The following is a 71432-nucleotide window of genomic DNA, read 5'->3' on the forward strand; positions in this document are numbered from 1 at the left end:
CTCATTTTTCTTAGAAACAAAAATTAGGTAAAAAAAAAAAAAATCTGGTAATTCTTTGTTTTTACATTCATCAGGTCCCAATCAGCCCAAATATCAAAGAGAAATTAAGAATGCATGCCGTGGAAGAGTTCGGGTCATGGGAGGTTAAACCAGGGCACTATCATACACTGGGGGACTTCCATTGATGACACATACATGCTGGTTAAGCATGATTCCGCTGCACCCAGACAGTGTTGTTATATTTGTGTTTTTTTTTATATTTTACTAGCTGATGCAGTTTGTGGTGTGGCTTCCACAGAAGAGATATAATTAAATTGAATTGACTGCTGAGCCACTTCCTTCTTGGAAATGAGTGTTATGTTACATAAAAACAACAAGACTTAACAACCAACCTGTCACAGCTTTGTTCTTTCCCACAGAAGAGAATTCCAGTGAACTGTTAACATGGCATCTGAATGGTTTCCAAACAAGTAATACATGTTCAGTCATGTAAGGTCTTTTTTTTCACAGCCACCTTAAGCTACTGGTTGTTGTGGGTCTTTCTACATTGTTTTTTTTTATTTAATAAATAATAGCATAGTCTATTGGGGTGAGAACAAGACACTTGGCCATCGAAGAATATCCCGTTTCTCTGCTGTGAGAAACTCTTGGTTTGTTTTTGCAAAATGCGGCGACCTTCCGGTTACAGATGCGCTTCCCAACCCACTGAGCCACGGTCGCACCTTTGTGTGGTTGTGTAACTAAACATCACATTAATTCAGTCCACACAACTATAAAGCTGGTAACGTGACACAGAAACATATTGTGGGTTCTGCAATTAATCATAAGGATTAACAATTAATTAATTAATAATACAGTGTGCTTGCTTTTTTTTTTAAAATTCTAACTTATGCATTTATTTATAATGTTTTATATACATACACAGATATTTTAGTCTTTTTGCCATTATAGTTCATTTATAAAACACTTGGCACTTTTATTGATAATGTGGTCTAGCAGAAGTGTTTTATAATTTAGCTACAGTAAAGTATATTTCTACATGAATCATCCCTTCATTGTTTTCAAATAATGTTGTAAAACTACCAAAACGACATAAAAATTTAAAGGTTCTCTAGTCTTCTGTGAAAGACATCGTCTTTGTTTGAGTGGCTTATGTAATTTCTCGTGGTGATCTACAACAGGTTTCTTTAAACTATAGAGGCAATGTTGTAAAAGCTCGAGTGGGGAGGGAGCTTAGAGGACAAAGGAAGAAGATCAGGGACATAACAGAACCTGAAAAACCAGACAGACACACCTCTCCATCCTTACACCCTGTGTTTTCATGTTTGTTGTGGAACCATTCTGGTTCCATTAAATATTTCCCAACATTACTTGACGACTTACTGAGAAATTCAGCATGTATTTGTTTTTGGCCATGCACTTAATTATACATGATTTTATTCAGTCAGTCGTTTTATTTTTATTTCATTTTTTTTTTCATATTTTAGCTACTGTGATAAAGCAGATTCCCAATGTATTATAATTAATAAATTCTTCTTCTTCTGATCATGACCATTATGAATAATAAATAATAATGATATAATATTTATAAATTACAAATACCAATGGCCATAGGTTACAAAAGAGCAACAGCAATCTTAGTGTAATTAATGGAGGCACAAAATCTGGATTTGGTGAGGAAACTGATTCTGAGACAATTTTTTTACCTTAATTTTGACTGTTTGACTCAGTGTGTGATCAGCATTTGGCACAAAAACCTTTTGTTTATGTCCTCCCAAAGATTCAGCGGACTTTTTGGCAGCAAGAACCCACCCCTCCTTTAACTTAGTCATTCATTTAACAGTGAATGTCTAAAAACATGTCCATACAGGAAGAAATCCACTTTTGCATATTGCTTTGATGGGTAGTCAGTAGCAGACATTCCAGACTCTGGCTGCCTAGTTGACTTTCTAATACGTTTACCATCCTTTTATAGGTCAGTGAAAAGTGTTTTTTATTCCCATTGATAGTCTTTTGTTATTTGTTTTGTTTTTCATGCAGAATTCATGAAAATAGATGTTTAAGACGTATAACTGACGTTATAGACACTTTTATTTTCTGGGACCATGACTCATACAGACACACCTGTTTTCAAGTGAAAGAAAACACCACACCGTCTCTGTCTGTGACTGTGTCATTTGCAAAGGTATTTGGCTATGCAGAGTGAAGCACTCTGAAATTAGGGAGTGTGCAACCTACGCAAATGTGTATGTGTGCAGTCTTCAAAAAAATGCAGCGGCATCTTTTAACTTTACTTTAACACTTAGTTTCACTTTGGCTTTTTGTATCTTATAACGATCGTCTTCTCCGGAACTCACAGAGGGAGCAACCACAGCACAAGCATAAGTAGCCCACCAGCCTGTTGTTTGTGGTACTATCCCTTGATGACAGTAAACAGCTCTTTGCTAACTGGTAGGTGAAACACTTTAAACCCAGCCAACTGAAGCACCATTTTCTCAACCAGTCTGAAACATATGACTCTATCCTATGATTTCTGACCCACTTCAACCAGCTCCTGTACAGAACACAACAATTCACTGCCAGAATCCTCATGCATACTTATAATTGCTTCAGCCAGCTAACATGCATGTAATGATCTAACCTGGTACAAAGGACGAAGAAAGGAGATTTTACTGGACTTTGAATGTGTGGTTGTTTTGCCAGACATGCTCATCCACTTTAAGCTTATAGAGAGGCAACAGTAGTTAAATAATCACTCTGAATATACAAAAGATCAAACTTTGAAGCAGATATGCTATAGCAGTGGAAGATCATACCGGGTAATGCTTCTGTCAACTAAGAACAGGAATCTGAGGCTACAAGCAATATGTGCTCACCAAAACTGGACAGCACAAGACTGGTGATACTGGTGTAGGGGATACGTTCTAGGCCTGAGTATTATAGCTCAGTATTATTGCTAACCATGCCTTTCCCATTGCTGTCCATCCTTGTGCCATCAAGTTTTGTAGCTAGTGGTTGTTATTTTATTGTGTATTGTTGTTTAGTTTAAAATTAATAGATGTGAGTGTATTTATCAATCAATTAATTAATTAATCAATTAATTGCTTTTATTTCTGCTGGACTCCTTATGGGAGGTCAGCATGAGAACAGAAAACAAAGAGAGCACACACACATATCCACATCACAACACCATAAACCACATGATAAGCAACTGGGGTGGGTAAGGGGGTGAGAGGTGGTATTTCAGTTGTTCATTTCTCTGTCACTGATTTGCATAGGTTGCTGCTTCCCACCTTTTTGTTGTTAAACTGGTCCCAATTTCAGTTCTCGAATCTCCCCTTGATTGCACACCTAGAAGGGTTTCCTATACAGTGTTAATAGTGTAAACTGATTTTATTTTGCCAGATGAATTACTGAATTATTGAATGGACTGGTTCCTATACAGCACTTTTGTACCCAGTTTTTCTACTGCACTTATACCAGGAAAATACAGGAACAGGAACAAACGTATTGCATGCTAGGGTTTATCACAGTGTAGAAAATTTCATATATGCATACTCCTTTACTTGAGAGTGCTTTACTCTGCATAGCCAAATACCTATATCTCAGTACTCGCTGGTTGAAATTTGTACCTAGTCATCTTGTTCCTTTTGTCAAAATTACAACCTTCTGGCAAAACTGTAAAAGCTTTAACATGAACATACAATAAACTACAAATCTATTCACTGACAATCTACAAACGCTGTGAAACTTCCTGGAACAGGACGTGCGAACACTGAACCTGGTTGACTGGCCCCTCCCTGTGTTTTGACAAAAACAATCTAACCATGCCAAAAACTCTTCTTCAGCTGCTTTTATTACTGTATTCTGCAGCCAACATTCTTTTTTTTTTCCCTAGCTAAACCAATCCAAATTGCCAACGGCAGTAGCTGCCTTAAGGTAGAAACTCAGTGCTATTAAAAACTGGTTTTGTAGCATGATGACTCATAGAGACACACCTGTTTTGAAGTGGAAAAACACCACACCTTTCCTGACTATGACAGTCTTGGATGGTTCCAAACACTTAAGTTGATTATAGAGTTCCACAGAATTGCTCTCACATTTCAGTTGCTTTTTCCATTAGATAAATATCAGAAGTAAAACATTTGCATGTTCTCCCTGCACTTGTATGGGATTTGCTCCCTCCCTCCCTTGTCTTAAGCCATGTTTTGAGTTAACTGGTGATTCCGAATTAGTTAATCATATGAGCTAGATGAAGAAGTAAAATGTACAGAAAGAAGTGCTATCCAAATGTATGGGTAAAATCTGGCTTGTAGTCTGGAGTGCTTTGGGTGATTACTAAGACTAGAAAAATGCTATTACCTGAGCTATAGATGATTCTATACATTGTGTGAATATATCAGCACACCTCTTCCTGTTGGAAGAAGCCAGGAGGTTATCTTCAGGCTGTAGCACTTTACACAAACAAACCATATCTATGGTGAATATATGACAATAGAACACAGGCTTAAAATAAAAACAAGGATTAACAAGGTTCATATTCAACAAAGGCCAGTATACACTAACAGAAGAAATCCAAATCATGAGCGGGAAATACTCATGGCAGCATATAAGGATATATATATCTGAGTGCCCAAAATAAGGTATATACCTAAAAAAAAAAAAAACCCTAACCAAAAACAGTGACATACATGACTATATGACTTGTCTGGGTGTGGCACATATTATCAAACCCAACAGTGAGCACTGCTGTTCTTTGCTTAATATTTTCATCCAACAAATTCAGGGTTGCTTTAAAATCATGTATTTTGTTCTAATCTTTTCGACACATTCATTCATTTGGACCTGGATAAACAGTAATGACTTGGTAGTAGAGCAGGTCATCTACTGATCCTGGCTGCTCCTTCTGTGATGCGTCAATCGAAGGATACATGTGTGGGACTGTCAGAGCACTTAAGCATAGATTAAAAAATAGGAAAGTTGTAGAAAAGTGCTGCTGAACCAGACCATTTACCATTTATTTAAAAACAAATAGTTCATAGTATGGACAGTCCCTGTCTTTAGAGAGGATATTATTTTCAAAAAGAATTTCACATTTTGACTGGTAAACCCACAGAAAAAACTCTTTCAAACTTGAATGGGAAAAGTCTAAGAAATCATGAATAATTAATGTAAGTGTGGACAGTGAATTAAATCTGCTTTCTTTCAGAAGGGTCTGACTTCTCATGGTGAAAAAAATAAACAAATTTTTAAAAATCAGACTGCATGGAACCTCGGTTAACACTTTCCAAGTTCACTATATTGACATATTAAGGAAAACAACATATAATACAAATAAATACTTAAATTAATAAACTGTGGCTGAAGTGAAAATTACCTGGATTACTGACCCAGTGTTTTCTGTTTACACAATTTTGAGTCTATTTTATTCATTATTATCTTCTCTGTGTGTGTCTTCTATTTTCTAGTTCAGTTTGCTTGCGCTCTTGAGTTTATCAGTATTTCTAGTTTATGTCTCCCAGTTAAGTCAGTCCTGTCTTTAGGTTTGTTTGTCTCGTCCTTTTTGTCTGTCTCCCTCCGTTCAATCTCCTTCTCAAACTTCACCTGCTCTGGAGCAGGTATAGAATTACGTCTATTGATCTCGGACAACTGACCAGTCTCTTTGGAAAAAAGTGCCATCATTGCTGAAAGACTCCTCAAACCTATGATAGTAATAAGTTATGAAGGTGTCGACTATATCAGTGTCATATTGATAAGTCTGTTAACTTACACATAGGCCAAAAATAGTAGCTCTTTTCTGTTCTTGACCAAAGCACGCAAACATTCGAACAGGTTTTTAATACTAAACTACTGTCCAACTTTTTTATTATTAATAATTTTATTATTTATTACAGACATTTATATGGCTACAAAGTTTTATCTGCCCTTGTAAAACCAGTCTTTCTGCTGGCACAACACTTATTTATAGTTGCGAATGGCCACATGCTGCCAACGCCAACTCTGTCATGTTAAATGCTTAGAATAAAACCTGGGTTAACTTAGCATGTTGTTATCCAGCTACATGAAACAGTTGATTGCTGATGTTGTGATAAGTGAATCCAGATAACACTGGCATTAAAGTTACCTTGAGTTACCTTTACATGCTTCATCTTACAAGGCCCTGGCTTTGCCCTCACTTCACACACTTACACAGGAGTCTTTACATGAACAGTCATGTAAAAGATCGACTATCTATGTTTCTCTTGAATTTGATGCTGTGGGGGGGGTCATTGTGTATTTGAGCTGGAGAGAGGGAGAAAGAGTCCCTCCTCCTTGATAAGCTCTGTGATAAGCCACCTCATCTCACTTCAGCTGTCACATTCAGGAAGCATAGCCTCCAGAACTCTGTCGGTTCACTTGATCGGATAACATTCATTTGGAGTTTTCCCCGATCATGACTCGGGCTTCTTTTCCCATGTTTGTGTTGCTGGTGTTTGCGGTGAGTTCAGTGCTTTTTTTAATTTAAAAAGTAAAGAAGAAGACAAAAAAGAAAAAGTTCTTTCACCACTTAACAAAACTGGTTTTGAAATGTCTTTGTTTATTTTTTGTTATCTGAATTCTGGAAGATATTTCAGCAAATGAGTTGTTGCTATTATATAGAAACACAACATAATTTTCTCATCCAACTCACTGATAGTAGTTATAACTAGGTGTAATTGAAAATGTTTAGCCGTCATTGCATACTTGGCCGTGCATCTTCTACTTAGAAGTGTGAGGGCACTCCCTTCTCTGGAAGCTTGAAGTATTCCATGTGAAATTTTTCTCTAGATGGAGTGATTGGGTGTGTTTCTCCTGTGATGCCAATACTTTACCAGCTAGAAAGCTGTTTACCGACTTACGTTAGATTAACTGGTGATTCTAATTTCAAAACATTAGATTAGAAAATGTAAAGGTCGAGCCATTTACATTAAAGTTACTTTCAGCTCCTTTCCATTTAGATTAATGAGAGGTATGACATACAGGGGTGTATGTGATGAAGTGTGCTGGTGTTGTTCCTATTATTTACTGCCATTGGTCAGTTCTGATGCTGATCCTGGACCAGTATTATAATGACAATATAGTTTTTAAAACTATCACTAATAAACCAACATTAATAACATACAATGCAATGACAAGCCTGAACTAGCATTATTTTCATATCACAGGAACAACACAAACACGAGGATATCAGACATCAGAGGATACTTAAAATGTTTTTTTTTCTAGTTTTGGTTTCATTATCTTTTTGATGTCTGTTCAGGTTTCCTTGTCTGTCTCACTGTTTAACCATTTAACATTACTTTAATTTTTTGACACTTTTGACACTCATATTGTTAATTGTGTAGTTTTGCACATATCGAAGGCAATATAAGTGATACTGAATGCATCATTGACATCGGGATGATTAAAACAGGGCAGAAGTCCTCTATATGTTTTCAAAGACAAACAGTCTGGCAAGGCTTTCTAACGTTGATCCTGACTAATAAAGAACAAATCTGTGTAAACGTGAGAGCAAAAATAAACTATATCAATATAAAAGTGGGTCCTAAGAGTGCTGACATATATATCATTACTATGTCCCTGACAAATTTGAGGAGCTAGAAAAGTGAAGGACAAAAAAGAATGCGGCCAGCCTAAAAAAATACGTGCTGTACATGGACAGCATCTTAAAGCTATGTCTAAAGAAGTAGGAAAAACTGACGCAAGGCTTAGGAGAAGAATCTCACACTCCATTTGGTCCATCTATTGGTCACTGAAGCCTTTTCAGAAATGGTCCTAGTGGAAGGGTGGCTGTTAACAAGGCATTCTTAAAATAGGAAAACAGGGAGAAAAGGCTGAGATATTCCAACAGCGAGTGTCTACAGCCATGGTTAAACACGGTGGAAATTCTTGTCAAAATTGATGGAACTATGAAAACAGAACAGAAGTATAGCCAGGACCATCTGAGTGGCTTCATTTTTCTGTATGACAGTTATATTGTATCATTTTAGTGTACTGTCAGTACACTAAAAGGATACATGGATAGAAAAACCCACAGTGAATGATGAAATAATTGCCAGAAAAGTCAACTTTTTTGGAAAGTTGGAGAAATGGAGAGTTTATTGAACCATCTGACAAAACTGTTTAAATATTAATAAGATTTTAACTTCCATATATGACTTTTAATTTGTATTGTATTTGCTACATCTGGCATTTTTTAAAATTACTTAAAGTGTGTTGTGCCACTTTTTTTAGGTTTTTCAGGGGGGAAAAATCAAACTGATAATGTAGAAGTTTTGAAACTCACAAGAACTGTATGTATCAAATATGTCACACTAGGTTATTAAGAGGTTAGAGACTTCAACATCATCTTGACAGAGAATGAGACAAAAGGCAGTTAGCAGGCAAAAGAGACAAGCATTGTTCTTGAAAACTATTTAAATTACAAGAAAGTTTGCCTAAGAAAGTTAAAGAATAAAGGTGGTCATACTAAATATTAATTTGATTGTTAGAATCGAACAAACTCTAATTTTGCCCTAAATGTTATTGTCACGGTCTGCGGTGGCAGATCGTGTGAAGTGGAAAGAGAGTGGACCCAAATTAAAACTAACCGGGGCAAAACTAAACATGAGAGCAGATGAACTGATGATCCGACGAGGGACAAAGGGAAACTCACCCAATAAATACACAGCAGGATGATCAGGGAAGTGGAGGCAGCTGTGGAACGAGGAACCAATCAGACTTAACCAGACAAAATAAAACAGGAAACACAACACAGCGACAAAGAGCGAGGGAGGCATGACAAGCTGGGTGGAACACACGAGACAGACAACTAGGACACAAAAAGGATGAGACTAAACGAACAAGAAACTAAGAACTATTCATATCAGGAAGCGAGGAAGCACCAGCAAATAGGATGACAGATCACTACAATAAAAGTAAACAAGGTCAAAAATGCCCAAAACATAAACGCTGGGTCACAGACACTAAAGCTATTATGTAAGAGTATTGAAGTTTGTTTTGTTTTTAAATATTTCTTCCAAGATCTCCCATGTAAAGATATTCAACACCATTTAGCACCATTTAATTGTATGCAGATTTTCAGTTAAGTAAGATTTCATGCTGACGTAATAACATCTGTTGTGTTATAGCTCCAAGCTCTTGCTGTAGAGAATCACAACTCTGGATCCAGTTTGGTAAGAAAAAAGAGAGAATGGGTTCTTCCTCCAAAGCCTCTTAAGGAAAATTTCGATTACACTAAAGAGAAGGCGATTGCTAAGGTAAGTCACTGATACTTAATTTTACTTTAATTCTGTCTCCTGATTATTAAGCATAAATGCCTGTCATAAACAAAAAATACCCATGTATCAGTGAAGTAATTCAATGTTTAACCATGACTTTTTAGTGCCACCAAAATGGTTTTTCTTCAGGTATCGCCTAACCTTTTCTGAAACATTTTATGTTATAGATAAAGCATCGACTGTAAGAAACCACTGGGCAATCAGTCCTCTGAAAAATAGCATTAGCATTTCTAGGTGCTGGCTCAAAATAGGGATCCTATTGGATTTGGTTGTGCCATTTGTAAGAGGGCTTTCATGAAATATAAAGACTGTCTTATTGTTTGTGAAGGGATCTTTAAACCCCCATTATTTTCTTGCTTGCTGACAGTGATTTCAAATGCATTCAGATTATTATTTGAAAGTTATGCAACCAAAAACATATAGAAGAGAACACTGAAGAATTGTAATAAACTTATTACCTATAATTAGTGTGCATGTGTCAGCCATCATGCAGTTAAAAACAAATTATTTAAAGAAATAGACAACTTCAGTTTTTTGGTGCATATGTGGTGAAATAATGAAGTCTTCCACCTTGTGTTTCAGATTCGATCCGATCTTCAGTCTGGCTCAAATCTTCTCTACTCCCTGGAAGGTGTTGGGGCAAACAAATTTCCTTTCCATGTCTTTGTGGTTGACCAACATTCTGGTGATGTTCGTGTCACTAAATTGCTTGACAGGGAAGCAATCGATACTTACAACGTGAGTCCTCCTGTAGTTCTTCTTTGGTATGGAAAAAGATTCAACAGCTGTCCTCAATACATTAAATATTAAGATAATTCAAAATGGACTGCCATTTATATACGCCTTTCCTCGTCTTAATGACCACCTCAGACTATAAAAAACATTAAGCAATACATTCATACAGTGCTTTAGTCTACATAGTTTAAGAATTATCTACAGCTGTGGTGGACGTTTACAAATACTCATCATCGGAATGAATGTCATGGTAATTTTGGGCCATTTCTTTGACCTCTTCTTTTTATGTACTCATGTGGTACATGTATTTTTGACTTTTGCTGCCATGATGCCAGGTCTCTCTTGGAAATTCGATTTTTAATCTCAATGAGATTTTTTTTTTTTACCTGGTTAAATAAAGGACTAAAAAAAAATCCAATGTCAATCATTTTTCCAAATGATTGTACAGCATTTCAGCTGTACAGTCATTGTACAGGCTGACTGACTCATTAACTTCTCGTTAGTGAGTTAGTCATGATTGACTACAACTGGTAGTTTCTCTTTAACAGCATAAAAAGGATTTTTTTTTGAACCACTCACTGGATTCACTAAGAACTCAGAACAATGGTAAAGTCCAAGGAACTTAGTGAATAACTAAGGAGGAGAATTGCAGATCTACAAAAGTTAGGAAGGTCACCTCTCACCACTCTTAAACAACTACAGATTCCAAGATCATCATCAAAATAATTATATACAAGTACAAGTTTTTGGATATGCCACCACTTTGCCAAGTTCTGGAAGAAGATCCAAGCTGTTACCCTCAGATGAGAGGACATTGGTTCAGATGTTCAGGAACAATCCAGGAACCTCTAACACTCAAGCCTGCTATAAACTGGAAACTGCTGGAACACCAGAATCACTGTGCACAGTGAAGTGAGTTTTACATCACCATGGACTGAGAGGGTGCTGACCAAGAATGAAGCTCCTGCTCCAAAATCTACGACTTCAAAGTTTGACACAGATTTACATCTACCCACATGATAAAGCCAAAATTGCGCTTTATTGCTCAGACGAGACAAAGATTAGGCTATTCGGTCTTTCAAGCCCAGAAAACCCTGTACCAGCTTTTCAGCATGGTGATGATTGCACCATGTTCTGGAACTATTTGCTCCCAGTGCTGCTGATACATTGCACAAATGAATGTGGACTGTGCTTAAAAGCCTGTATATATAATTGGGACCACTTCAAAGAAATAATTAAAAGTTCCAAACCACCATGGCACTCATGCCTATGATGAATGTATGTAAACATGTGACCACAGCTGTCGACCATATCAATGGCCAATTAGAAACATGTTAAAGGTTACAGGATACCATTTCAGTCATAGTTGTGTAAAGAAAGATGAAGTGATGGCATTTTATAGAAAAGAAGAAAGACCAATTTTGCCATGATAATATAACGTTCTACAAAGATATTTTTTCTGTTGCTCACTGTAATATATAGTATTTGCTCTGATACTAAATTGGTTTCACTAACCTTTGTCACCTAAACTTGTAAAATGCACCTTTACTGGTGGTAAATCCACACTGCAAGGCGTTGTAGTTGATGTCAAGCTAAATAACGAACAACAATGGTTACATTTTTATCTACTACTCTTTCAGTTGTCTGGTGTTGCTACGTACAAGGATGGCAGAATTGCAGAAAAAAAAATTGACTTACGAATCAAGGTTGTAGATGAGAATGACAACTCTCCAGTATTTCCAGATGTTGAACCTGTTGAAGTAGATGAGCTCAGTCCTAAAGGTCAGTGGTGTGAATCTCATTCAAATTTGTAATGGTAGTGAGCGGTGTAAAACGAAATGATTGAATTATAAATTAAACAAAAAGGATTTTGATTTTTCTAGTGTTTGTGTAATTGAGTGATCAAATTGCTAAAGTGTTTCCAATGAGCTGCTGGAGGTTACAGACAGCCTGCGTTCTGCAGTTCATGTTATTTCACTATTATTATTATTTTATATTTATTTATTGTCTAATCTTGTAAATAACAATTTTCTGTTAACATTTGCTCATTATGTAAAAAGCATTATTTGGCACACAACAGTTAGGAGCTCTTCTTGACAAGTTTGTATCATTGTTTTAAAACCAGGGCAGGACACTGCACAATATCAATATGGAGAACAGAATGTCTGTTTTTCTCATGTACAGTGTCAATGAATGTGAAATTAAGTTTTGTTTAAAATTTAAAATTCTAATTAAATTGAGTTTTGTTTTGTTTTTTCATTTAATGCTACAGATACCTTGGTTACGACAGTCACTGCATTTGATGATGATGAACCAGGAAATCTCAATTCTCAGATTGCTTATAGCATCATAGTTCAGAATCCAGCGGAAGATATGTTCTACATAGACAGACAAAGTGGATCCATCTTTGTTAAAAGGCCTATTCTGGACAGAGAGGTATGAACTATACTAACAGTGTTCAGTTTAGACTGTATGTTTGACTATGTGATTCTAGAAAGTTCTTTTAATAAGATGGGATAGTGGTGAGATATATAACCACTATATATGGCTATATATGGGGGGGGGGGGGAATAACTATTTATCAGAAAAAAAATTTGTTTATACACTGGAGCATATAGTAAAAGAGATCAGTGGCAGCTGAAGGGGCAGGTTTTATCAGTAAACCACAGTCCTCGACACAATTGAGCTTGTTTTTTATTTTGTGTTTCGATGGCCTGTCATATTCATTCCTCGATCTCTGTGTCCTCAGAAAGGGCCTTTAGAGCCATTATTATGGAACAAGCTTACCAAACCAGAGCAAACATCCAAGGGCAAATATTCTGGATACAGTAAAGGCAGAGGGTCCTTGTTACCCTATTTAACAAATCTGTTAACCTTTTGACCATTCCATAAATAAAATTCTCTATTGTGTTTGTGTTAATGAAACTCAAATCCTTTAACCGAGTAATTACAAGATAACAATGATTATTTTCATTCAGTCCATTCAGTTAGATACTATGACAAAAATGATGAATGAAACATCTTGATAACATCCCAAGTCTCTGTTCTAACTCCAGTATTGTACAAACTTATTTGTTTAATGACTATTTTGATGTCTTTTAATTTCAGACATGTAGTAAGTACATTCTGACGATAAAAGGTCAAGATCGAAATGGACATCCAGAGGGAAACACCGGAACTACCACTATTACCATAAATATCCTTGATGTAAATGACAATCCTCCCAGACTGGAAAAAGATCAGGTACCTCTCTTCATTACATTTCTCTATATTAACATATACAGTAGGGGAAATACTTATTTGACCACCTGCTGAATTTGTGATTTTGCCACATAGAGAGAAAAGTATTCATTTTTAACGTGGTTTCATTTTAATGGGAGAGGCAAAATATCAACCAAAAATCCAGAAAAAAAGAACATTACATAGAATTGTGAATTGATTTATAATAATAATAATAATAATAATACATTTTATTTATAGGCGCCTTTCAGACCCTCAAGGTCACCTTACAATAACATGTGAACAATAGCCAATTGCATGTCATTGCGTGAAATAACTATTTCATTGGCTGAAATCAAAAAGTTATTTCAAATGGCACAGAAAACAAATAATGTGCAGGATAGGACTGACAGAACAGACTGAGGAGGCTCACACAACACGAGTGAGGATGTGACCAACAACAGAGTGGCACAGACAGTATATACATAGGAGGAGATTAGGGCAAAGTGAACACACCCGGACACAGCTGAACTCTAATTTCATGTTATGCATTTCACTTACAGTATGAAGGAAGCATTGAGGAGAACACAGAACATGTGGAGGTAATGAGAATCAAAGCAGAGGACCTGGATCTAAAAGGCACAGACAACTGGGAAGCTGTGTTTGAAATTGTCAAAGGCAATGAGGCTGGGTATTTCAGCATTAAAACAGACCCCAACACCAATGAAGGCATCTTAATGCTTGACAAGGTACAGCCTTTTTAATTAAGAAGAAATTATGTGCTGTTACTCAGCTTTTTTACTATCTGGCAAATGCAAAGTCAAACTCTGTGGCAAATGGCCCTCTTATGAATGAGGTAAGGATCAGAACCTTGATCACTGCATGGTGATGATTGTTTCCTATGGTTGACTATGCTGCCATTCACAAGAGTGCTATTCACATATATGAAGATTTGTTTTACTTTGGTTTCACATTTCATTACTTTGTTACAGAGTTATATAATGTCATTACAATAATATGTTACTTTGGAACGCATTACACCCTACAATGTGAACTTAGGCTCAAAGTATTCCAAAATTTGATAAGTGTCTCTTATCGATAAAGCTCGGAGTCGTTAATTTTTGCCTTCCAATATTTTAAGCTGTCATCGACTTGCTTATTCAGCTTGCGTCAAGTCCCTGTTGTACTACCCTGTAGTACTTGGCTGGAAGACAAAACTATTACCACTGTATGAGGTTTACTGGCCATTGCTATATGACTACTGCCCATTACTTTAACTAATTTTTTCAGAACATTCATAACACATAGCACAGGAGCATAATTTTGCAGGTTAGTTTATATAAAATCCATAATACCTTTTGTTTTACAATAAGCAAAAATGCATCAACAATAGCAACACTCCAATTATAGATGCATATAAAACACTGTATTGTTTCTTATGTGTCATCAATCATTTTAATTATTTTTTGAGCTAAAAGATATGTTCTTGTATCTGTCATTTACAGGCTGTGGATTATGAGGATGTAAAGAACCTTGAACTAGGCTTAGCCGTCAGGAACAAGAATCCATTAGTTGGAAGTGGAGGCAGTGGAGCAAGTGCAGCATTTGGAGGCGGTGGTGGAGGTGGTGGTGGAGGTGGTGCCAGTGGTGCCAGTGGTGCCAGTGGAGCAAGTGGAGCAAGTGGAGCAAGTGGCGGAAGCGGTGGAAGATTTAAAACTTATCCTATCAAAATCAATGTGAAGAACCAGCCGGAGGGGCCACGATTTGATCCTAAAATCAAAGCTATTCCCGTCTCAGAGGAAGGGAAATCCTTTAACATTAAAAATGTTATTGCAAGCTACCCTGCAAAAGATGGGGATACTGGACAACCAGCTAAGGCAGTCAAGTCAGTCCACATACACATGTGTCAGCTTCTCTTTCTGTGCATAATAATAGTGATACTCATAACTGGTCTATTTCTGCTGTAGATATGCCAAAGGCTCAGACCCGGACAACTGGCTAACGATTGACCCAGAGACAGCTGAGATCAAACTGAACAAGATGCCTGACAGGGAATCTCCATACCTGGTCAATGGGACATATACTGCCAAAATACTCTGCATTTCAGATGGTATGGCATGAATGTTGAAGAACTCTCTGGAGAAATATCAATGCAAAAAAAAAAAAAAAAAAAAATACTGGATTATATATGTTTGTTTCTGGTTTTACACCACAGACATGCCTGGTAAAACAGCCACTGGTACGATAGCCATCCAAGTGGAAGATTCTAATGACCACTGCCCCACCCTGACCAGCAAATTCCAGACTCTGTGCACCACAGCAAATGCTATAATTGTGAATGCCAATGATCAAGACGCATATCCTAATGGCCCCCCTTTTCACTTTGAGATTATCCCAGAAAACACAAAAGGGAAATGGAACGTGGAGCGTCTAAATGGTGAGATGATGATTTCAGTTTTTTTGGGGTGTTTTTTTAAATTATTTTTTTAGATGTAGTAGTTAAATAAAGAAAACAATGACAAAAGACAAAAAAAGGTCAATATACTAAAGTGTTGTTGTTGCTGTTGTTTGCTTTGTTTGTTTTACAAATTTTAAAATTTTATTTTGAGATAAAAATGTGGATTACAATCTGTCATATACACTCTAAGACTAAATCTATGAGTAATGCATATACATACTTATTTCACATTTTTCTGGTTTCTGACAGACACTACAGCTATCTTGCGGTCTCAGGAGGCTTTTTGGCCTGGTGTTTATGAAGTGGAATTTGTGGTGAAGGATCAGCAGGGACACGCCTGCCCTGAACCTCAGAGAATGACGGTCCAAGTTTGTAACTGCAAGGATGGAGTTGTGTGTGGAAACCAAGGCAGCAATGGTCGTGTTAGAAAAACAACATCATTAGGACCTGCGGGCATTGGGCTAATACTAGCGGGCCTACTACTGCTCTTGAGTAAGCATTATGTGATTTTTTTATTTGAGAATTTTGATAAGATAAAAAAGGACAATGAAAGAATTATACTGATACTCGAACCATAACAAAATGTAACTCTCTTACCTAGAAATTTAAATAAAACACTTACTGACTACTTTATAGGTAGACTTGGTCAGCTTTTAATTATATAAATATATAATCAGCCAATCACATCACAACACCATCTATAGGGAATCTATGGAGAATAAAGGCAGGTTAGGAAAAGAGGCATAAACTGGTTTACCTAATAAACCCTGTGTCTCTCCCAATAGGAAATACATAGCCAAAAGTAATTACAGACCAAACTATTCTACACTTGCTACCAATAACTACAAAAATTAAACAGATTAGACTTTTGTAACAATTTAAAATCCCCCAAAGCTTACCAAAGCTTAAAGGAATCCCAGTAATTACATCTATTTTAGGGATTTTACACATTCTGAAAAACTGTTGCACCTTCTTTTGACCTCACACCACATTTGTAGCTTTAACTTTAAATAAAACTTCTTTTTTTTTACAGTCATTCCTCTGCTACTGTTATTCTGCTTATGTGGATCTGCTATACAGTTTCCAGACCTCTTTAGTGACATGCCTGACTTTGAGACCAAGTCACACCTTATTAACTACCACACCGAAGGGCCGGGAGAAAACGCGGTGAGACTGCAACTACCTTAAGTGTTGAAAACGGGAATAATCTCGGCATCGATGATGATGTCTTTGTGAAAGCTCCTTCAAAGTGATTTTTAATCACAATAAAAAACTGTTCACTGTTCTAACAATTGTATGACTTTTATAGGAAGCGTCACTACTTGTGACTGCTGGCACAGTTAAAAATGGAGCAATGGCACCAGCGGGAGGTTTTGGTTATGAGGCATCTCTCACTGACATTGATGAGATGAAATTTGGCACCTATCAAGGTGGTTTTTCAACTGACTACAGACAAGAACTGAGGGGTTTCACTGATTTACATTCAGAGTTTGAGACCAGAGAATCAAGGCAAGGTGGACTTTTTGCTAGCATGGCCCTGCCACGTCACTTCCTGGCACAGTATTACTCTCAGGTGAGAAATTAGCTGACAACTAAATGGACAACTAAATCCAATTAAATGGAAAGTTTTAACACTAAATGTGATATGTAGTAGCTTTACTAATGATGTTAGGTGAACACACGTGTTAATGTTGCAACTAATAATGTTTATGTGGATATTATTCACTTTTTATTGGCTGTCACTGTCGTCAATAAATATGTCTTTCGTTATTTTTAAAGTGTATTGATTTTTTTATTGATTGATTTTTTTTTTATACAGAAGATAGCCAGCGGAGAGGACAACCTTGGCGTGAAGGATGATTCGTTGGTGTATGATTATGAGGGCAAAGGGTCCTCTGCTGGCTCAGTAGGCTGCTGTAGCATTTTGGAGTCAGACAATGACCTTCAGTTTCTTGATGACCTTGGACCAAAGTTTAAGACTCTCGCAGAGGTGTGCAGTGGCAAGACAATTTCTTGTGATGACAAACAAGTGCTACCCATTACCCCTAATGCCTACATCAATACTCAAACATCAGTATCAAGTTTGATGAGTGCACAAAAGCTCTCCCCTCCACCCAAACTGGAGCCTGCTATCTCCAAAGTGGAGCAGAGTGTGGTCAGGAAGACAACGGAGCATTCTGAAATGGTAAAGGAAAGTACAGCCAAGGTGAAGGAAGAGATGAACATAATGAAAACAGGGTTAGCAAATCAAGGCCAGATGCTCCTAATGCAGCAGCAGCAGCCTGTGTACTACACCACCACTCCTGTGTTGCAGCCAATGCATTATGTAGTCCAGCCACAGGTCCACAACACTGTGCTGCTGGCTGAGGCACCAACCACCAACCTTCAAGGCATGGTACTGGTTAACAACACACAGTCTGGACCTGCCCAAGGAGTATTCGTTCAAGGGCAGACACTAATGTCCAGTGGACAAGCCCAGGGCCCTGCAATGGTGCTGGTGGAGAATGGTGACACCCATAGTTGGAGTGATGGCCTGATCCAAGCTGGGAGCTTGTCTGGGTCCCAGACCATGATGGTTGTCAAAGGCAAGGCCCCTTCAGGGTCAACGAAAGTGCTAAAGGGGAGCCAGGGTCGTCTTGTTCAGGGAAGTACTCTACTGTCAGAAGGGGTCTCAGGATCTAAGAAAGTGCTGACAGTTGGAGTGCCAACTATCACCAAAGAGCAGCTGGTTCAAGAGGGGGGTCTTTCAAAGAAGAGTGAGGTCTTTGGCTCTGAAAAGGTCATCTACAGCAGGAGCAGCCAATCTACTGCCTTAAAGGCAAATCAGTAGAGCATTCACTGTAGTGACCCACCTACTGGTTTTTAAGGTGACAAGAGAAAATCATTAAATGGCAGATGAATTCCTGGACAACAGACGACCCTTTTTAGTTTCAAAATAGTGTATTAATCTTGTGCTTTCAGTATTTTCATGGGAAGCCTGTAAGAGCAAATGGTGGTGGTGAAGGGTGGTGGCGTGTGTGTGTGTGTGTGTGTGTGTGTGTGTGTGTGTGTGTGTGTGTGTGTGTGTGTGTGTGTGTGTGTGTGTGTGTGTGTGTGTGGAGGGATATGCAGCTTGTGCAGTTTTTCCTGGTTGAAATGTAATCATTTCACAGATTAAAGGATACCCTTATTACATTTTAGTAGATGTTGCACTTTGAAATGTTGCTACTATCAAGCAAAACTTATACCTGTGGGAATAATCAAACCATTCAGTAATCCATAATCTCCTTTGGATGGTGCATTTATGTCATTGAAGAGATCACTTTCACATTACTCATCACATCATAAAGCTGATAAATCAGAATGTTTTTTTCAATTGGAATGAACTTTGCCTCTAAGAAGACAAGTGGACTCAAATCATGACAACAAAATGCTCACTACAATATCAGGACATCATCCTATCATGTAACTATCAACTTTACCTGCTCTTCTTTGTTCTCAAGTTAACACTGTATTATGTGTGTGGGTATAATTGGTATCAACTGTTACATTCTCATGTTATATTTTAGGTCATCACTGCTCTCATTGTCTTGTTTTATTTTTATACCTATATACAATCTGTGTGTTTTTACACTAATAAAATAAAAACATTAAAGTCTTTTAGCTCATTGAATTTGATTGTTATTGCTCAGCCTAGACTGATGGGTACTGCAGAATGAACAACCCAATTTTTGTGAACACAATAACTCAAGAATGACGTGATGTGGCAATTAGAAAACCATAGGTGCGTCTACTAAAAGTCTCAGACAAGTTCATATCTTGGCGACAGAGGTCAAGTTTTCTGAAAATCTTGTGAATTTAACAATTTGATAAAGACGTCATCTATAAGTTTCAAATTGATACCATAAGTTGCATCTGTTAAAACTCGCAGATTTCATTTCTGAAAATCTGGTGCATGCTATAACTCAAGAAAAGTTATGATACCATAGGCATATCTACTAACAGTGAACTTGAATAATTTGGTGACCTTGACCTATCAAAGGTCAAATAGACCTTTGACAGATACAATCATGTGTGGTCATATATACCATCATGCCAATGCAGGCAACAATACACTGTGATTACAAGAGCTTTCAAACATTCATGCAAGGCTTAATAAAATCGGTTTGCTTCTGGTGATATAGGTATTTCCGGGCTGACCCCCCAGTCAGAGAATTATTTTTAAATCTTTGGGGTTTTCTATTACATTGATAAGGATTTGTGGCTGCGTTGATATGTAAAACCTGGGGTGTTATGTGATTGTGAAGAATATTTTTGCCAATAAAAACATATAAAATTCTAAATTATGACCAGTGTTGTAGAGCGTATACTTTACAGGGAATTATGCCACCTTTCTGCTGGATGTGGTGATCCAGCCGATCACCAGGCGACAAGCAGGTGGGTTGATTACCACAGGTATGCATGGGAAGAAGGTGGAGTAAAAGTAAAGTGTGGTTAACTAATGTGCACACGTGCACACACACAAACACACAGGAGGACTGGTGGGCTATGACAGAACCCCCTTCTCCTAATGGGAACATGCTGGAAACCAACCATGTTTATCAATGTGGAGGCGGTGAAAGGCCCAGAGCATGGCCTTGTCCAGAGCAGCTGCCTGTGGACTCCAGGAATCTTCTTTTGTCCACAGTCCTCCTTACAATGTACACTGGGGGGCTACCAATGAGCTGGGCAGGTCAGGTGAGGTGAGATGGCGGCACAGGAGACTGGAAAGGGTGAGTTTTAACTGAGATACATGAAAAATACTTTGAATGCACATCTTGCATGACAGATTCAGCTGCACAGGGTCAGGGTTGATCAGAGCCTCCATTTGAAAAGGTCTAATAAGGTTAGGTGAGAGTTTGCATGATTCAGTGTGTAAGGGAACATACTTGATAGAGAGCCATACTTTGTGATCAGGTTAATAACGGGGTTCAGGAGTCCAACGATGGTCTGCACATTGTTTATTTCGCTCCTCGGTCTGAGCAGCCTGTGTCACCCTTAGAGTTGCTGACACCAGCTGAGATGGTGCTGAACTGACGACACAGAGCACTTACTTTCAATAGAAGAAAACAGGGGTGGCTAAGAGCCCCAGGATGATTTGAAGCATGAGTGTCCAGTGGGTGATGAAGTCAAAGAGTTGTGAGAATACTCTGTCCACACTAGCTGAGAGATGCAGGTCTGATAAGACTTGTTGCTGCAAGAAAGCCATTACTAAGACATCAGAATAAGACACAGAGGCTTGCCTGGGCAATGAAACACCGCCATGGAGTGGAAGATGTTATTATGGACTGATGGAGCAAAATGTAAAACATGGAGGAGGAAGTGTGATGGTCTGGGCCTGTTTTGCTGGATCCAGGGTCGGTGACTTGTACAGAGTGATAGGCACCCTGAACCAGCTCCATGCAATACCTCTGGCATGTACCAAGTTGGTCAAGGGTTCATCCTACAGGAAGGTAATAACCCAGAACATAAGTCCAAGCTATGCCAGAACTACTTCAGGAAAAAAGAACAAGGTAAGCTTGGAAACAAAGAGTGGCCAGCACAGTCTCCAGACTTAAACCTCATCAAACTATGTTAACATTTTGTTTTTGTGGCCCGCAGTAAAAGTGTTTGCTGCCTGGCTGTGGTGCTCCTTGTTCGTTTGGGTCTCCTGAGTGACCAGAGAGACACTCTGAGCCAGAGAGACTGAAGTCCATGGCACCACGGAAAAAAGTGAAATTGAAATTGTAACAGGTTGATATAAAATTGTGAAAACTTGGCATCTTTGTCTTCCTTCTCATTATTAACCTAGCAAGGGCGAGTGGGGGATTTCTTTTTTTATTGGAGATTATGTATCGGAATTTCAGGAGCGGGACCACGTCTCCAAACACGCTCCCTCCAGTTGTCATCTATATAGGTTCCCCCAGTTCTGTAAGCTGTTCATTCTCGTTTACGTGCCCCACCCTCCCTCCCTCCTTGTTCTCAGTTCTTTAACTTCTTCATTTCTATTTAGTACATGGGGATCTGCCAGGCCCGGGAGCCGTCGCAGGTGGACGCGATGGAGGAGGCACACTTGCACACAGGAATTTTTTTCATCCCACATACAATTTGTTTACAAAATACCGATACTAGTTTAGGTCTGGTTGAAACACAAACCACTGGGTCAAAGACCCAGAATCATCACACTTATGCTTCAGCCAGCTACACAAAGGGTTTGCTTTCTTGCCTCTTTTATTAGTTTTTTTTCTGCTTTGCTATATCAGTGTTAGTCCCTATGAGACCATTGATTCTTGCAGCATTAAGTGTTGTGATTTTTTGATTCAAGTGAAGTGCTTTTTGAACTTTTTGAAAGCAACTGACTCACATAGTTATGTTGATATCCCAGTCTCAATAAACATATTCCGCAATGCTTCCGCTTGTTTGTGATGTTCCTACGAACTGACCAGTAGCCATCAGGTTGCTGTTAGAAGCACTGCATTAAAGAAGAAATAAAATAAAATGTAGAAAAAAAAAGAAAAGAGAAAAGCACTGTGTGTTTTGTTTTTTGTTTTGTTTTCTACAAACAAAAAAAAACAGTCATATTCAAAGTAATCTCAAATTAGACTCTCGCACTTTCTCCCAATGTTTCCTGACATGATGATGCACTTGCCATCTGCTGGCATAATGCAACACAACAAGAAAAAAAAATAGAAACTAGACTTCACATTAACCGTGGACTATTGTTTGACGCACACAAAAACAAAGAACTAAAAAAAAAATAAGCACGTTTTCTCGATTATTTTAGTTGATTTTAATTCGTTTCGGGAACGCTCAATACAGTTTCAGTTAGTTTTCCTTTTTTCACAAACCCTTGTTTGTATTTATTTGAGTTAACAAAAATGTTTATTTAGTTCTAGTTATTTTGTTGTTTTTCATTAATGATAATAACCTTACTAGTCAAAACTTGAATCCTACAGCGCCACCTTGCCAGGTTGAAGACAGGTTAAAGCTTAAGCCCCCTCCCCAGAACAAACCATACATGCATCAATCATCTAACCTTAATCGATATTTCTATTATCATGACAAAGATATTCTATTTACTACTTCTAATGATTTTATTCAAATATAGAAGTTAGTTCACAATGATAAAAATACCAAACAAAAGACTGTCAAACTCTCCTTTGTTTTTTAAGTACTTGGTAAGCTTTCAGTTCCACCCTAATATAGAAAGACTTGGAATTTGCCACTTCATGTTTGACGCTCTGTACCTCCAATATAGTGGCAACCTGGAGCAGAACAGCCTCCCAACATTCCAGCCGGATGAAGGCTAATGAAGCGTTGAAGCTTTCCATCCAATTGGTTTGGGAAAAATGTTCATTTCTCAATGCATATGTGAGAAATTAACATTTGTTTTTTGTGGTCTATTCATCGAATTTATTTATTAATGTGTAATTATTAAAATTCGTACTTTTGTCACGTCCTGCAAGGCAGATTATGTAGAGAAGAGAGTGTGGACCCAAGAGCAGACACTGAGAGAGAGCTTTATTTACAGTAGGAGGCAACATACAAACAAGAGAAGAGAATGGTCATAACTTAAACTAAGAAAAACCTAAACTAGGAATGCTAACAAAAAGATGCAACCAGAGACAAAGATCTAGGAAAAACCTGAAACCTGGAGGGAACAACAGCAGGACGAACGCAGATGAAACACATCAACTCCGAAAGTTGGTGGATGATATCACTCTCATTGGTTTGATACAGAATGATGACAGTCCGCATACAGACAGGAGGTGGACCAGATGTTGCACTGGTGCAGGCAGAACTACATAGAGCTGAACCAGTTCAAGACTGTGGAGATGAAGGTGGACGTTTGGATGACCAAATGATTCCTGCAGCTAGTGAGTCAGTGATGTAGCTCTCTATTGCCTCTCTCTCAGGCTTTAGAAAGTCTATACAGCCGACTGGTGGGCAATAGAGCACCAGGAAATAAGTTAATACTGCAGTCATTGGGACGGTAAGGCAGAGGAGAAAGATTCAGTAATGGAAATACTGGGCATAGTGGACCGCAGACAGGTTTTGTAACACCAGGTACTGCAACCAGAAACGCAATTCTTAGCCCAATCGATTTGCAGATTATGATGGCTAAGCCAGGGACAGCCGAGAACCAATGGAGTACCAGGGGCATGGAACAAAAACAGGTTGACCTCCTCCACATGATTGAAGGACACAGGCTCTGAGCAAGAGTCTCAGAGCCTTTGATCAGCGCAGCGCACGAGTGAGTGTGGGTCATATACAGTAATTTTGCTTGGCAGGTAAGACCAGGCAGGGAAACATCTTGAGTGGTGAACCCTAGTATCCCCACAGTTACTGACAGGCAGACTCTTTTGGCTGCGACGGGCAAGTATCAATTTAGTGTCCTCTTTTCCCGCAACAGAAACACTCACCCGCCAGCAGTCTTCTCCCCCGGTTGGAATGGGATAGCGTAGCTGGTCCGAGCTGCATCGCCTGCTCCTCCCCGTCAGTTTTGAGTACCGCCTGAGCCCATTTTAGCGCTTGTCCCATCAGCAGCTCCACCATGAATGAAACCTTGGCACTGTCTGAGGAAAAGGTGTGATTCTGCTGCCTAAAAACAAGCGCACGTTGGGTGAGAAATCCCCCACTTTTCTCCAACTCTACCGAAAACTTATCTGGTGTCTGCAGTTGCTGCTACCACGGAACAGGGGGAGGAGAGGGAGGAAGAGGACAGGAGGCAGCAACATGTAGCATTGATGGTGGAGGTGAAAAAATTCCAACATTGGAGCACTGGGTCTGAAACACACCTTAAAACTCTAAACATTTTCTCATGGAGATGCAGTTGGTCTGCTTGCAACAATAAAACACCTTGAGCTGTGTTATTGCTGTGGACTGTCCGCTAGGTCCATTCCAGGCTGGGTTGTTATATCAGGGTGCATGGCAAGAACGGGGCCCAAATGCAGGAATTTCTGATCCAAGACAATACATTTATTTACAGTGAGAATGTGAACAATAGTGAAACACTTTCAAAGACATGGCTCCAACCTTGGATAATTACAAACGCTCCACTCCCGCCATGACACACTCCTCTCTAGGTTCCTAACAACACAAGATGTACTGTAGAGGTTAGTTTAGTGTACTCAGTCACAACACGTAAAGATAATTTCCACTCAACAATCCAGCATCAACAGAAGGTCGGCCACACAATTAAATAGTTGCCACTAACGAGGGTACTCAGTGGCAGCTGGTGAGTGTTGATGGAAGACGGGTGTGGCTGGCTTCAGCGTGGGAAATACCTTTTGGCCTGATGATGCCATAAACTGGCACGCATGAATGAACACGCACACGCACGCACGCACACACGCACACACATAAAGGAGGAAACAGGGGCCCGGGAGGGGAGCCAACAGAAAACACAAAAACAAACAAGAAAAGGAAGGGAAGTGTTATCCATCCGCCTGGTGAGGTTAGTGCAGGAGTAAATAATTTCACTATAACCGAATGGTGCGCTTTATATTTAAATAATTTCACATGTTTAAATTATCTTTAAAATTGTAAGGTATCCTGTGTTGCTATGCGTTTTTTATGTTTATGAGCTTATAAGAACAATTGGGTGTGGCTTACTTTGCACTTGGCAGGTTACACGCATGCGCTCAGTGAATGCCACACCTGCACGAAACAGCCAGGGTGTTGCCTTTGTTGAGTGTGTGTAACGCCCACGTGTCTTTTGTATCGCAGTAAAAGTTGTTGGCGTTGGCGTGATGTTTTTCTTTTCCAAGTCTTAAGTAGATGCCAGTGAAATTGATAGTCGTTTGACAGCTTTTATCCAGACAGTAAGAAACTCTCCATGCCGCTGGGAGACTCCCGTGAGACGTTTCTTCAGTCATGATTCGGATTTGTTGGCCCGTGTTTGTGTTGCTACTTTTTGTGGTGAGTCCAGAAAGACTTTTGTGTCGATTAGAAAAGACTTTCATATGGAAAGTAGTTTTTTTTTCTATGAAACAAGCTTAATTCATAATGTGATTCTTTTGTTGCTTTTATTATTTAGGTTTTTCGTCTTTTTAAAACATAAATCAATCAAAATGTATAATAGATTAAAGACAACAAATTATAGTCAAGCATTTTTAAATCTAATCACAATTATGAATAGTAAAATGAGCATTATCGTGATTTCAGTAGGCAATATGAAGCAAAACCGGTGGTTTTGTCGTGATGTCGTGTCAAGGTAGTTATCCCGGAGATAATTTGTAATAAATAAAATCAAATATGTGTTATAAATAATATCAAGCTGAACCTGCCGCAATTTCCTCCCCCTGTCCAAATCATTGACAAACGTGGTTTGAGAATCTGGTATATTGAGCGTTAGTTTAGAAAAGTCGACTTCCCGCAGACGTGATTATGCGCTTATCAGGCAAAACGTCCTCAGTTTGCTGAAATAATCCCCTCCGGCACAACGTGACAACAATAAATGTATAATTTTCAGTCGTGACCCAAACAAATGAACGGCAATGTAATGACATTCATCTTTAACTTTTTTTTACTAAAGTAAAATATCAGCCACGACTGTTGGTTGGAATTGAAGCGGAGTCGACTGGATCCGCGGTCCTTGCCCAGGGCGCGCTCCAGAAGGGGAAACAGATTGTGTCGGGGGCAGCTTCACTGGCAAGACCCCGGTGTTTGCCATAAAATGAATGCTCACATTTAAACTGTTATAAATGACTTGCTTGATCTATAATCTGTCAAAAAATAGATCAAACACATCTCTCCTAAAATATATCAAGTAATTTTGAGGTAGAGGGAGCATCCCTATCAGAAGCTCTAATCAATTTTTGGAAAGTGACTGTTACTTATCCTGTTATTTATCCCGGCAAAAAGTGCCATTGACATTAAAAATGTATTTTTCGGGAGAGAGCTGGCTAGCAGAAGTTGTAACAAATAGAGCAGAACTGTGATGTGATAGGTTACCAAGGAGGACTGGATTGATTATAATATGGTTAAAATGATGCAGTCATAAAGATACTTCAAAAAGGAATAGTTCTTCTATTTTATATCTAACCCAGGGGTCTCAAACTCGCGGCCCAGGGACCACTTACGACCGTGTCACCCCTACTGTATATTGCTGTGAAAAAATATAATGCGATTTGGCCCTTTAGGTGTTTTTTCTTTGGGAGGATTTGTTTGTTGCTGAGTGCAATGTTAAAATAAGTTCTGTAAAAAAGCAAAAAGTATATATTTTATATGAAGGCAATATGAGCAGAGAGTACAAACATCTTGAAGGACCGGGTGTGTTAGTTCAGTGACAGTTATTTGTAAAGAAAACAATTCTCACTAACAGTCAAAACCTAATGTGTACACTTATGTCTGCATTTGTATTTTGTTAAATACGAACAAAATTATAGCAGAAGTGCTGGACCGTGTCTAGGCAGAAAGAGAGTATCAGTTTGTGTATTTGGTAATTCACTGAAAGGCTTCAGTTAAGAGTGAGGGGAGAAAAAGATTTGCACTCATGTTTGCAGTTTTCTCTTGTTATACAATATTTAAAGTTTAAAAAAAACAAAACACTGCATTTTTAGACATATTTGTGGGTGTATTCTTGGGGTTTTTTTCTTACTATTTGAACACGTAAGCAGCCCTCCAATGAGAAGACTGCGCAAGCAGTGGCCTACAGCTCATTAAGTTTGAGACCCCTGAATCTAACCCATTCATAAATCCTGTTCACTAAGGTCTATTTAACAGTATAAGTAAGCATTGTAGACTACAAAACACACACAGAAAACTCTGAAATCACTTTTTTTCAGTCGCTTTTTGGCACAACACTGGCTTACACTCTAGTTCAGCCTCTGCATTAACTAGGCCAGCTTGGACACGCCTGAGCTTTTTTTCCCCTCTTTGTACTATTTTACCTTTTTACCGAACTAAAGTTGTTTGGTGTTGCTTGAATCAAGATGTAATTCGGATGGAATAGCTATTGGCATTCAGACCGCAAACTCAAAAGTAAAAACCTCTCAGGAAAAATTCTGTTGTTCATAACTGAATGTTATTATTATCTATAACTGCTGATTCTTCACTTTACATTCTGAAAAACCTTTAGGTCACTATAATAAATACATTTGGTTTCATAGTTATAAAAGTGTGGGAAATAAGGTTCTGACCTCAGAGAGATTTCCTCAAGTGAATAGAGAGTTGTTTTTAAGTGCTCTGAATGAGTTATTTGATGGCAGTAAAAGTATACAACCACTCCTTACTTTTCTTGTCATTATTACCTTACATGCCTCAACTGAATCTTTCCAGTAGTGGCAAGAGGTGTGTCAGCTTTTGTGTTTACTGGGAAAGCTAGCAGCTTTATAGCCCCTGCAAGGTGCGTGTTTTTACATGCACGGTTTAATAGCATCTTGATTTATGATTAGTTCACAATGTAGCCTGCAGAGTTTGTTGGCTGGCTGAGACGCCACACATGCATGCATACACACACATATTTACATACATACATACATGTATATGTGTGTGTGTGGCGAGCATGTATGTGTGACAACTCAGCCAAAGCGAGAATTTTTGAAAGTAAAGACCTGAAACTTTCCTGCTGTGAGTGAATTATTCTCCAAGTCATATTTTACCTGCTAAAGACAAGAAGATTGACAAACAATTGCAGACTGTTGCTTTTAAGGTTTTTCAAACTGATATATAACAAAAACCTGATCTTTAAGCATCTCTCTAGGTTTTAAATTACAGACAGTAATTCCAAGAAATGCTTGACAAGGATTAAAAATGGGTGTTCTTGTTTTCTTTAAATGGCTGGTGATTTCTCCAAACATGTTTAAGCGTATGTGTTGTATTTCAGGTCCAGGCTGTTGTGACGAAAGCCAAATCTGGAGACAGTCTAATAAGAAGAAAAAGAGCCTGGCTTCCCCCACCATTGAAATTGGAGGAAAATGTGGACCACACACAAAAGACTTCTGTTGCCAGGGTGAGTCATTGATTTAGTTTTTTATTCCTTTTTATTTTGATGATCTTTTAATTTTTTATTTTAATTAAATTGATTAAAATAATTTTTATTATGGTTAGAAAATCATGATATACAATATATTAAGGTTTTTAGCATTAACATACTAAGATATGAGGAATCTATAAGGAATCTGTGTTGTCTTTGTTGTCGTTATTGTCCTATGATTATGACATATTTGTGAATTATGCTATGCTTAGCTTTTCATCTCATTTTCAGATTCATTCAGATTTAGATGATGGTAAAGGAAATCTCAAATACTCCCTGAAAGGCCGTGGCGCAAACCAAGATCCCTTCCATGTGTTTGTAGTTCACGAAAGAACTGGATTTATTCGTGTGACCCAATTACTTGACAGAGAGTTCATCAGTATGTACAATGTGAGTGAGACAAAACGGTTATTTTTCATTATGACTTCAGTGCATTCCGTATCAACAGTTTACATAAATATTTGTAACGTCTTAATTAAACCTAACGAGGTTTCCTATTTTAGCTTTCTGGTGTTGCTAGGTACAATAATGGCACTCTGGCAGAGGAAAACATCGACGTACAATTCAAGGTTACTGATCAGAATGACAATGCACCAGTGTTTCAAGACGTCTATACTGGGCGTGTGGATGAGCTTACACCGAGAGGTTAGTGCTTCGTTTTTATGAAAATTCCTCACTAATCACTATCCGGCATGTGATGACTCCATATTCCCTTATGACTAATATTCAATTAATAAATGAAAACAAAGTTTTTGTTTTTGTTACATTGCTTACAGGTTGAACTTACTTAAATGTAATGTTATACTCAAACTAAACAATGTATTATGGAACAGGGTGTTTTTTTTAATGTACATCAGCTGTGAGATGGGTTGTTTTGAAGGTATTAGGCGATACTAGAACTCTTGATGTTGTCTGTGTAGATTCTCCATCATCCAGGTCGTCTCAACTTTTGAAGATGCCACAGAGAGGTTTTGTTTGTTTGTTTGTTTTTGTTTTTTGAGAAATTAAAATGTCATTCCTTGATATGCTTACAGGGACTTTTGTTATGAAAGTCGAGGCAACGGATGCCGATGAACCAGACAATCCCAATTCCCAGGTTTTTCATACCATCATAGACCAGAAACCACCTCATGACATGTTTTACATGAACAGTGACGGGTCCATCTTCATCAAAAACAAATTAGACAGAGAGGTATGAACTAACCCCACACCAGTTTCAGAGCTATGTAGTTAATTTTTTTATTTGAATTTTGATATTTAATGATAATAATAATCATAATCATAATATGATTATTAATAATACAATCAGATGTTAGAATAATTATTCTAGCATCTGAATTTTAAAGTCCAATGAAAATCTAGTTTAAGACATTTTTTCAGACGGTAAAGTTCAGTAAATACATAATGTTTATTAGAGTAATGAGCAGTCATGTTAATCAACTGATATTTCTATTATTTGCCCAAAATAATTATCATCTTGGTTATTAACCATTTTATTGCAGCTCAGGTAATTTGTTTTTTGTTGTTGTTGTTAAATTCCACACTCTGGAATTCTGTTTTTATACATATGGCTTTCCCTAATCTCAACAAACAACTTGGTTATCTATATATTCAGTAAACTGCTTAGAACAGCATTTTTACAGAAAACCTGACCATGAGAACGGAGAGTGTGTGTGTGTGTGTGTGTGTGTGTGTGTGTGTGTGTGTGTGTGTGTGTGTGTGTGTGTGTGTGTGTTAGTGTGTGTGTGTTATTTTTATTTTACCCTAAAAAAAGTTCAAAAGGACAAAGTTCAAAATATAATTAATGGGCTCTTCAAAGATGTCTACTAAATATAAATTCTACTGCAAAAACCGTATCTAACCAAACAAAGTATACCCACCTTAACTCACAAGCTACGTCCACACTAATGCATTTTCGTTTGAAAACGCATCGTTTTCCCTCCATTTTGGCCTCCCGTCCACACTGAGATGGCGTTTTCAAAACGCTCTCAAAACTCAAAACACTCTCAGTATGTACATGCTCCAGATAGCTTTTCTTCAAATTCTTTAATTCTCACTCACTTTTGCAACTTTGTACTTTTGTGTTACTCGCAGCAACAACTCCACCTCATTGTTAGTCCATTTAAAAAAACTCTGTGCTTTTCCTCGACATTTTGCCGCGACGTTTCAAAGAGATGGAAAGTAAATAAACGGCAGACAGAAATGAGGCAGGCCGAATCTTCTTGCTTTTCACGCATGCGCAATATTGGAACATAAGCGCTTTCAGCCGTTTCAATGTGGACGCACAACTCTGTGAATACGACTGAAAACGCTAGTGTGGATGTGGAGCGTTTTCAGACAAAAATGCCATTTTCAAATCTATCCGGGCTAGTGTGGACGTAGCACAAACTGACCTAACCACAAAGACACTGCAGGGTTACCTTTATAGTGGTTTGGCCATAATATTTACATACAATAGGGGAAACAGAACAAACACCAATAACTTAAACTGACTTATACTTGTAAATGGGAAGTTTTAGAACAAAGTGACTAATGAAACTTCAATCTGTGTGGAAGCTGGGGGGAAAAGTCATGAAACTTTGTTCTGGTCTCTTTGTGACCAGAACAAAGAGACTTGGAGTTAGAGAAACAGTCTTTTTAGTACGAGCGCCTATGATCCTTCTCTAATCCTGCACTGGAGAACATGAGGCAAAGGCAAATTCATGGACTATACTAGTCACCAAATTTATATCAGTGGACAGTTTTTGTTTTTTTCCCTTTGATCACTGAAAGTGTTCCTGGTTAGCTATTTTGCCTACCTACCTAATGGATAGCTAACCAGAAATATTGCTACAGTAAAGTGTGATGCAGTCTCTCTAAGAAATTAGTAACTTATTGGTCTGTGATTTCAGAAATGTGATCAGTATATTCTGACAGTAAAAGGTCAGGACCTAAATGGTGGACCAGAGGGGAACACTGGAACTACCACTGTTACTATAGCTGTTGATGATGTGAATGACAACCTACCAACTCTGGAAAAAGAGCAGGTAGTTTTCTTTCTTGCTCTCTTTTAAATCAACTGTGTAGTTATTTACAAATATATGCAACATATTGCTGAAATAACCCCTATGATTTTTTTTTTATATTCTCCACCTATAGTATGAAGGTAGCATAGAGGAGAACACAGAAGGTGTGGAGGTGATGAGGATCAAAGCACAGGACCTGGACCTGCAAGGCACTGACAACTGGGAAGCTGTATTTGATATTGTCAAGGGCAACGAGGCTGGGTATTTTAGCATTAAAACAGATCCCAACACCAACGAGGGAATCCTAATGCTTGATAAGGTACTGCAGTTTGAAATTAAACATGTTGTTATTATTATTATTATTATTATTATTAATCCTAGTCTTTAATACAGCATAAAAACAATGCAAATAGAAATCTTGATATCTCAGAGCATATGCATTTTAAACACCAAATCTGGCGGAATAGTCCAGTGTCCGTTTGATCAAATTGTCCGGCAAACTGTACTGTCCAGAAAAACAAGTACATGTTTTATATTGTGAAATAGTTAAATTTTTTCGGTTAGTTAAGTATTGCATGCCCATGAGATCATCATCTCTTATCTGACTGTTCTTGGGTCTGCCTAAAAATTTGTCCATATAATTATGAATAGAATTTCAGTATATCTTTGACATTTTCTTTAACCTCATGTACTAATTGGCAGTAGGTTTGTGAATTATTAATGATTAATTGTTTTCATTTAACTCAGGAAGACCATTAATAAATGCAAACATCTGTCATTATTATGATGAATTGTAACAGATAATCTTTGTTTCTGTCTGTCATCTGTGTAGGCTGTGGACTATGAAGATGTAAAAGACATTGAACTTGGACTATCTGTGAGGAACAAGGCTCAGCCATATGGATCTGGGACAAGTGCTGGAATAACTATTGGAGGAGGGGGGGGAGGAGCAGGGGGAGGAGGAGGAGGAGGAGGAGGAGGAGCAGGAGCAGGGGGAGGAGGAGGAGCAGGGGGAGGAGCAGGGGGTGGAGGAGGAGCAGGGGGTGCAACTGGAGCTGCTGGGATTTCTGGTGGGACAACCTTTAAAACCTATCCTATCAAAATCAATGTGAAGAACCAGCCTGAAGGGGCAAAGTTTGATCCCAAAGTTAAAGCCATTCCTGTCTCAGAGGGAAGCACCTCCTTCAACATTAAAGATGTTATTGCCAGCTACCCTGCAATAGATGGAGACACTAGGAAACCCGCTCAAAATGTCAGGTCAGTGCATATACAAATAAGTGCACATTAAAACCACTAAAACTAAACTACAGTGTCACTTTCACCTTTCATTCACCGTAATAACAATATAGCTTATTTCTGCTGTAGGTATATTAAGGGATTCGACCCTAACAACTGGCTAACTATTGACCCAGTCACAGCTGAGATCAAACTGAACAAGATGCCTGACAGGGAATCTCCACACTTGGTCAATGGGACATATTTTGCCAAGATACTCTGCATTTCAGAAGGTATGCTGCTTTACTGTATAAATGCCGACACTTCAAAAATTATTTATGTAAGGGGAGTACCCTTGAAAAGTAGCTTTGGAATTGCAACCCCTGGGAATTTCTCACTTATTAGTCAAGCCAACTTCCTTTACTGTGAAATTATAAAAACATAAATGTAACACAACTGGTGATAGTTTTTACTAAACATAATATTGTAAACAAATTGCCTGATATTTTGTAGACGAAAAAATTATTATTTACTGTCAGGGTATTGATGCATGATTAAAAACCTAATGCAACATAACTACAAGTGCATCACATTGCTGGCTAAATACATCTGTACGGTCTGTATAATGCCGACTTGTCATGAATAAAAACAAAATGGCTATTCAGCAGTAAGATTCATGTAAATAAACAAAATCAATATTAGTTTTACTTTTTGTCCAAACATAGTAATAGTAAAGCAAATAGTTCTTGAACTTATCTCTGACAAAATGGACATAATCAAAGGAAAAATGTTAAATTCTTGCTTTTTATTTCTTTTTTTTAATTTACCAGACACACCTGATAAAACAGCCACTGGCACCATAGCCATCCAAGTGGAGGATTTTAATGACCACTGCCCCATCTTGACAAGTAACATGGAGACTATGTGCACAACAGTGGATGCTGTTATAGTGAACGCTAATGATGAGGATGCATTTCCCAATGGACCTCCTTTTGTGTTTGAGATCCTCCCAGAAGGCACTAAGGGAAAATGGCAAGTGGAGCATCTTAATGGTGAGTAGAAAACATCACCACAATATCATGAGTGTGGTACATTCAAAGACTGAACCACCGACTGGCCAAAGAAGATGAGTGTGTACTTGCTCTCTTCTCTGTGTTAACTTCTTGTCCAAATTTATCTGACTTTTTACAGTTAAGAAATAGACTCCAAGGAAGGATGGCTCAAATGTGATTGGTCACTTTCAAAACAGTACCACAACAAACCTATCTGACGAACTGTTTTCAAAAAAAAAATTGAAATAAACAAAATTAACTTAAATTGCAGATACGGTGCTTTATTTAAGTGATTTAGCAAGGGAAAACAAAAATGGCTCAATCAGTTAATAATAATCACATAATTAAATCAATTTAAATTTTAGAAAAAAGTAAAAATCTTAAATAATCAAATCTAAATTGTTGCTGTATATCTATTGGTTTTATTGAAGTTTTAGTGGAAGAAAGAGAAGACGCTCTGGCTATAGAGGATCTTCTGCTCGCTATGACAAAACTACAAAGAAATAACGGCTAATGGTTACCTGCAAAGAGTTTTATACATCCTCTTCCCTCCACCTTTCCATCTTTACATGGCCAATATTTGCATCCAGTCACTTGATGTGACATCCAAGCATCGTCTCACCTTCTCCCTGTGACCTCTCACATAAAAGTTTTGACCACTTTCTAGCAAAAGCTACTTTATTACAGTTATCACATTAGTTCACTATATTTCACTTCAATTTGCATGATTCCTTTTTACTTCTGTATATGTATATACATATATACACAGTCCAGATCAAAAGTTTAAGACCACTTGAAAAATGGCAAAAAATCATATTTTGCATGGTTGGATCTTAACAAGGTAAAATGTAGAGCTTTCAACATGCTACAAGAAGAAATGGGAGTGAGACAAAACTTTTTTTTGAACATGCAATTTATTGAAAACAACACTTAAACTGAAATAGGCTGTTTTACAGCTGATCAAAAGTTTAGGACCACATACCTTTAAAAGGCCAAATCTGTGCAGAAATGTGGATTCATTGTCATTTTCTGTCAGGTGGTCACACTGTCATGACCTTCTGACGTCAAAGGCAAAAAAAAACTTTTCCCAATTTGAACGTGGTTGGGTTGTTGAACTGCACAAGTATGGTCTCTCGCAGCACACCATCACTGCTGAGGTGGAGCACAATAAGACAGTCATTTGGAGTTTCTTAAATGATCCTAAGGATTGTGGAACAAAAAAGTCAAGTGGAAGACCCCAACGTTACTGGCATGACAAGCAGATGCCACCTGAGATGTTCTCTACGCGCCACAGTGGAGGGGACGTCATAATGGTCTCGGGTGCTTTTTCCTTTGGTGGAACAATGGCGCTTCAGGAGGTGCAGGGGCGTCAAACGGCCACTGGCTATGTCCAGATGTTGCAGAGACCATCACTCATGATTGAGAGCCCTCGTCTGTGTGTTAACGACTATGTTTTTCAACAGGACAATGCTGCAGTACGCAATGCCCGCAGGACAAGGGACTTCTTCAAGGAGAATAACATCACTCTTTTGGACCATCCTGCATGTTCCCCTAATCTAAATCCAATTACAAATTTGGGGGGATGGATGGCAAAGGAATTTTTAAAAAAATGGACAACAGTTCCAGACAGTAGATGCCCTTTGTGCAGCCGTCTTCACCACTTGGAGAAATCTTCCCACTTACCTTCTGAAAATGTTTGCCCCAACTAATTTTTGAAGTGATCAACAATACGGATCAACAACGGTGGAGCTACTCTGAGTTCATGTTTGGAACTTTGATTGACCCCTCGCTGACAAGACTGGCTACAGATACCGACTACAGAATGAAGCAATTGTCAGCGACCTCATTTACATAGATGTAGCTGTTCACCAAGAGTGAATGAGACATTGATTCACTGACCCACATCACCAGGATGTACAACAGCGACATTGGAATGTCGTTCGGACTGGAGAAATATAGTTGGATGATAACGAGGAGAGGGAAGGTAGTCAGAACTGAGGGGATCAAACTACCAGAAGGCAACATTGCAGACATTAAGGACAGCTACAAGAACCTTCAAATCTCGCAGGCAAATGGGAACCATGAAGAGGCCACTAAGAAAGCTGCAACCACCAAGTACCTGCAGAGGGTCAGGCAAGTCCTGAGGAGTCAACTGAACAGTAAGAACAAGATCTGGGCTATCAACATCTTCGCCCTGCCTGTAATCAAGTACCTTGCTGGGACAATAAGCTGGCCACAGGAGGAGATAGAAGTCACTGACGTCAAGAGCAGGCAGTTCCTGACCATGCACGGAGGGTTTCACCACAAGTCCAGCACCCTGAGACTGTGTGCTATGCGGAAGAAAGGAACCTGGGGACTAGTGAGTGTCAGTACAACATTCCATATTGAGACAACATATGTCCACCAGTACATCAGGAAGATGGTCATGATCAACCGCGTGATCAGTGAATACCTCAGGCAGCACAAACCCAAGAAGGAGGACTAACCATCATGGAAGGACAGGCCCCTGTACAGTATGTAGCACCGGCAGATATAGGAAGTGGCTGACATTCAGAAATCCTACCAGTGACTGGACAAAACTGGACTGAAAGACAGCATAGAGGCACTAATCATGGCAGCAGAAGAACAAGCTCTGAGCACAAGATCCATAGAGGCTGGGGTCTATCACACCGGGTAAGACCCGACGTGTAGGATGTGTAAAGGTGCCCCTGAGTCCAGCACATAACAGCCGGGTGCAAGATGCTAGCAGGCAGGGCATACATGGAACACTATAACCAAGTGACTAGCACAGTATACAGGAACATCTGTGCCGACTATGGCCTGAAAGCCCTGAGGTCAAAATGGGAGGTCGAGAATGACTGAGCTAAGATCCTGTGGGACTTCCAGATACAGACGGACAAAATGGTGATGGCTAAACAACCAGACATAGTAGTGGCGGGCAATCAGAAGAAGACAGCTGTAGTGATAGATGTAACAAATACCAACTGACAGGAGCATCAGGAAGAAGAGACACAAGAAGCTGGAGAAGTGCCAGTGGCTCAGGGAAGAGCTCGGGACGATGTGGAGAGTGAAGGTAACAGTGGTCCCAGTGGTAATTGGAGTGCTCAGTGCAGCGACCCCCCAAGCTAGGCGAGTGGCTCCAGCAGATCCCAGGAACAACATCTGAGATCTCTGTCCAGAAGAGCGCAGTCCTAGGAACAGCGCAGAACCCTCAAGCTCCCAGGCCTCTGGTAGAGGACCCAAGCTAGGAGGATAAAGACTGCCTGCAGGGGCGAGCCGGGAATATTTTTTATATAATACACACTACGGAATTATGTAGCAAAGGAAAAATTTGTTAAAAAAAAACAAAACACAGCTCTCAGTGAGCTTCATGATGTAGTCACCTGAAATGGTTTTTACTTCACAGGTGTATCTTGTCAGGGTTTATTTGTGGAGTTTCTTTCCTTCTTGATGGGGTTGGGACCATCAGTTATGTTGTGCAGAAATCAGGTTTGTACACAGCTGACAGCCCTATTTGACAACTGTTAGAATTCCTATTATGGCAAGAACCAATCAGCTAAGGAAAGAGAAATGACAATCCATCATTACTTATGGACTAAAGGTTAGTCAGTCTGGAAAATTGCTAAAACTTTGAATGTATCCCAGTGTATCCTAAGTGCAGTGGCAAAAACCATCAAGCGCTATGAAAAAAAACTGTCTCACATGAGAAAAGGAAGCCCAAGAGTCACCTCTGCTGCTCAGGATAAATTAATCTGAGTCACCAGCCTCAGAAATTGCAAGTTAACAGCACCTCAGACTGGAGCCCAGGTAAATGCCCCATAGAGTTCCAGCAGAGAGTCAGTCTCTACATCAACTATTCAGAGGAGACTGCATGAATCAGGCCTTTATGGTCAAATAGCTGCTAAGAAACCACCACTCAGGAAAAGCAACAAGCAGACACACTGAACCAGTATGGAGTTAGTTGGACCATCATTTATTTTTCAAAAGAAAAACGACTCAAAACACACCTCCAGGCTGTATGAGAGCTATTTGACCAAGAAGGAGATTGATGAAGTGCCACACAAGATGGCCACAGTCACCTGACCTGAACCCAGTTAGATGTTTTAGAATGAAAAGGCACAAGGGCCAACAAGTGTCTCTCTGGGGCACACCTTCAGTACTGTTGGAAAACTGTTTCAGGTGACTTCCTCATGAAGTTCATTGAGAGAATGTAAAGTGTGCAAAGTAAAGGGTAGCTATTTTAAAGAATCAAAAATATAAAACATGTTTTGAGTTGTTTCACTCTTTTTTTGTTTACTACATGATTCCATATGTGTTCATTCATAGTTTTGATACCTTCAGTGAGAATCTACAATGTAAATAGTCATGAAAATAAAGACTGCCACCCAGTCCTCCTCTACTACTTCTCCTGAATCCACAGCTTCACCGCTCACATGTTGGAGCTCCAAAAACCCTTCCCTGCCACCACAGCTGTAGAAGTACCACACCATGTACTATATAAGGTGCACCTGTGTACCTGGCTACATCATCAGCTACACCCCTACCAACTTTATTAGACATGTTATTAGGCACAGTACAATTGTAGCCTAATATGCTGGCTACTTTGAGATTTTTTTTTAGCTAACTAAGCAGCAAACCCCAGATCAAGTACAGTACCTTTTTTGTTAAAGCATATAGTTACGGCTGTATCAGGTGACCCTGAATCCTCCCTTAGTTTTGCTGCATTAGGCTTAGGCTGCTGGGGAATTCCCATGATGCATTGATTTCTTCTTCAGTCACCTTTGTCACTCATTATGTGTTAATAGGCCTCTCTGAATTGACTCATACTTGTTATTAATCTCTTTCTTTCTTTCACAGCATGTCTTTTTTTCTGTCTTCTTACCCTCACCCCAATTAGTCGCAGTAGATGGTCACCGCTCCCTGAGCCTGGTTCCGCTGGAGGTTTCTTCCTGTTAAAAGGGAGTTTTTCCTTCCCACTCATGACAAAGCGCTTGCTCAGAGGGTCATATGATTGTTGGCATTTTCTCTGTTGTATTATTGTAGGATCTATCTTACAATATAAAGCAACTTGAGGCGACTGTTGGATAATTAAAATTGAATTGAATTTTATTAAGGCAGTAGCAACAATCCCACCACAATTTTTACAGAAATTATATAATCTAATTCATGTTCATTTTGTTTCACATATTTTTCTGTTTTCTGACAGACACTGCAGCTATCTTGCGGTCTCGGGAGTCTCTTTGGCCTGGTATTTATGAGGTGGAATTTTTGGTGAAGGATCAGCAGGGGCACATGTGTCAAGATCCACAGAAAGTCAAGGTTGAAGTTTGCACCTGTGAGGATGGAATCATGTGTGGAAAAAAAGGCGCCAAGGGTCAGCCAAGCAAAGAAGCGAAGTTGGGACCTGCAGGCATTGGGCTGTTACTCCTGGGCCTATTACTCTTGTTGTGTAAGTGTTAATTAATCCTAATTGCCATAATGTTTTGGTTTTGGATAATTAAGAGAAGAGGGAAACCACCTTAAAGTTTTTTAAATAAACAGCTGCTGCTGACAGATGTAAGACTATGATACATTTATTGTTACTTTATTGTGTATATAAATTATAGCTTCTTCCTTGAAGGATTACTGCACCCTCATACCTTACATTCAAGGTTAATTAAAACTTGGTTTTACAGTGATTCCGTTGTTGCTACTCTTCTGCAAATGTGGAGGTGCTGCAACCTTCCCAGACCTCTTTACTGAGATGCCATTTGATACAAAGTCACATCTCATCAACTACCATACTGAACGTCAGGGAGAGAACACGGTGAGAATTGTATTTTCTTCACTGCACTGAAGAATATTGGCTAATGTGGTGATGCCTACATGAAAGTTGTGTCAAAGTGATTTTTAACTTTGTACTAACATGTACATTTTTGGTGCAATTATAGGACGTGCCACTACTGAACTTGCCAACACAACTGGATGGAGATGTCTTAAATGTAGCCATGGCTCAAAAACCTGTAGCAATGGATGCGTTGGATAATTATGATTTCGCACAATCTGTTGGATCCCTTAATAGGCTGAACGGGGCTAACTACCAAGGTAGTTACAGAAAAGACATTTGGGGCATGAACCAACAGGATCCAAGTGGTTTCTACTCTGAGACTGAGACAAGAGAATCGTTGGGAGGTGTAGGACTTTATGATGGGATGGCTCTGCCAGACCACTTTTTGAGGAATTATTACGATCAGGTAAGAAATCTCATGAGTTGGAAAGGTTCAGTAGCTAATGAAAAGCAAAGCAGAGATTTGAATTAATTATAGGGACGTGTTTTGATTAGCCCTTAAGACTGAAAACGTATTTAGTTGTTCATAAAAATTCCTTGCACATACCAAGAGTTGACATGAAAAATACTATCTGAATAATTGTGTCCTTTTTACTTCAACAGAAAGTCATTGATGGAAATGATAACCTTGGCGTGAAAGATGGTTTGTTGGTGTATGATTATGAGGGCAAAGGGTCCTCTGCTGGCTCAGTAGGCTGCTGTAGCCTTTTGGAGTCAGACAATGATCTTCAGTTTCTTGATAACCTTGGACCAAAGTTCAAGATTCTCGCGGAGGTGTGCAGAGGGGAGAAAATTTCTTATGATGACAAACAAGTGCCACCTCCTGTGTCTAATGTCTATAACAATCCTCCAACCTCAGTTTCAAGTTCGGTGAGTGTACAAAAACTGTCCCCTCCACCCAAACTGGAGCCAACCATGCCCAAAGTGGAGCAGAGTATGGTCATGAAGACAACGGAGCATTCTGAAATGGCAAAGGAAAGTACAACTGCAGTGAGGGAAGGGATGAATACAATGACAAGAGGGTTGGCAAATCAAGGCCAGATGGTTCTAATACAGCAACAGCAGCCTGTCTACTACACAACCACTCCTGTGTTGCAGCCAATGCATTACGTAGTCCAACCACAGGTTCAGAACACTATGATCCTGGCTGAAGCACCAACCACCAACCTTCAAGGCCTGATACTGGTTAACAACACGCAATCTGGACCTGCCCAAGGAGTATTTGTTCAGGGAAACACTCTCTTGTCCAGTGGACAAGCCCAGGAGCCCACCATGGTGCTGGTGGATAACAGTGGTGCCCAGCGGAGTCATGCAAACTTGATCCAAGCTACAAACTTGATCCAAGCTACAAACTTGTCTGGCTCTCAGACCATGAAGGTTGTAGAGGGTAAGGTCCCTGCAGGGTCAATGAAAGTGCGAAAGGGGAACCAGGCTTCCTATGTTGAGGGAGGTCCTCTACAACCAGGAGACCTTCCTGGATCTCAAAAAACCCTAATGGTCAGAGAGAACTTTGTTCAAGATGCAAATGGTCTGCCAAAGAAGGCTGAGATCTTTGGCTCTGAAAGAATTCTCTACAAGGACAGCCAATCCACTGGCTCTATGACCAGTAAGTTTGGGTCCTCTACTGCTACAGTATCCACTGGCCCTGTATCCCACAAAGTACAGGAGAAATTCACTTAACTGAGAAAGGCAAAAGTGCAAACTTTTGGCAAAGATATGTTCCAGGTCTATTCTTATGACTTCACTATGTGCATATGGGGTTACGGGTGGGAGCTGTGCTGCTTAATTTTCTTGTATGCTACATGGAAACATGCAAAAGATCTCTGTAATGGTTTAAATGTTTAATAGTACAGATAGTAAATGAAATGTTCATTGCAAATTGTTTAATATAGTATTCAACACATTACAATAAATACTAGTAAGGTCTTTTCACTTTATAAACCACTACTATTTCCTTGTGTCCTGTCTTTTTTCTGGTCTCTTCTCTTTCCCCTCATTACCAACTGGTCTCAGCAAATGACTGCCCCAGTTTGAGCCTGGTTCTCCCAGAAGTTTCTTCCTGTTAAATGGGACGGGGTTTGTTTTTTCCTGTTGTTGAATGCACTTGCTGTAGGGGTCATGACTGCTGGTGTTTCTAGTGTAGAGGCTTTACCTTACAATATCAAGTGCCTTGAGACACTGGTTGTTGTGAATTGGCTCTAAATAAATAAAATTGAATTAATGGCTGCAAATATATAACTTTGTTATAACCATTATTTTAACTTGTTTGTTTTCTTTCTAATATGGAAACTTTATGATGCATGTGTATGTTAACTGGACTATCTGAACGTGAGAGAGTGACTGATGGGACTACTTCCAGCTTAAAGATAGCTGGCTCCTTACTAACACTGTGCAACTAAAGCCTCCAAAGTAGTCCTGCTGTGGTATAGGGAAAATCCTATTTTCCCCTCCTTCATACCAGCTTCAACTGGTTTGGCTTTACCTGTAGCTTTTGTTGTTGTCTTGAGTGGGCTGATTTTGCTCTGTTTGCTAGATGTGGAGGCACAGGGGAATTCATAAGATTTATATTCCTAAGATAGGAAGCAATTAGAAGTAAATGTTGGATAACATGGGGACCCTGTTTTGTGTTGCATGTTCACACACTTTCAACTCAGTCATTCATTGACATTTTTCAGTTGTTTGAATGTTGTATTAGGGTTTCATTCATTTTCTTTTGAATGTATAATTTTTAATGGTTAGAAATTGTAAAAACTCAATCCATTTATTACCATATATTTGAACACTCATGTGGTGGCCTAATATCAATGGTAAAGCATGTATTGGGGAAAAACATTTATGCTTAAGATAATAAAATCTTTGGTATGGAGCACTTAAAGGTCTGCAAGTGTTTTATGTTCACTTTTCTCCGTGTGTCAGTTCCACGTTTTTCTACCATGAACTCAAATTTGGAATATAGTGAGTTCATTTTTGTTATTTAATTATTTAAAATCTTTTTTTTTTTTTTAAATATTGGTAAATTGACTGGTTCATAGCACTTTTCATAACACTCAAAGAATATCATAGAGTGATGCTACGCTTTCTTTTGGTAAAATAAATTGAAAAGGCTTCATACAAGCACTGATAAATAAACACAATAATAACAGCTCATTTACATGTATTGCCCAGATGCAATCTTTGTCTACACAGGGAATAAACTCTCAACATCATGTAGACACCAGACTGATAATGCAATGCATCAAGACCTTGAATCCAGCTAGTTTGTTTGTTTTTTCCCCTGTCTTTGTACAAGGACGTTACAAACCAATAGTATGCTGAGGTTCGATGAGTTGAATCACAAATTTTCCATTACATTTCCATCCTTTCAATCATTTTTTATCACTTTTATAGTATAATATTTGGATGCAAAATATAGGAGTACTGATAAAATTAAGCTTCCAAAAATGTAGGCGCTTTCACACCAGGGATTAAGATTAATTTGTTCATTCATGAGAGACGTGACCAGTTAAGAAAGCCATTTGGTGCTTTATCAAAATCCATCATTTGTGTAGTAGTTATCACAAAGGAGATTACAGCTGGAATTGTAATATTTACTGTGGAAATGAGGATCAAGTTTGTCATGTATCAGGTACCAGAGTCACTATAAGTCTAGCTGCCATACAGATTCTGCATAAGTAATTTGTTACTGAAGTGGTTGTGAAATTCGATTACTGCAGCCACAAGTTATTTTTGATAAAATCAGGACTAGCGAAGGGTAGTTGAAACTCTCGGCAAAGGAGTGCCTTGAGTGACTGATACACGCTGTTTGTGATGTTTGGTGAGTCATTTCAATGTTTATCATGTGTAAAAATGATTAGAAAAGTCACACCAATACTTTAAGTAAAAACAAAAAACAAAACAAAAACTCTTTAAACAGGTGTGTGTGTTCCATTGCTGATACCCCACTGGTGACAAGGAGTCTCACTCTGCACATAACTTAGTTGGAGCTGGACGTGCTCTTGTTGATGAAGGGCACTTTTTAATCCTTTTACTTTTCATTCCAATGAAGCTGTAGGTGGAAAGCGAAGAGCACATCGCACACCCTTGTTGTTTCAGACTTGACACTAAGACAAAAATAAACAAATACAGAGACAGAGACCAGAAACAAACAAGGAGACAAAACTGACTAAATAAAGGAATGCAGGGAGGACACAGAGAGACTAAACATGAGAAGGAGAACTGACAAAATTAAACAAGGAACTAAGTGTCAGGAGTGTCGTGTGTGGAGGCGTGGAAGAGATGACCCAAACGCAGGACTCACAGTGCAGAAATGATGAGGATTTATTGGAGCAGGTGAATGAACAGAGCAGGAACGATGGAGTGGCTGGCTGGCTGGCTGAAAGACTGGATGAATGGCTGACTAACTGAACATACAGACGGAGAGACGACATTAACATCAATGACACGACAGTGAACGAGTAGAAACAGAGGGCTTAAATACACAGACTGATGAGGATGATAATGAGAGACCGGTGAGTACACAGCTGAACGTAATCTGGCTAATGACACAAGACGAGCTGACACAGGAAAAGCAGGAAGTGAGCACATGGAAGTGGAAAAATAAACTGAACATGAACAAAACTGAAAACACTGGGTCACCGACCCAGGAACCCTGACACTAAGAACTAGAAATGATTATCTATAGTCTGATTTCTCAGACTTTTTAGACTTTTTTTAGTGCTCAGCACAGATAAAAGAATTATTGCACGTGATTTTAACATCCATGTACATACATATAGAGGCGAGCCTTCGGAACCTTATCACATGGTTGATTATGTCTGGTTATGTGTCTGCATACTTATCTTCAGTGTGTGGCTTTTATTCAAACTGTGAAGCACTTTGTATCCCAGTGATTTGAAAAGTGCTATACAAATAAATTTATCATTAATATAAGTATTTTATTTTTTTGAAACATGTCAACAATCACCAAGCAATGCTTTTTACCTGCACATGGTATTAGTTCAATGAAATACATTTGTGGTTCATCAAGTAACTTTTCTTTGATGGATGTGCTACCCGTAGAGTTTTAATACTTGTGCCCGTATTGTTAGTTTCACAAACCTTACTAGATTTGGGAAACTTTTGAGAGTAAATTTGGAATCCTGACCTCTTTTCCTCTGTGGAGCTGCACTTGTATTTAAGACAGTATTTAAGATCAGCACTGACTACCACTCTTCGCCAGATCGTCTGCTACCCAGCATCAGTTCTCGGCTCACTCATGTTTTGGAGTAGCTTTTGTATTGTTACTTACTTTGTTCTATGTCATCTCCAGTCAGTCCCACAGATCCCCCTCACCTGGTCGCTAGTCTTCTCTCAAATACCTACACCACATCAGCTCCAGCACAGACTCCATTTTCACTCTCACCTGCCTGCCTCTCTGCCAACTCACCTGGACTTCTGGAATGGGATCACCTCCAACTCACCCGGACCTGCTCAGTCTTGCCTTTCCCTCTTCACACACCTCCACCTGCAAACAAGTAAGCTGCAAGAAAAACTCACTGGAACAATTTCAGCAAAACCTCAGTTTGGCATCGCTGTGACTCTCCTTTCCTCTGTTGCAAAGTTTCTGACCTCTGGCTTGTCATTCTCATTGCCACGTCAGCGCCATGTACTGACTCCTGGAGCCCTGTAACATAATCATGTTCATGATGTCCAAGTTTATAAAATTATCTCTTGACATTTCCCTCACGTTCATGTAACCCGTCTTTCATAGCCATAGATCATAGCTCACACTCATATGTATAGCTTGCTCCTGGTCACATTGTTTTAGTGCTCAGGTTCCACACCGATTGTTGCCTGCACTGTTGTATATAGCTCTTTCACTCATGTCCCCGTAAACGGTCCCTGCACCTTTCACTCATGTTCAATTGTTTAATGTCAAGTTTCACGTCATTGTAAATAAAAATCATTCACATCACTTTCGGGGCTTCCGTGTGTTGAATCTGCATTTTGAGTTCACTCAGCCTGTCGACCACAACGGCCGTGACACAGTATTCACTCCCTGTCAGTTCAGCCTCATAGAAGATCACCATTGTAAGATAAGACGACAGATAAGATAACTCTTTATTGTCATACCTAATACAATAGTACAACGAAATTGGAAACTGTCTACACTAAGCACAACTAAACACAGCACAGTAACGTTAAAGCGGATTTTTTTTAAGTGCAAGAAAGGTATGAGCAAAAAAAAAAAAAAGGAATTACTTAAGAAAATAAATAAATAAGAAAAAAAAAGTCCAGGTAGGCAATCAGGTCAGCTGTTACCATTGCTTAGGGCTATTGCCCTGTTGTAAAAGCTGTCCTTGAGTCTGTTTGTCTGCAACCTCAGCAACCTGAATCTCCTGCCAAACGGCAGCAGTTTAAACACCCGGTGTACTGGGTGTGTACCGTCCCGTAGGATGGTGCGTGCCCTCCTGAGACAGCGAGTGCCGTACAGGTCCTTCAGGGAGGGAAGAGGATGTCCAATGATTTTTTAGGCCATATTAATGACCCTCTGAAGTGTCTTTTTGTGTGCTGTGGTACAGCTAGAGAACCACACAGAGATGCAGTCAGCACACTTTCAATGGAGCAACAGTAGAAGACAATCAGCAGCTCCTTCTGCAGGTCCATTTTTCTGAGGATCCTCAGAAAATTGAGTCGCTGTTGGGTCTTCTTTGCAACCGCTGAGTTGTTTGAGCTCCACTGGAGGTCTGTGTCTATGTGCACACCCGGGAACTTGAAGCTGGACACCCTTTCCACGCACTCCCTGTTGATATTCATGGGCTGCAGCACGGACTTCTTCCTTTTGAAGTCGACTAACAGCCCTTTTGTCTTGGTGGTCTTGAGGTCCAAGTTGTTGTCCGCACACCAATCTGGTAGCCTATGAAGCTCAGCTCTGTATGCTGTCTGGTCTCCCCCAGAGATACAGTGGTATCATCTGCCAACTTAATGACTGCATTGTCTGTGTGGGTACTGACAGAGTCCGTTGTGTACAGAGTGTATAGTAGAGGACTTAGTACACAGATTTGTGGAGAGCCAGTGTTAAGGCTGAGGGCTGAGGAAAGATGAAGACCCACTCGAACTCTTTGTACACGGTCAGAGAGAAAGTATCTGATCCAGCAGCCGGTGGTAGAAGGAAGTCCGATATCCAGCAGTTTTACTATTAGTCTGTCTGGGAGTATTGTACTAAAAGCAGAGGTAAAGTCAACAGAGAGCAGCCTGGCGTAACACCCCTGTTGTTCCTGGTAGGAGATGGTGGTGTGGAGCGTTGTAGCAATGGCGTCTTCAGTTGATCTGTTAGCTTTGTATGCGAACTGGAGCAGGTCGAGTGTGGATGGCAGGCAGGACATGATGTGGCATCAGACCAGTTTCTCAAAACACTTCAGTATAACAGGTGTGTGAGAGCAACTGGTTGGTAGTCGTTGACAAGTCGTTGTCTGACAAGTCATGATGGAGAATGCTGAAGGTCTGTGGTTTCTATTTAGACATTCATACGCATGCATCTCAACTACCCCAAGCTCATGAAGAACACTGTGGCACCATATGCAGTGTTCGGTTCACAGTTTAAAAAATGTGTTGGGCCTCGTCCCAGAGTGAGGCTATGTGATTCCTTATTGCTTGATGCAGGCACTCCGTTTGTAACTTTTCCTCACCCGTTAGTCCTTCTCCATACACCTGTAGCTCCATTTGAAGTTTGGTAGATTTTTTTTTGTGTGTATCTTCTTGTATCTTCTAGTTGGGGCTCTGCTCATAACAGATCTTAAATTGTGAGAGGACATCGGTCTTTGTTACAGCCTTGGTCTTGATAGTTGTTTGTTCTATATAGCATAAATCACAAAGAAATAAAAAGTCTCTCTTTTGTTTTTTGTAAAATTGTCAACACAATATGTCAAATTGGATTCATGTTAGTGAAAACAGTTCCAGTAAACAACAGTAGTGAGTTTCATATGCAAGAGGGTTAGGGCTACTGGGGAACAAAAGCGTGGACAGCACTATACCCTCCTTTTAACACTACACTGGAGGACAAGAGATGGTTACGGGAGCACTGACAGCAGAAGGGTCTTCTTCAAACTGGAGATGCCCAGAAAGCTGCAGAAGAAATGTGAGCCAACATCAGACCCCTAAACTGTTTTGACCAAACGCCTTAGTGTCCTGATTAGGACACATAATAAAAAAACATTTACTGTCTGGGTGTGGTGCCCTCTGTAAAATTGTCAACAATGTGATGTTTTCATGGAAGCAGTAAATAAAAATAGACATACTAGCGCAGAACCAAAAAGAGATATTAAGAATCTGTATTTTGAACTTCTACAAAATATAATAAAAAATTTAAATTAGAGAGAAATTATGCATCTGTGTCCAGTTTTAGCTGCAAATATTTCAGTTTCTTTTATCATTCCCACTTTTACATGATACAGTTGTGAGAACTCTTTGTCCCTCCTTCCAGGCCACCTGCAGACTTCCAGTCTGATACAGGACATACGCACACACATGCAACCATCTACACTGACAACAGACACACACGCACTCCCTACCCAACTCCAAACGCCTTCAACTGCTTATCTCCTGCCAGGGTCAGAGGGTAAATCTGTGTGTTTTTTTTAGTGTCCTCAAGCGCATCATCATCATCATCATCATCATGAGTTATGCCGTCACAAAACAAAATGAACGGGTACATTGTTTACCATATCCACAGCTGTCTTCACCAGATCCAAGCTCTCCAGCTGCATGACAGAAACCTTCAGGTGCAGCAAGAAGAATGATTACTAATCTATAATGATCTATAAAATATAATGAAACTGCTCTTTTAAGCTTTCTCTAATGCAACACGTGTTGTGTGAAAGTTTAGCAAATACATTTCTAAGTAAGGATTAAGATAGATTCATCCTGATTTTATTTTCTTATTAGTTCTGGGCTGTAACTGAACATTGTTCTAATACAAACATAGACACTACACAGTTCAGTGCAGTGGTCAAGGCCTGTGATAATTCAGTCATCTTTTTGTCATGCCAAATTGTCATTCTCAGGTGTAGTTTCAATCTCACGCCTGAAAGAGTTTCTTTGTTACTGACAGAAATTATGCTTTTTTATTTGTATGGTTGCATTTTTTCAACCATTAACACTTGTTTTATCTCTATACCATAGATGACCCTTAAGGAAGTTGTGACACCACAACAGCCATTGTTCATGATCTTTAACAGTAATGTATGATCAATAAGTCTGTTTTCTATTGTGGTTTTGAGTATGTTAATCAAACTCTTAATCCATTCAAACAGGCCTGAAATCTATAACCTAATCCTTCACCTTTACTAGTTCTTTTGGGGTAAATGAAAGAAATGATTACATGTAGCTTGGCTTGTATCTATGAAATTAAAGGTTATGATCAGCTAATTTAATTGACCATACAATCAGAATCCACACATGAGCTCATTAACATGGAGGAATGCCATTTATTTTTCATTTCAAAAATTTCTTTAAAGATAAATATTTAATAATTATGTGAACGGTGTCACACTTGCCAACACTGTTCTGTTACATTAGTGCTGGGATGCTACAAATAAATGTAAAAGTAACAAAAGCTTGATGTGTGCTCCTTATAATTTTAGGAATCATATTTTGGAATCATATGATGAAGCAACCTTGTATGGGACAGCTCACACAGCATAAGTATGACCATGAGAAGTGTTTAAAATAATACTGAAAATTAGGCCGGAGGATTAGGTGTTGCAATTAAGCCCGACAGTTTTGGCAAGAGAGCTGAAAAAAAAAAAAAGCTTGGAGATGTAACAGTAGCTTAAGTACTAAGAGATGCAAGTCTGCTGATCGCAGTTAAAACGGAAGAGCAGAAAAAGTATTAAATGCTGAGAGTTTCTGCAAAAAGTGTACGAGAGAGAGGGGAAAATATTGCTCAAGTTTAAACTGGTGCAGGGACTAATCACAGGTATCCCTGTAGATCTAGAAAGAAATCAGACAAAGTATTTCTGGCAGTGAGGTCAGGAGGATTAAAAGACTGTTGAGAACAGTCAAGAGGGGAAGAGTTGACAGTGTGTCTGTAATGCTAGAATTTTAAGAACCAGTTCTTCTAGGTAGAGTTAAGATAGGGTGCATGTGCTTTCCAGTAAGGCCGTATATTCCTGCTCCTCTCGGGTGCTATAAATGCCAGTGGTATGTAGAGTACTCGAGTAGTGAGTAGTGAGACTAATTTGTTTGGGAGGTATATATATATATATATATATATATATATATATATATAAAATTATATATATATATATATATATAATATATATATATATATATATAATTTTTTTTATTTACGTTTAAGTCCACACTCCACACCAGTTGGTGGCGGTAATGCGCCATTTTGCTGTTTGACAACAGCCAATAAATAATAAATAAAAGAAGAAAAAGACACCAAAGAAGAAATAAAACTGATCGTTTTCCGGATACATATGTCTATTATTTGTCGGGGGTTTGAAGTGGAAACCTTTGGTCAGTATGCTGCTGGTTTTGTCTGAGGAACATAAAGAACATCTCTCGTTCCTGCCGCAGGTTGACGCCGCAGGTTAGTAACTAGCGTGAGGGAGGATAGGAGGTGCAGAGGATCAGGGCTGCATACTACTAAGCTCGTTCTGCATACCCAGGATATCCTTCTGTTATCTAGATACACTTATCCTGACATTGACGTTTAGGATAAATGGTCACACGAAGTTGGTTACCAGCTCGCTGAGTTAACCCAGGGTTTTCCCTGCGCGTTTATATGAAAGGCGTGTTGTTGGCGGCATCAGGGTGGTCATATGACTCTTCTACCACAGAAAATGATCCCTACGAGTTCCACCTGGTTCATGTTCACCGAATGGTCGTTTCTGTCTGCCAGTGTCTCATCATGCAGTTAAACAACATTAAAGGCCTCAGCAAAAAGGTCTCCATTTCCAGCTGGTGCAAATGGTAAACACTGAGCAGCAGATCAGTCAGAAGCAGGCCATAAGTTTAAGGAACCGGGCTGAAATAATCTCAGTAATAATAATCTCAGTGCCATAAACCCATTTATTGAATAAACGTATAATAAAACATTACACTTACCCAGCAGTGGCTATGTTTGCATATTCTCCATAACACTGGGATTAATTATTTAAAGATGATATGCTTTTCACAATAACCGTCTACTGTCTGTGACCAGTTAACCTGGGTTTCCTGAATATGTTCGCATCTTGAGAGGATGATATTCAGTCTTTTGAGCAAGGGAACTATATTACTAAGGTGCACAGCTACCTGTCCAAATGATGCGTTTCATTAAATCTATTTCTTTCTAATGCAAATTGGCCAAATCCTCATCAAAGCAACAGGTTTGCTTATAAAGTCAAATGAAGTTATCTCAGTGTCCATCGCTCCCTCCTTTTAAATCCCATTTGCCATTTATCCCAGGTCAGTCACTGTGAGGGTAAACACAAGCTGCAGTAGGTCTGTGCTGGGGAAATGAGCTACATTTGTTATTTTGTGCAGAATATTACAGTGACATTATGGTATATTGCGGGTTTCCTGAATTAGCAGCAGCTGTTGACAGCTGACTGCTGAACGGGATGTGTGCAGGGAAACTCGAGGGACCGTCGAGCTGGTCGTTGGTGTCGTGAGGAAAATGTGGGCTTGTGTTTTATTTTACAAAAAGACAGATGTACCTGGAACACCGCCTAATCAAGAGATGATACTAAATGGTTGTGAAAATATCTAAAGAACATAAAAATATACAAGTAAAAGGCAAGGAGAGTGGAAATCTCTTCAGTTTGCTGCAGATCAAAGTAACATTAACCTGACTGATTGAACAGGTATCTGTAATGTATGTTCCGTGTGTCCAGGAATGTGAGACTCAGCAGGAGATTAGAATCAAGTAAAACAAAATCACAGAAATAATATCCAAACATTCCTGTGACAATGCAAAGCACAGTTTGTACTTTAGTGGTTTTAGTAAGGTACAGCAACTTGCACTTATACCATGTATTCCCCCCAGGAGAGAAGCTGTATTACACTTGTCTATGTGTCTACATCAATTTAATAAAATGTTATAAATTTGTTGTAAAGTGGTTTGCAAACAGAAAGCAAACAGAAAAAAAAATTGAGCAACAAAAAATTTGATATAATTTTTTAAATATTTGCTCATCAGGGATAAACAAAGACGTTACACAGTGTAAAAAAACACTTTAGACCTTCCTACTGTCTGCACACAGGGGTCTGAGGGATATTCCAAGAATGGTGATGCTATTTCCTGGAGAACTGATTGGTCAAAGGGCAGTGATTTCATATTTGTTGATCTCTGTTCTGCGAACTTGCTGCTGCTCTGAAGCAGGTTAAGTTCGCAGAATAAGTTACCATGGCGATTTACTCTAGTATCTCTATCTGCATGGGTACTCTCCAGGTACACCAGCCAAGTCCAAAGTTTCCCTGTGACAGACTGCTTGTCTGTTACTCTGTGTTAGTCTTGTGATGTGTGTGACCTGTCTCTTGCTCCCTCGTGGCCCTGAGTTGGATAAGTGGAAGAGAATGGATGCATGGAATCTTAACAGAGTAAACCTCAGCGGTCGAATGGAACTAAGAACATTTAAGTTCTGTAATTAAATACAAATTGTGTCTACGTGGAGTATCTCCATTTGATTCAGTCTAACACTTTTACTTCAGTAAATCATAAAGCAAACGTTGTGCTGTTTATCACACTACAGCAATCTGAGAACTTTAGGATTACACTTTTATGTCCAATGAAAGCCGGCATACAGGCTTTAAATGATCTTCTTCCTCGTTTCCTCTGGAATTTGGGGGGATTTTACCTTTGTTAGCCTGAGTCCTGTGAGTCAGTGCTATCGTTCTGAGAAGAATCAATTTAAATTATTGATGCCGAAGCACAGTTGGCTATGAGTTATCTATATATCATTCGTGATAATGATGCATTTATGTTTTTTTAACTTCCTCAGTGGTGGGAGAGTTTGGACGCATAGCGCTGGAGTTTCTAAGAAGAGGAGCTAGTCCAAAGGTCTATGAGGGAGCAGCTAGTAAGACTCTTCATCTTTTAGTGCTTCTTTTCAAGCTTATGTGACTTCTGTGGCTCATTAGTGCATAGTGTTTGTTTATAAGGTTTGTTTTACTGCAGCAATCTCACACTGCCTTTTCTGAAATTCATATTAAATTGTTACATTATTTAGTATACCTTTTTAAGTAAGTACAACAATGATGCTAATATTGTTTCAAATATTTAGTCTGCCTTTTAGTCCATTTAAGGATTAAAATCTAATGTAATGAGTTTGAGTGATGAGTTTCCCTATTCTTGGTTACATGAATAGGGAAACATTGCTGGTTTGGGTCCCTTCATTAGGAAATTGAAGGACAGATCATAGAGTCTTTAAGATGGTACAAGTCTGCTCTGGTGCTGGGATAATACAGTTGTAGTTTATGTGTTGTCTAACCAGTTTATTATAAGGTAATAAGAGTTTAATTTCATTACTGTGACTGCTAAATAGAACTGGACTTTGTTACAGCGTTGATACATAAAATAATTACTTGTGCACTGCCTCTTTTAAGTAAGTTTATGATTCATGCCGTTATGGTTGCAGGGAAACTCTGTGTTCCTGTAGAAATGGTACAACATGGAGTGGAAGGCCTGATGTTCCTGATGACAGAGAGCTCCAAACACATGGTGAGGAATACTTACTCCTCACACCTTGGATCAGTGAACATAGATGAACGTGCTGTTTATCCCTGAATGCTGTGATTTGGATGCTCTTTTTTCCCCCCCTGACATCCATGTCCCATATTTAGTGTGGCATTTTCTTGGTTTCTGCCCTGCATCATCATGAAATACTTAAACACTAGAAATATTTCACCAGCTAAGACAAAAACTGTAAACAAATGTGAGCTCTTCCAAGAGTCACAGCTGTCTCTTTCTCTCTCTCTCTGTAGATATCTGAAGTGGATTTCCTTGATTCAGTGTTGGTTTTGGGCTTTAGCGAAGAGCTTAACCAGATGCTCTTACAGGTGGCTTTTAAACAATTTTATTTAACTGGCTTTATTTAAACAATGTGTACTTGATTTAAATACTGTATAGTCTAAGTTTTCGTTTTGTTTGTTGAAGTTTTGTTTAAGCGGTACATTGTTTATCTAAGCAGTGTGTCTGTCAGGATGTTGAATGCATCACTTTTCTCTTTTGGTACAGCTCTACTTGCAGCACCACAGTCAGATTCGCAGCATCCTGAGTCATCTGCCGTCCAGTATGCCTGCCTACCACAACCTGGAATGGAGACTTGATGTCCAGGTGTATTGTTTCTAGATCATTTTATTGTTTGACCGTTGTGGTACATAAAGTGGGAAATACAGGATAGTACTTATGTGCAATTGTTGCATATCACACTCAACTCTGTAGTCTTTTTTTATTTGTATGTGTGTTTTTGATGTATTGGATGTTAAATGTTTCCTGAACTCATGGATTAAGACACTTGACTTAGCTTGAAGGATAAAATTATATTGAAGGGTATACAGGGTATACAGTTTCCCCTGGTCCTCACACTAACATTGTCCAGTCTGGTTTCCATCATCTGACCTTGTGATGTATGGTTTTATATCAGGTGATCATTATTAGGTGACACTGTAAGCTTGCAGGTGTGTAGTGATGTGCGGGTCGATATCGAAATATCGATTCCTCCGATACCGGTAATTTATGTTCTAGAATCGATTCTCATATTAAAATATCGATATTTTAGTACTTTGGGGTAAATTGGTAGTTTTTCCATTAACAGTTACACAGTGGAAAGAAACTATATCATTCGGATCGTCTAAATTGGAAGGAACTACTTCCTCTTACGTATTTCATAGTCATATGCCAAATACGGCTGCATAAATGTGTTACGGCCCCTGGCGTGCGCACTCACAACAATGGCTGAGCGTAAACGGAGTGACGTGTGAACGTATTTTACTTCCACAAACAGCCAAGACGCGGTTTGCGATACATGTGGCAGGACAGTGAGGTGTTGTGGCAACACCGCTAACCTCGTCAAACACCTCAGAGTAAATCATATCACAGAATATGATGAGCTAATGTTGAGGCGAACTGAAGAGGAGGAGAAGGACAGGTGCTGCTAGGGCGAGACAGACGCCTCTCGCGGAGGCCTTTAGTGCTGCAGGCAGGCACCGTGTTCAATTAGTGCACAGCTTTAGGTTTTTTCATTTCTATATGATAATTCTGCATCATTCAGCAATAAGAACAAGTAGTCAGATGTCCTGTAATCACTATGAAGCTCTATTATTATATTATTATTACAATTACATAATACAGTTATATATTGTATTATAAAATACAATGAAACACTAAGTTTTTGTACAGAGTATCGGTATCGGATCAGTATCGTCGATACCGCCCTGAATTTTACTTGGTATCGGATCGAAAAGGAAATCGGTGGTATCGCACATCACTGCAGGTGTGTAATGCAGAACAGAGATTTGCACTGTAATCTGAGCTACATAGACTGATTTCTGTCAGTAAGCAGTATTACTAATATTCAGTTTTCAACTATTTTCCCGTTCTTTGTCTGACTATCTTATTGTGTTTTTTCTGCTTTTTCTGTCAGTTGGCCAGACGTTCAGTCCGCCAGCAGTTGATTCCTATGCTTACAATGCGTGTCCAACTAACCAGAAGTGACGGCCACAGTGACTACAACTCCAGGATTCTCCAGACAGATCCCAGCACCCTTCTGCACCTCATCTCCACACTGGAGGCCGCTCTGGCTGCCATGAAAACCAGTCATGCTCGTCGCATATTACGGAACATCAAATAATCCCTCTGTACAACGTGTGCCTTCTCTCACTTGCAGCCTTTATACCTGGGAAACATTAAGTAGTGTCTGTATTGTGCAGGGCAGAATGTCACCTTTCTTTGGACCTGGATGTTAAGGCTATATTTTTTTACTGGCAGTGTTTTTTTTATGCCAAGTTGTGATGTATGGATTGTACAGAAAGTTACTACAGTGCTGGTGATACTGAATTAAAGTGTAAGATACAGTTGAAACTTTATTTTTGTGGTTTGTGACGGCCCTGCTAAGGCAGACTGGAATATTATATGGAAGACTGTCATGACGCAAATGCAAATAGACAGCTCGCGCATTCGAAGAAAACTATGTGATGTGTTAATAAATTAATTTTTTTATACTGCAGGGTTGTAATGGTTTAATAAGTATATCGATGATTTGCTAACCGCGTGATGGTACATAAATCATAGATAAAAGTCGGGAAATGTTCAACGTTTTTCTCCATCAAGTCTGGCTACCCGGGCCAGAACTTCAGGCTCTGGAAGTTCTAGAGCAGGGTCTAGACCGCTACCGAACAAATGGAACGGAAAAGGAAGTGACGTATTCCAGAATCACCTGACTGTCGGCCCTTCACAGGAAGAAGGCTGGCGTATTCAACATGGCTGCGGTCTTCTGACATAGGAGTTGTCTAAAGTAATGCTATAGCCCGGCTTTCTTGATAGTACACTTGACTCCGTTCATTGTGTTAAATAGTTTTGACTCTGCTTCGACATGGCCCAGTGTGTCCAGTCTGTACAGGAGTTCGTTCAGGACTCGTTTGTCCCGATGGTGGCCGTCTTGTGCAGTGAAGAAGCTGAGAGAGTGACTCGCAAAAACAACCTAAATTTTGCGGAGCTGCTGAGGCCTTTTTGCAGACTTACGTCTGAAGGTATGAACAACTATTCAAAACACACCCTCAGTCCCGTTTTCAGCTTCGTAGCTGGTAAAAATGAGGAAAAGTTGCTTAGGAAAATAATGAGGAAAGATGTTTTGCTGCTCGCGGGGCTACGACTGTCGTTAGCTCCTCGCTAGCAGACGCTTAGCAGTTTGGCTCGTGATTAATAAGCAGCTATGCCGATCGCCCTGCTTGTTGACATGCGAGTGCAAAGTGACCCGAGCTGGACAAATTAGCATTTGGTCTTCTAGGACAGCGTTTCAGTCAGCAGCTGAACAGTTCTGTTGGTGGTGGTTTATTAGACCCAGCACATAGTAAACAAGCTAACAGACTTTACTTGGAGCACGCAGCAATTGTGTTAGTTGTCATGTTCAGTACAAGCGAAGATGCAGCTAAATGTGTTTAAGCTACATATTATTAAGTTTTTTGATATACATTAACATTCTTACTAATGTATAAACGAAATCTACAGGATATATACATTTTGTTTGATTTTTACACTTGGGTAATGTAAAATCCGTGAAACTACGATAGCAGTTTAAACTGTATAGCTGAGTAAATATTAAAGATATGCCTCATTGAGTTTTTCACAGTCATCAATCAGTTACGTGCCATTACCAGGTTTGCTGTGTCTCTCAGCACAGTCTCAAGGGCAGGAGGAGATTCCAGGAGACAGGCAATTATCAGGGGAAGTTTTCAGCAGCAAAACAGTGGAAGGGAGATTGATGGAAACGTATAAGGCTGTGTCTTTGATATACCTTAGTAATCATTGCTGTAGTAATAATTTTTGATAACTTTTCACATTGCACTACTCTGAAATTAGTGCTTCCAAATTAATACATGTCACACAAAAAAATATAAAGCAACACTTTTTAATCTAAATGATAACATCAGTTCAGGTAATCTTGTGGGATATCGCTCTTGTCAGTTAAGCAGAAGACGAGCTATTGATTTCAATTCAGTATTTATTTAGTGCTATTGCTTTTTACCTGTTTGCTACGGTTGAGAGATTTTGCGCTGCATTCCATTTATGCATATTTCTTATAAAGGGGACACTTCTCCATCAGTGACATTTTTATGTATATTTTCTGATACTGTTTGAGTGCCATGCTGGGACTTACTCTTTTTTTCTTCTAGGTCACATCCGAGATCCCAGCAATCAACTGCAGGTTGTGAAAAACCTGCGTATCTGTGTCAACAATTTAGTGACAAGTCCAACAACAACATCTACGTCCCTGAGCCCTGCTCAGCGTCAGCTACTCAGTGATGTGGTGTCATCCTGCCAGCCCCAAGAAAGTGCTGTGACTAATGTGGTTATGGCAGGAGATTATGAGCTCAATTTCAGTGGTAAGGACTAATGCTTGATTGGAACGTGTTGATAAAATGTTAGCAATAGAAAAATATAATCATTATTATTATGGTAATCCACTATATTTGGCTGGATAGTCAGTTATGGACAATAAGTGATCAATTTCAAATTTTTGATATTTCTTATGAGCTTGGATGCAGTTTTGTGTGTGTAACTGTCCAGATCCATGATTAGAAATAAATGTACACCACAGATGTGTCTCAGAGCTCACTTCTCTTAGGTGTCGTTGATATGTTGACTTCACAGCTCAGTAATGAAAAAAGTACATCAAAGCATAACCGTACTCTATGCTTACTCTGTGCTTCAACCTACTAGATGACTGTGTTAAAGCTAGCACCCCCTGGTACAGTGTCTGGAGAGAAACACTGTTGGAAATCAAAACCTCCAAGTACAGCTCAGGTATCACTATCTGCTAGCCCATGTGTGGATCGCTATAGATCTATAGGATGTGTCACTCCTGTTTTGGTCCTTACCTTCCAGTTCCCTGCAGTGTTAATTTTGACAGAACATTTTTACTTAATTCTAGTCATAGTCTATTAACTAAAATGTAATTTAGTTTTAGTTGTAATTTAGGCACCTACATTTTTGTAGTTTTAGTCTAGTTTTAGTTGACAAAAAACTGATTAAGTTAAACAAAATTTAAAGTATATGTTCTTGTTTTTACTAGTGACAGTCGCTCTAAATGATTTACAGAGATTATTATTTCCTTTGGCAACAAATGCGTGTTCATGTGTGTACTGTTTTTTTTCTCCCAAGCATTCACAATTGTTCACAAGAAATGGGAGGTAGCTGAAGTAAAAGAGTTGCGGAGCACCGCCTCGTACCGTTTGTCCAGGGCAGATTAAACTTGAGAATGAAAACTGATAACATGGGTACAAAAGAAAATCTCAGATGAGTTTTAATCTCAGTTACCTTGACCTCAGGGCCATCTGAGAAAGAAGTCACAGAGGATTTTTGAAATAACATAGGTGTGTCTGCTAGGAGACTGAGGGGTACCACTGGATGCAGCCAGTTATTTTATACATAAATTAAGAATGCCGGGATTATAAAACTGTATCAGTGACTAGTTATTTTAGACATTATGGCAGATAAAAAAAAAAAAAACAAAAAAACAATAGAACAAAAAACTTACATGTACTACTTAATCACACTCATCACACAAGTGTAAAAGTAGGATTTGTGGTTAGTTACATTTTCAGATGAGGAAGTGTAGACTTTTTTTTTTTCTATATCAAACAGTGAGTGAATTAAGGATATTTTGGTCAAACGCATATTTCATGGCCTAATTTGAGTGAATTTGTAACCTGAGTAAGTATAATTCTTGTTATTTACATTTGAGTCCTGTGTAAATGATCTTTTAATGTATGTCAGCTATGAAGGTCTAATAATTATGACTGAAATATCACCTCACATGATGGTTTTACTGGTACATGTGGTAAAGGAATGGCATGTTCCACATTGGAGTTGTGTGATTAATCCACTGTTAATCCAGTGCTCTCTATGTGCATCATCAAAACACCAGATGAAGGAATAAATTGTTCCAGCGATTCTTAAGTCTTAAGGCCAAGACCCATTGAAGCTGCTGTGTTGACAAGACATTTTATCTTTAGTTTATCGTCCATATTTTTCAAACAAAAACATTCAAAAGTGGTTATCTTTTAATCGACATGTAGTATTAGAAACTACCTCATTTTTCTGGCTTTTTTTTTAAGTCTTTTGTCTATTTTGTCTTTTTTTCTATTTCAAGTAACCACGCCCTGGTTTGAAGCCTACAGGGAGAACTTCCTGCAGTCAATGCCTGCCTCTGACCACGAGTTCCTCAATCATTACCTTGCTTGTATCCTTTTAACAGCACACAGATCTGACCAGTGGTCAACATTCTGTCGTCAGCTTTTTTTTTTAATAGAAGAGCTGACAAACTGGAATTTAGGATCTGTAAAAAAAGACAGTTTTTTTTTCCTCCTTTGTATGCTTGTGCTTTCTGTTATCGTATTATTAATAGTAGTATCCTTATATGTAGTCTATTTATTGTTGTATCCTTCACATGGTTCTGGCAGGCCTGCTAGTGGTATCATCCACTGAGGCAGTCCCTGTGGAGCAGTTCCTCAAGCTTTCTCAGGAGCAGCACAGAATTCAGCACAGTGGAGAATACACTAATCCCAAGTGGTTTATTCCTAACACACTCAAGTACTATGTCTTGCTACATGACATGTGTGAAGGGGATGAACAAAGGTACTAAAAGAAACGTACAGTTCCTTTAAATTTCATCGACCACATTTTGATAATCTTTCATAGTGAAACTACTCCAGAACTTACAATGTCAAATGTTTAAAAATAAGTCAACTATATGTAATAACTTTAAATAACTGTTGAATTCATTATGCTCTAGTAAGTGTAAGCTGTTTTGTTCTAAAGTAGTATTCTCCCTGTATCTCCAGGGCAGATGTGGTTTATGAGGATATGAAACAGAAGTATGGTTCTCAGGGCTGCTATCTGTTGAAAATGAACTCCCGTACCTTCTCAGCTAATGTGGATGAACAGATTCCAGATCCCTGGAGTCAATACTTGCACAAGAATAATCTTCATAACCAGGTAAACATTGCAAACTCCTCCACATGCACTGGCTGTTTTAAATATTCCTGCAACAACTAGTGCCGGTGGACACAATTCTGCAGAATGAAAAGTTTGTCGATGGCAGGGGAAAGTTTGTTGGGTAGACTACAAACCAAAAGAATACAGTAAAAGCACAGGTTTTATGTGTGTGTTTCTCAGTTCACCTTGAGGGGTAGTTGTGACTGAATTGTGGACAGCCCAATCATTAATAGTACTTTGAACTGTTGCAGTTGCCTGATTGTTCAGTTTTGTTCTCTTTTACCAAAGATCTTACTTTAGTTCACATAGTGAACCTGTTTTTGCAGGATGTGTTTGATGATCCAGCTCCAACTGTGAACAGTGCTGCTGTAGAGACCATTATTAGCAGACCTGAAGTAGACGGCAATTATTCAGCTGAGAAAGGTGAGTTAATTTAATGCTTCTTTTGTAAACTGACTTGGGGAGATCTTTGCTTCTCTGCTCTTCAGTTACAAATAATCTAAAGGTCACCATTTTTTTTTATTCAACTTGCTTGGCTATATTGCACTCACAGTAAATTTTATAAATATGACTTCCTTTTTGCAGCCCCATTGTACCGCTTTCCATGTTTTTTTAGTTAGCACTATGTATTCGCTGTGTTGGTCCTGACCAGGTTCTTTGCCAGTCATGCTAGTCTCGATGAGAACTAAACCCTTTTATTTATTTTTGGTGTAATGTTACCAAAGACCATCCTGCCAGTATTCATCAGGCTTATTGTTGACATCTTTGGTGGTTGAATCTTGTGATTTGGCACCAACAGCAAGATTGAGCAGAAGTGAGCAGAAGGGCACCAAATCTGTTTGTAGAGGTTGACTATGCCGTATGTTTTATACTGCTTGAAACACCAGTTTCCACATAATCCTTGCACCAGCAGTAGTTACTTTTCTGGGTGCATAAATAGTGGTACTATTTTATATTATGTAAGGTTATTGTTATGAGTTTATATTTTACGCTATTTCCTTGCAGATGAGATGTCCAGTAGCTTGGAAGGGCATCCTCTCCAGTTGGACAGCAGCATGGCAAACCTGCACAACCTCAGTGCTGTACATACGGACCTAAAGAAAGGTGCTAAAGATTCGAACAGCCCAGCCTGTGCTGCAGGTAGCCATGGGGCTTGTCTGACCCTGAACGACCATGATTACATAAGACAGTTTATCCAAGAATTCACCTTCAGAGGTCTACTGCCACACATAGAGAAAACCATCAGACAGCTGAACGATCAGGTACGACTCATTTCTTGACCCTCAACATATTGTTGTTTGTGATTGTGATGTGCTTCAGGCAATGTAAAATTATACTAACTATATTAACTGTTTTAGAGAATGTAGTTTGTTGAGCATTATGCTGAAACAATATGTATACTTTTTTCATATTTCTGCCCTGTAACTGTAAAATTAATCATAATGGCATAATTTGAGTTTATGGCTTGTGAGAGTACACTAGCCATTTCAGTCAATTCTATTGTTTCGCTGACTTCTCCCAGCACTTGGAAACATGATTTGCTTCCATGTCCACAGCTAGTATCCAGGAAGGGCCTGAGTCGGTCTCTGTTCACTGCAACAAAGAAGTGGTTTGGTGGAGGAAAAGCTCCAGAGAAGAGCATCAGTGAACCAAAGAGCACATGTGGCCTTCTGTAAGCTCCATTGCAATGCATTTCATTCTCATAAATGAAGCCCATGCAACACCCTGTATATTGTATGCAGTGCCCTTGACCCTTCCCTTCTGTCATACCAGATATCCCCCAGAAGCCCCAGAACTGCAGATCAGGAAGATGGCTGACCTGTGCCTCCTGGTTCAGCACTATGACTTGGCTTACAGCTGTTATCATACTGCCAAGAAGGACTTCCTGTCAGACCAGGCCATGCTGTATGCTGCTGGGGCACTGGTGAGAGCACACATGTTGGTATACACCATGATCTGTCTGCAGACCGTGATGATATCAGAACAACTTCTTCTGCCTTTTGTTGTAAAATCTCACTTCAATTAAAACTTTGCAGTGATGGAATATTCTGTTTTGTTAAGTGTCCTAGAGAGCAAAAAGAGTTGTATATGTGACCCACAGTAAACTGTTGAGGGAATAAATCAGAAGGAAGCTTTTGAACTCAGCATTACAATATTAAAAAGTAAATTCAAAGTACTAACAAGTTCTAGTACAAAGTAATAAGAGTTCAGAACATTTAGCATTATCTAAAGTCAGCCGTCAGACAAGAGAATTAACCTCGTAATAGACTCTAGAAATATAACATTATCGGTCTTTTAAAGTGACTACTAGCATTCAGTCATTCAAATTCAGACACTTTTACCTATTATATCCTGTGTATCGCAAACAAAAACACAATAATGATAGAGAGTGTTACAGTACACATAAATACAGGATTTTCCATACAGAGGTCTAAACTGCTCCTGCTTTTAGTCACTGTAAAGTAATTAGAACATTCACATGCTGTTAAGATTATTAGGTGTACATATCTGATATATTTGCACATTCTTATTTTTCAAGATTACACTCACTACAGTGAGCTGACAGTAGTGTTGTATTACTTATTTAAATGGTACGTAGACTGATTCTTATATAGCGCTTTTCTACTCTGCTGGAGTACTCAAAGCGCTCGAAGTAAAAGATTTTAAACTGTAACACAAAGAATATGCCGCGTATGTCTGTGTATTTTGTCAGTCATTTAGGTCATGATAATCTAAGGAGCTTTGAAAGAAAGCAGCTGGACGTCTTTAAGTTTCTTGAAGACATCTCACCTCTCATTCAGTTATACAAACCAAATGGTGGAGAGTCCCAGGAATAAAAAATCCTGGTGGGTGTTGTCTCTCAAGAGCGTTGTTGACCCACTGTTGATCATGTGCCTCATCACATGAGTCAAGATGTGAAAGAAGGCATGCGGGTCATTATCAGCAGAGATTTTCGGGACGTTACTCACGCTGTGAGGGTTGAGGCGCCTGGGAAGGGATCTCACTGTAGATAGCAGACTCTTGGTGTTGTAAGCCATACCCTCTGTTCAAAGATGGTCGTTTACAGTGGACGTGTTTACTCCTTTTTTAAATCATCTTCAAGAGGAATACACACATATAAAGAAAGCTCGTAAATCAAGTTCTTATCCCAACTGGGCCTTCATCAAATCAGCGTGGATGAACAGGAAAGAAGCTCAGAAACAAACTAGGGAGAAACAGAATAACAAACGCAGCACCGTTGTCATCCATTATCTAGCAGGTTTATCAGAGAAACTCAGGAGAACTTTCTCCAAGCATTACATCTAAGTGCACTTCAGCCCTCACAACACCCTCAGACAAAATTTGTTTCATCCCAAGGACAGAACTCCCAAACACAAACTTAACAACATAGTGTATGCTGTGCAGTGCAGAGTGCTCAGACTTCGACAGGACAAGAATCAGCTGTACATCTGAAGGATTTCACTCTTTTGAGTGGCTTACGATACCAGCTGTCTGCCACCTAGACTGAGATCCTTTCCTCCAGTCACATCTTGTGTCAGATGATTTCAGTGGGTCACATGATAGGGTAAGGCAAGATGTCTCAATGGTTTCACCCAAAACCTCTGCTGATAATGATCATGTGCCTCCAAAAAGTTGATTCTGTTCATCTGAATGTAGCATTTTCAGTGGGAGCTTGGTCACTTGGAGCAGCTTGTCATCGAGCATGTCTCTGTACATTGCTTCAGTCTGAGACTGAAGAAGTCACTTGGATGAGTGACTCCCACTCCCACTGAAAATGCTATGTCCAGATGAACAGAATCAACTTTTGGGGATTTACTTACTGGATGAATGTGTATGCATCAAGAGCTTGGCTCATGTGATGAGGAACATGATAAATAGTGGGTCAACGACCCTCATGAGTGACAGCTCCAACTAGGGTTTAATTAGATGGCACCATTTGGTTTGTAGAGCTGAAGAAGCGTCCTCGATGAGAGGTGAACGTCTTCAAGAATGAAGACTCTACGCGTTGTTTTTCCAAGCTCCTTAGGATATGGTTCTGAATAATGATATTTTTTTTTTCCTCACTTTTATTTTCTATTCTGTTCCTTGTTACCATTACTCTTTATCTTTCATCTATTCATTCTGATTATTTTGTAGGAAATGGCTGCGGTGTCAGCCTTTCTGCAGGGTGGAGCCTCGAGACCTTATCCAGCACACTACATGGACACCGCAATACAAACGTACAGAGATGTCTGCAAGTATGACTGATGACTAACTAATTACATCATCTATTTCTTTCTGGTGTTTTAATTTCAGTGGATAAATTTCAGTTTGGGATTGTGGGAATTTTGCATAATTTACTTGATTCCCACAAATATGTCACTTATGATGCAGGACAATCCAACACACAATTACAGTCCTCTAAAATCTTCATCCTCATGTTGCACTGGTTTGTAATAAGTGGCCAATAACACTACAATGATGAGCCAATGTACAACTAGCACGTTCTATTTTCCCTCTAAACAAGGCAACCCTTTGTTGTTTGAGGAACTCTCACTAGCATATAAAGGCAGGCTTTAAAGATGTGTACTTGAAGGCATGCAAACATGGATTGCAAGAAAAAATGTAAATCTGAATTACCTGTTGTACCTGTTGAAGCAACTTTTACGCTTATAAAATGCTCCCTACACACAACACACACAATATCCCATAATTTAATAATTTAAGATTCATTTCAGGGTCTGGCTGCGCCACTCGAGGACATTTACAGAGTGGACTTGAAAGCCACTCATTAACTACCTGGCTGTGTGCTCAGGGTCACTGATGTCCACAGCGTTCTGGAGCAGCTTATCATCAAGCATGTCTCTGCACATTGCTTCAGTTCAGTCTTTCCCTCAACACTGACTAGTCTCTCACTTCCTGCTGTCAGAAAACATATATAAGACATGATGCTGCTACTACTATGTAGTAATGTAAAATTTCTCCAGTCAAGTTGCAGAAATATGTGACAGATCAGTGGAAACTTTTTGAGGTGAAAAATGAATTTAATCAGTTTTGGAATGAGGCCATGACATATCAAAATGTGGGAGAAAAAAATGGTTGTGAATACTCCGTAGAGACTGCATATTATTGTTTTGTTTTTGTGTGTGTTTTTTAAGACCCCATTATTGAGAAGCTTGTTCTTCTTGTAAACAAGAGGATGGTGCATTTACTGAAGAGATTTTTTTAATTGGTGTTTTCAGTGGGAGATATTTTTCATCACTCCAAGTGACTTCTTCAGTCTCAGCTGACTGCAGGTGTCACCAACCTTATAAACAGTACATTTGCACAATGACTGAAACTAGCACCACTGTATGAGCAATGGGCTGTGAGGTCAGTTTCATGATCATTTAATATGCAAGTTGTCATGACCAATGATCATTGATCAATGGCGTTGGGTAACATTCACAGACAATTGGGGAATGGCTGCAATCACAGCATTGTAAGATGGTGAAAGATGTACCCTTAGGCCCCAGAATTCCTCCCTGTCCAGGATGTGTACATCCTCATCACTTGAAAGAGTGTCCACTGGCCTGTAGGTGTGAATAGACTGCGGACTCCTGGCCTGACGAGTTAGCTCTTCCGTGTTGTGCCATCCACTTAGCCAGAGGTTATTTGGTTTCCCCGATGAATAAATCATTGCAATCCTCCTGAGACTTAACAGTTGGGTTCATCCTGTCATCTCTTACGAATTACATCCACTGCTTCAGTGACTGGAACAGTGAAGTGGAAACAGTGGAAAGTGAAGAGAGCTGTAACATAATATAAGAACATTGTTTCTTCTGCCTCCATAGTGTCATTATCTCTTGTTCTCAAAATCCAAGGTGTTCTGGATGCGGTGTTTATAGCCAGAAACTTTCAGATGTTGTAGGTCACAGGTGTCGGACTCCAGGCCTCGAGGGCCGATGTCCTGCAGGTTTTAGATGTGTCCTTGATCCAACACAGTTGATTTAAATGCCTAAATTACCTCCTCAATATGTCTTGGGGTTCTCCAGAAGGCTGGTAATGAACTAATCATTTGATTCAAGTGTGTTGACCCAGGGTGATATCTAAAACCCTGGAGTTCGACACACCTGAGTTGATCATATAGACAATTGGTCTTTTTAGGATTTTGTTTAATATGTGACATAATGTACAGAGATGGTGTACAAACAGAGGGGTACCAGCATCTGAACTGGAACTGTTAGCATCTCTTCTCCTGATGGTATATTTCCCCACACCTCTTTACAGGAACATGGTGCTGGCTGAGCGCTGTGCTCTACTCAGTGCTGAAATACTCAAGAGTCAGGGAAAATACTCAGAAGCTGCCACTCTTCTCATTAAAATGACCAGTGAGGTAAGGAAACTATTATTTTGAAATCAGCTTGGGGTGCAGTTATTAAGAAGACTGTATTAAATTAGACTGCATTAGAATTCTGCTTGAAACTTAATAGAGGTTTTTAATTCTTTTTTGTTTTATTTTTCTTGCAGGACTCTGATTTACGGAGTGCCTTGCTGCTGGAGCAGGCTGCCCACTGCTTCATTAATATGCGAAACCCTATGGTGCGCAAATTTGCCTTCCATATGATTCTGTCTGGTCATCGTTTCAGCAAAGCAGGACAGGTGAGTCTTTTCTGCCATTTTTGATCTATCCTTCCATTTTACACCTGCATTGTATTGTGATGTAAAAATGTTCCCTTTTACAACTTTTATTTAATAGACTTTATTGACTTATGGGCAGGACTGAACTTAACAACATAAACAAACAAGCTTTATTCGTCACATACACAATCAGAGTACAACATGCAGTGAAATGTTTTGTGTCCGAGCTGCGGACAGGCTGCAGACGTCCATTTGTGATCCTTGTGATCCTTGTAATCAATCATGTGCGTGTGAAGTTCTTTTCTAGTGTTGCATATATACATAAACATATAAATACAAGCGCATGCATACAGTTCACTATAGATTTATGATCAGAACCAGGCATCATTTCATTTTTGTTTAAAAAATAAAAAATAAAAAAAATAAAAAAAATGTAAAAGTATCCACACTACTCCGGGTCTGGGACGAGTTCCTGCCCCAGGTGGGGAAGTTTAAGTATCTTGAAGTCTTGTTCATGAGTGCAGGGAGAGGGGAGCAGGAAATCAACAAACGGATTGGTGCTGCAGCTGCAGTGATGCGGACACCGTACCGGTCCTTTGTGGTAAAAAGAAAGCCGAGCATAAAAGCAAAGCTCTCGGTTTCCTGCTAAATCCATGTCCCTACACCTATGGTCACGAGCTTTTGGTAGTGACCAAAAGGATAAGATCGTGGATACAAGCGGCGAAAATGAGCTGTGGCTGGCCTCTCCCTTAGAAATGGGTGAGGAGTTTGGCCATTCAAGAGGCGCTCAGAGTAGAGCCGCTGCTCCTCAACATTGGATGGAGCCTGTTGATGTAGTTCAGGCATCTGATAAGGATGCCTCCTGTGTGTGCCTTCTGGATGAGGTGTTCTGGGCATGTCCCACTGGGAGGAGGCCCCGGGGCAGACGCAGAACACGCTGGAGAGAAAATATATCTCTCGACTGGCCTGGGAACGCCTTTGTGTTCCCCCAGACAAGCTGGAGGAGGTGGCTGTGGAGTAATAAGTCTGGGCTTATCTGCTTATTCTGCTGCCCCTATATTTAATGTTTTTTATACACCGTTATCACGATAAAGTGTGTAGTCCAGCAGTAGATAATAAATGGCCTCATGCTAACAGCAATCATCTCATCTCCTCTTGTGTTTTTCGTCTTCTATATATTTATATCCTCATGTTGTCCTTCTGTCTCCCATCCTTTTTGCTGTTTCATAATGTAGAGGAGGCACGCACTACGGTGTTACTGCCAAGCCATGCAGGTGTATAAGGAGAGAGGGTGGTCTTTGGCAGAAGATCACATCAACTTTACAATTGGGCGTCAGTCCTTCACACTTCGCCAACCAGAGGAGGCTGTAACAGCTTTCAGACAGATCCTGATCAATGACAGCAGACAGACGGCTAAACAGCAGGGCGCCTTTCTGAGAGAGTACCTCTATGTTTACAAGGTAATGTAAAAAAAAAAAAAAAAAATTCTATGATTTTTGTCCCGTTTTATTTTCAAAATACATACTTTATCAATGTCCACTTTTTGCTGCGATACCACAATATTGTGTCCAGCCTTATTTTTCTTTCCTAAAGCTTCATATGGGAGGTGGATAATGCAAAACAAGGTCCATGGGAGCACAATGGCTATATTTACGTGAATAGACACTATATTTCATTTCAGCAATTCAGTTGATGGGCAAGAAAGATTGCTGCTGACACTTCACAACATAAACTGTTTATGACATTTCCCTGTGGCAGGTGGCTACGGGCCATCACAACCAAAACCTGACAGCACAAGAACATTTTCTTTCTCCAGGCTGTCAGACTACTTAACAACGCCCTCTCACCCTGCTCACTAGTTAGTTAATGTGTCACGATAACACACTTACTTACTCAGGCTACAAAAACGTTCCACAGTGGACTTGGTACAAGCACTTTGCACATTATGTTCTATCTACATTTTATAGAATTTAATATTAAAATTTAATATTGTGTTTAGGTTGAGTAGAAAAGCACTATATAAGAACCAGTCCATTTTACTATTTGCCATTCAGTTAAATAGTAAAATAAAAGTAAAAATTCAGTAGTGGCATATAAGCAGCATTACTATGAGATTGTGACCTGATTGCACCCTAGTTTAATAGCTTTATCACAAAGGAACTATAGTTTGTTTTGTCAAAGTTGCACACCAACCCAACATTAATTATAGTGAGGTTACAGAGTGTTATTGCCTCTGATGTCAATTACAAGCACACCAAATCTGTTTATCCTTATCCAACAGTTTTAAATTGGATTCTTTGTCCCTTGGTTTGCATGTAGCTTCACAAGTCTAAGAATGTCATTACTAAAAACTATTATATATATTCCTTAAATGTATATGATGGTGAAAATTTAAACTGGGGATTTTGTGTGTAGCACCTGGTGTAATCAGTAACATTTCTGCATTTTGACCTGGTTCAGAAAAAAAACAACTTTCAAAAACTCTTATGTTTGCGTATTATTTTTTGTTTTGTTTCGGTTATTATAGAGCGTGTTGGGAGGAAATGAAGTCAGCCTTCCCCAGCTTCCTCTGCCCTGCATCCACAGCTCAGCAACAAGAGTCTACTTTGGACACGAACGCCGCCTTGCAGAAGGTAATGTCCTCGAGCCTACTCCTTTATCACTAAGCAGCAAAGTGTACAAAACACTTTGGGAAGTGGTGCAGGGTACACCTATCGATATACCAGCAGCTGAAAGATATTATTTGCCTGGTGACTGTGTGCAATGCGGCATAAATGACAACATTACTGTAACACACACGACTCATATACTGCCTCTATAAACTTTACAGGAGTCGAGGCACATGCTTATGTATGGCTTTTAATCCACAAGACAATAACTAACATTATTGCTTTGGAGACTGTCACACACAATGTGAAATGCCCAGGGCTGTGTGAATTTCAAGGTTCGCATCTGTAAGTGTCAAGCCTTATTTTGTGTACAGATCAGCATCATTCCTGAAAAACCTTCAGTTAATCCAAAATGCTGCAGCATGAATACTGACAGGCACTAGAAAGAGAGCACATTTCGCCCATATTGGCTACTTTTCATTGGCTCCCTGTTCATTCCAGAATCAAATTTAAAATCCTGCTCCTCATGTACAATGTCTTGAATAATCAGGCCCCATGTTATCTTATTGACCTTATAGTACCGCACCTCCCACTAGAGGACTTCACTCTCAGACTGTGGGCTTACTTGTGGTATTTAAAAGTAGAATGGGAGGCAGAGCCTTCAGGTTCCAGGCCCCTCTTCTGTGGAACTAACTGTTAGTTTGATTTCAGGAGACGGACGCCCTCTTTCTTTTTTTTCTTTTTTTTCTTTTCTTTTTTTTTTAAAGATTGGGCTTACAGCTTTTTGATAAAGCCCATTGTTAGGACTGGATCAGGTGACCCTGATTTGTCTCCCCTAGGCTGCTGGGGGCTTCTAATGATCCACTGAGTGTTTCTTCTTCACTCACCTTTTTAGATGTTTTTTTCCCCTCGCTAATGTGTTTATATACCACTCTGCATTTAATCATTAGGCTTTATCAGTTTTTTGTTCTCTTCGATAGTGCGTCTTTTTTCAGTCTTCCTCCCCTCACTCTCAACTGGTCGCAGTAGATGGCTTCACCCCTAAACCTGATTCTGCCAGAGGTTTCTTACTGTTAACAAGGAGTTTGTCCTTCCCACTGTTGCTAGTTACTCTAGGAGAGCGGGACATGCTAGTACAAGGCAGCAGGACCAGTATCTGCGTCTTTGTACAAGAAGGAACAGGATCACCACTACCAGAGCCAAATTGGCCCCCAGCAGGCCACCAGTGTGATGTCTGTTTCTGATTGCTTGGTCAAAATTGAAGAGTTCGTGAGAGTGGCCTGACAGCCCAATGTCTTCTAGCGGGCCCTGTGTTTACCTGCCTGGCACTGTGGAGCCTGAATACCAGATTTACCAGGTCTGCCACTGGCACCCTGTGGGTCTTTTTTTTTCTTTTTCCTTTTTTTCTTGATGAGATGAGAGCAGGTTCACCCTGAGCACATGTGAGAAGTCATGGAGAACATTTTGCTGCCTATTACATCTTTGAGTGTGACCAGTTTGATGGATCAGTAATAGTCTAAGGAGGCATATCCATGGAGAGATGCACGACCTCTACAGACAAGGCAATTGCACCCTAACTACCATTAGATATTGGGATGAAATTCTTGGACCTATTGTCAGGGGTGCAGTGGGTTCTGGGTTCCTCCCAGTGCATGAATTGTCTCATGTGGCTGGGATATAAAACAGTTCCAGGAGGGTGAAGGAAATGATAGGCCTGCCCTCCAGATTAACCTGACCAAGATACAATAGAA

At 39.4% G+C, this 71432-nt stretch overlaps 4 protein-coding genes across 5 annotated transcripts in view; all 4 read left to right on the forward strand.

Moving 5' to 3' along the window:
- The first annotated feature begins 6333 nt into the window (after positions 1-6333).
- Positions 6334-19358, forward strand: LOC120744165 (desmoglein-2-like). The gene is made up of 14 exons (XM_040048328.1): positions 6334-6478; positions 9150-9278; positions 9882-10037; positions 11675-11816; positions 12307-12470; positions 13143-13277; positions 13817-14002; positions 14759-15138; positions 15221-15363; positions 15469-15690; positions 15961-16203; positions 16745-16878; positions 17021-17284; positions 17531-19358. The coding sequence occupies exons 1-14, from the start codon at positions 6434-6436 to the stop codon at positions 18539-18541; spliced, it is 3354 nt and encodes a 1117-aa protein (XP_039904262.1). The 5' UTR covers positions 6334-6433; the 3' UTR covers positions 18542-19358.
- Positions 19359-25440: 6082 nt separating this feature from the next.
- LOC120744191 (desmoglein-2-like) lies at positions 25441-42661 on the forward strand. Its single transcript, XM_040048373.1, has 14 exons — positions 25441-25629; positions 28538-28663; positions 28919-29077; positions 29191-29332; positions 29722-29879; positions 31579-31713; positions 31826-32011; positions 32525-32949; positions 33058-33200; positions 33738-33959; positions 39166-39408; positions 39635-39765; positions 39890-40192; positions 40390-42661. Exons 1-14 carry the CDS (start codon positions 25585-25587, stop codon positions 41464-41466), a joined length of 3495 nt encoding a protein of 1164 aa, XP_039904307.1. The 5' UTR covers positions 25441-25584; the 3' UTR covers positions 41467-42661.
- Positions 42662-50186: 7525 nt separating this feature from the next.
- On the forward strand, positions 50187-55837 carry commd2 (COMM domain containing 2). The gene is made up of 6 exons (XM_040048356.1): positions 50187-50362; positions 52758-52835; positions 53394-53476; positions 53740-53814; positions 53993-54091; positions 55401-55837. Exons 1-6 carry the CDS (start codon positions 50296-50298, stop codon positions 55605-55607), a joined length of 609 nt encoding a protein of 202 aa, XP_039904290.1. The 5' UTR covers positions 50187-50295; the 3' UTR covers positions 55608-55837.
- A 264-nt stretch (positions 55838-56101) lies between these two features.
- Positions 56102-71432, forward strand: part of trappc8 (trafficking protein particle complex subunit 8) — a 31465-nt gene continuing 16134 nt past the window's right edge. The window contains exons 1-15 of one of the 2 annotated variants that reach the window (XM_040048353.1): positions 56102-56505; positions 57649-57858; positions 58196-58279; positions 59628-59717; positions 59938-60112; positions 60319-60472; positions 60799-60895; positions 61478-61734; positions 62029-62144; positions 62246-62396; positions 64610-64710; positions 66722-66827; positions 66962-67093; positions 68308-68532; positions 69600-69705. In XM_040048353.1, coding sequence (XP_039904287.1) covers positions 56349-56505; positions 57649-57858; positions 58196-58279; positions 59628-59717; positions 59938-60112; positions 60319-60472; positions 60799-60895; positions 61478-61734; positions 62029-62144; positions 62246-62396; positions 64610-64710; positions 66722-66827; positions 66962-67093; positions 68308-68532; positions 69600-69705 — 2161 coding nt within the window. In that variant the 5' untranslated portion in view covers positions 56102-56348. The remainder of the gene's footprint in view (positions 56506-57648; positions 57859-58195; positions 58280-59627; positions 59718-59937; positions 60113-60318; positions 60473-60798; positions 60896-61477; positions 61735-62028; positions 62145-62245; positions 62397-64609; positions 64711-66721; positions 66828-66961; positions 67094-68307; positions 68533-69599; positions 69706-71432) is intronic. The other variant, XM_040048354.1, reaches the window with a different exon arrangement.

This window comes from Simochromis diagramma, unplaced genomic scaffold (assembly GCF_900408965.1).
Source record: "Simochromis diagramma unplaced genomic scaffold, fSimDia1.1 OVJJ01000557.1, whole genome shotgun sequence".
NCBI classification, from domain to species: domain Eukaryota; kingdom Metazoa; phylum Chordata; class Actinopteri; order Cichliformes; family Cichlidae; genus Simochromis; species Simochromis diagramma.

Coding starts and splice junctions, on each gene's coding strand:
- LOC120744191 (XM_040048373.1), top strand. CDS start 25,585: ATGATTCGGATTTGTTGGCCCGTGTTTGTGTTGCTACTTTTTGTG. Junction 28,664..28,918: donor AAAAGACTTCTGTTGCCAGG/GTGAGTCATTGA, acceptor TCTCATTTTCAG/ATTCATTCAGATTTAGATGA. Junction 32,950..33,057: donor AAACCCGCTCAAAATGTCAG/GTCAGTGCATAT, acceptor TTTCTGCTGTAG/GTATATTAAGGGATTCGACC.
- LOC120744165 (XM_040048328.1), top strand. CDS start 6,434: ATGACTCGGGCTTCTTTTCCCATGTTTGTGTTGCTGGTGTTTGCG. Junction 11,817..12,306: donor AGATGAGCTCAGTCCTAAAG/GTCAGTGGTGTG, acceptor TTAATGCTACAG/ATACCTTGGTTACGACAGTC. Junction 17,285..17,530: donor TGGCACAGTATTACTCTCAG/GTGAGAAATTAG, acceptor TTTTTTATACAG/AAGATAGCCAGCGGAGAGGA.
- commd2 (XM_040048356.1), top strand. CDS start 50,296: ATGCTGCTGGTTTTGTCTGAGGAACATAAAGAACATCTCTCGTTCCTG. Junction 50,363..52,757: donor GCCGCAGGTTGACGCCGCAG/GTTAGTAACTAG, acceptor TAACTTCCTCAG/TGGTGGGAGAGTTTGGACGC. Junction 54,092..55,400: donor AATGGAGACTTGATGTCCAG/GTGTATTGTTTC, acceptor TTTTTCTGTCAG/TTGGCCAGACGTTCAGTCCG.